Source organism: Lithobates pipiens, unplaced genomic scaffold (assembly GCF_037356315.1).
Source record: "Lithobates pipiens isolate NorthernLeopardFrog02 unplaced genomic scaffold, aLitPip1_a1.2 Scaffold_3, whole genome shotgun sequence".
In the NCBI taxonomy this organism is placed as follows: Eukaryota; Metazoa; Chordata; class Amphibia; order Anura; family Ranidae; genus Lithobates; species Lithobates pipiens.
The window spans coordinates 54813013-54885101 of record NW_027507790.1 but is presented as its reverse complement, the minus strand read 5'-3'; the positions used below and the strand labels follow the sequence as shown (position 1 = coordinate 54885101).

Sequence of the window (72089 nt, the reverse complement as noted above, 5' to 3'; positions counted from 1 at the left end):
TGAACTCTCCCCAAAAACGGGTCAAGATTTTTAAATATCTCAATCATCTCAATATAGTCATAGCATGCTTACAGGAAACCCATTTCTCCTCCTCTTCCTACCCCAAGTACTTTACTGCAAATTACCCCCAAGTTTACTTAGCTAATGGCCCCACTAAGCAGAAATGGATTCTCATTGCGATACAAAAGTCAGTCCCGTCTATTTGCAGTAAACAAGTAGCTCACCCCGATTGGCAGATACCTCCTTTTGCAGGGTTCCATTCAGGACATTCCCTATCATGACTAGGGATGAGCTTCGTGTTCGAGACGAACATACGTTCGAGTCGAACATCGGCTGTTCGCACGTTCGTCGAATACCGAACGTTATGGGCCGTTCGTGCCAAATTCATGTGGTGCTCACGGCCCCACAATGCACTTAGCCATCGCAGTGCATTGCTGGCTCATGATTGGCCAAGCATGCACTGTGACTCTGCATGCTTGGCCAATCACAGCGCCGGCAGCGAGGAGAGCCATGATTGGCCACAGGCAGGATGAGGGCACTGACTCTACGTGGGTGCCTGGTAGGAGAGAGGAGGATGAGGCACATGTCCAACGAGGCAGGATGCCCTCCGGGGGCCAGCTTAGGGGCAGCACACATGACTGAATCACACCGCAGAGCTCCCTCTGTGCAGGGCGCTGCCTCTGCACGTTATTCTAAAAGTTCTTTGGTGTGGGCCTTTTCTGAGACGAGTGCATCAGATCGCACCGCTGCTATTTGCAACATATGTCTCAAGCGTATCTCGCGTGGTCAAAACATCAGCCGCTTGGGCACCAAATGCTTGACCAGACATATGTTGACCTGCCATGCAGCTCATTGGCAAGCATACCTCAAAGACCCACACCAAAGAACAAAGCGGACCTCTCCTTGCTCCTCATCAGCTGGGATCTCCAACCCCACTAGACCTTCAGTCCTCTCTGAAACCTCCTCTGAGAGGAATGAAGGTGTAGAATTAGGGGTGTCACAGCCAAGTGCTTCCGGGCACTCTGCTAGCAGTACACCCACATCCGATTATAGTAGGCAAATTTCCCTGCCCCAGCTGCTGGACCATCGAAAGAAGTTCACTCCCAGCCATCCACATGCCCAGCCGTTGAATGCTAGCTTGGCTAAATTGCTAGCACTTCAACTGCTGCCTTTTCAGTTGGTAGACTCGGCCCCCTTCCGTGAGTTTGTACAATGTGCAGTTCCTCAGTGGCAGGTCCCCAAACGCCACTTTTTGTCACAGAAGGCGATTCCGGCTCTCTACCGGCATGTGGAAGGCAATGTCCTTGCCTTGCTGGACAGGGCGGTCAGCGGTAAGGTGCATATTACCACTGACTCATGGTCCAGCAGGCATGGACAGGAACGTTACCTGTCTTTCACGGCCCATTGGGTCACTCTTCTGGCAGCTGGGAAGTATGCAGGACAAGGTGCAGTAGTGTTGGAGGTTGTTCTGCCACCACGCCTCCAAAATGCTACTACTGGTTGTGACACACCTCTCTCTTCCACCCCCTCCTCTTCTTCTTCCTCCATGGCCTCTTCCAGTGGTCTGTCCTCAGAACCAAGGGGCTACGCAAGTACGCAGGCAAAATGATGCCATGCCGTGCTTGCGCTGGTTTGTTTGGGGGACAGGAGCCACACTGGGGCAGATATTTTGTCAGCTCTGCAGGGGCAGGCCGAGAAGTGGTTGACGCCACACCAGCTTAAGCCAGGAATGGTGGTTGGCGACAATGGCACCAACCTCCTCTCCGCCCTCCGACAGGGACAACTGACCCATGTGCCCTGTGTGACTCACGTCCTTAACCTGGTGGTGCAGAGGTTCTTGGGCCGGTACCCGGGCTTACAGGATGTCCTGAAGCAGGCCAGGAAAGTCTGTGTGCATTTCCGCCGATCATTTAATGCCTGTGCTCGGCTGGCTGAGCTCCAAAAGGAGTTGAACCTGCCCAAGAACCGCCTCATATGTGCCATGCCCACCAGGTGGAACTCAACGTTGGCCATGCTGCAGCGGCTGCACACGCAGCAGAGGGCCATCAATGTTTCCCTTTGTGACTACAGCACCAGGGCAGGGTCAGGGGAGCTCGTATTTTTTTCACCACGCCAGTGGGGCATGATCAGGGATGCATGCACTGTCCTGTCACCGTTTGAGGAAGCCACAAGGATGGTGAGCAGTGACAGTGCATGCATCAGTGACACTGTACCTCTTGTCCACCTCTTGGAGCATACGCTGCGTGGAATAATGGACAGGGCACTTGAGGCAGGAAGAGGAGGACTTCCTTGCCTCTCAAGGCCCCCTTTATCCAGTGTTCCTGCTGTCCCACCCATCACACAGGAAGAGGACGAGGAGGAGGATGATTGTGCCAGCATGGAGGTGGAGGCTGGCACTCAGCATCAGCAGCAGCAGCAGTCTTGTAGGGATGATTTACAGTCCCAATAAACCCCTGGACTTGTACGTGGCTGGGAGGAGGTAGCTGCGGATCATGTTGTCTTTAGTGACCCAGAGGACTCCGGACCGAATGCCTCAGCTAACCTATGCTGCATGGCCTCCCTGATCCTGCAAAGCCTGCGGAAGGATCCTCGTATTCTTCGGATCAAGGAGAGGGACCATTACTGGCTGGCCACTCTCTTTGATCCATGGTACAAGGGTAAGGTTGCCGACCTTATCTTGCCATCGCAGAGGGAGCAGAGGATGAGACATCTCCGGGAGGCCTTGCAGAAAGGTCTGTGCAATGCGTTCCCAGAGACTGGGAGGTTACAAACTCCTGGTCCTGGACAATGTGTTGCCGAGGCATCGGTCAGAAGGAGCGGTGGAGAAGGTGGCCGTCTGACCGATGCGTTCAAACAATTTTTTAGTCCGCAGCCTCAAGGTATGATCGGTTCCAGCAACCATCGCCAGCGCCTGATTTACATGGTGCAGTAATACCTAGGGGCAAGGTCAGACTGGACACCTTTCCCACCGAAAATCCTCTGGCTTACTGGGTCTTGAGGATGGATCACTGGCCAGAGCTTGCACAGTATGCAATTGAGCTACTGGCCTGTCCTGCATCCAGCGTTCTTTCGGAACGCACCTTCAGTGCTGCTGGTGGCTTTGTTACCGATCACAGGGTGCGCCTGTCCACCAGCTCGGTTGATTGACTGACCTTCATAAAGGATGAATCAGTCTTGGATCACCCACAGCTAAAAAGCACCTGAAGCTGATGTAACCGAATCATTTTTTTTTTAAATATCACATCCCTTCAAGACTGCCTATGCTGATGCTGAGTGACTGTCCTGTTATGTTGATTGTCTATCCTCTTCCTCCTCCGCTGATATGTTGGAAGAACATTTTTTGTTCTGGGTGATGCCACCAGCCCAATTTTTCAGCCCCTGTTTAACAGGGGCGTTTAATTACAATTTTCGATGCAATGCTTTGAAGCAGGGCTCATTCCTGCACCACAACTAGAGTATATGGGAGAGGTTGCAGTGTTGTGGCACCAGCACCAGCACCAGTGCCTAAGGCCCAATTTGTCAGCCCCTGTTTAACAGGGCGTTTAATTACAATTTTTGATGCAATGCTTTGCAGCAGGGCTCATTCCTGCACTACAACTAGAGTATATGGGAGAGGTTGCAGTGTCGTGGCACCACCACCAGTGCCTAAGGCCAAATTTTTCTGCCCCTGTTTAACAGGGACATGTAATTACAATTCTTGATATAATATTTCACAGCAGGGCCCGTTCCTGTGCCCCCCGAGAGTAACTGTGAGGACTTATAGTGTTGTGGCACCAGCACCACAACGGCCCAATTTTTCTACCACTGTTCAACAATGGCATGTAATTACAATTCTTGATATGATCGTTCACAGCAGGGCGCTCCAGCTCCCACCAAGAGTCACTTTGAGGGCTTACAATGTTGTGGCAACACCAACACCTTGTTCCGCCATTTCTGCAGAGCATATAGGGCAGGCCCCTACTTTCAAACATCCAACTTACAAACGTCTCCTACTTGCAAACGGAAGGAGACAACAGGAAGTAAGATGAAAAAAGACGGACAGCAAAACAAATTATACAGGGGTGATAACCCTTCCCTATGTTTTCCAAAAAGCTTAAAAATAGATGTTTTGACTGGAGCTACACTTTAAAAATGTACCAGTTCAAAATTACAAACAGATTCTACTTAACACAACAAACCTACACAGTCCCTGTCTTGTTTGCACCGCCTGTATATTGCTGTTCTGAGTATATAGGGCCTGGGGCCCCACGTCTTTCCTTTTTTTAATATGGGTACAGGGTCATTTTGTGCATGGACTGTTCTAAACACGGGAAACACGTGGCACTTCACAGGCATACTATAGACACCCCCCAGGCACGATATTTAAAGGAATATTTCACTTTTTTTCACTTTAATCATCATTAAAATCAGTGCTCCTGCCAAAACGGCCATTTTAAAAAACATTTTAGGCATTGACCCATGTCCCCTGGGGCAGGAGCCAGGTCCCCTTTTTAGGACAGTATCTTGCATATTAGCCATTAAAATTAGCACTTTTTATTTCGAACGTTCAAGTCCAATAGACTTCAATGGGGTTCTAAAGTTCGTACGAATTTGCAGTCCGTTTGAAAGTTCTGATGCGAACCTAACCGGGGGGGTGTTCGGCTCATCCCTAATCATGACTTACTATGCTAAAAATCACAATCCATGTCATTTGTGACATGCCCTACAAGTGGAACTCAACATTGGCAATGCTGCAGCGACTGCAGGTGAAGTAGATGGACATCAGTGAGTACCTGTGCGAGTATGGCACCAGGACAGGATCAGGGGAACTTGGCTTCTTTTCACCACGCCAACGTCTACTGATCAAGGATGCATGCACTGTCCTGTCACCATTTGAGGAGAGACTCTAGTCTTCCTAATATAAAAATATATAAATCTTGCAAGCTACTCTAGAGGAATCTGAAACTGCAATCAGCGTCAGGTATAACGTAACCTGAGGTTACAACCAAGCGTCAGGTGTGGTAGAACAGTTCCTGTGAAACAAAGTGCAAATTCACAGCTGCTAAGCACTGATGACAATCCTATAATCTGTGAAAACATATATACAAAAAAACGCAGTGATGTGTGATACTGAACCTTACAAATGCACAGATAGTGGCATAAACAATGAAAATCAATATTGCTAAAAAATGTAACTATGAACATAAAAAATATTTTTTTTCTTGCGTAACGAGTGAAAGAAATTTAGTATTATTCCTTAATATCAAGTGTCCATAAAAAATAGATTTTTTCTCCCAATTTTCATCAATCCACAGAGACAAAAGTTCAAATTGGGTATTATACATATTACTTTGCAAAAAGTGACTCTAGTGATGATAATCCTCATTAGGGATGGGCTTTACGTTGGAGTCAAACATGAGTTTGACTCAAACATTGGCCGTTAGCCAGTTCGCCGAACAGCGAACAATTTTGGGTATTTGTGGCAAATTCAAAAGCCGCGAAACACCCTTTAAAAGTCTATGGGAGAAATCAAATGTGCTAATTTTAAAGGCTTATATGCATGGTATTGTCATAAAAAGTGTTTGGTGAATTGGGTCCTGCCCCAGGGGACATGTATTAATGCAAAAAAAGTTTTAAAATTGTCCGCTTTTTCAGGAGCAGTGATTTTAATGATGCTTAAAGTGAAACAATAAAAGTGTAATATTCCTTTAAATATCATACCTGGGGGGGTGTCTATAGTATGCCTGTAAATGGGCGCATGTTTTCCGTGTTTAGAACAGTCTGACAGCAAAATTACATTTCTAAAGGAAAAAAAGGCATTTAAAACTACTCGTGGCTATAATGAATTGTCGGTCCAACAATACACATAAAAGTTCATTGATAAAACAGCAGGGGAACCCCAAACCAAATTTTTTTTGTTTTAAATTCGTGGGGGTCCCCCTAAATTTCATACCAGGCCCTTCAGGTCTGGTATGGATAGTAAGGAGAACCCAGCGGAATTAAAAAAAAAAATGGCATGTCACCCCCCAAAAATCCATACCAGACCCTTATCCGAGGACGCAACTTGGCAGGCCGCAAGAAAAGAACTGAACTTTACCAGGCCACATGCCCTCAACATTGGGAGGGTGCTTTGGGGTAGTGCCCCCCCAAAGTATCTTGTCCCCATGTTGATTGGGAGAAGGGCCTCGTCCCCACAACCCTTGCCCGGTGGTTGTGGGAGTCTGTGGACAGAGGGCTTATCAGAATCTGAAAGCCCCCTTTAACAAGGCCACCCCCCCGTGTAAATTGATAATGGGGTACAAATCTAAAAAAAGTGTCAGAAGATGGAAAAAGAAGAAAAACACACCAGAAGAAAGTAGATGGAAGAAGAAGCTTAAAGAAGAAGAAATTAATAAATGACTTGTCAAAAACCAACTTTTGTGTTTTTTTACCCTTTTGACACTTTTTTTTGTGAAATGGTAGGGGTACATTTGTACCCCATTACCAATTCACACAGGGGGGCTGGGATCTGGGGGTCCCTTTGTTAAAGGGGGCTTCCAGATTCTGATAAGCCCCCCGCCCGCAGACCCCCACAACCACCGGGCAAGGGTTGTGGGGATGAGGTCCTTCTCCCCATCAACATGGGGACAAGGAGCTTTGGCCGCTACCCCAAATCCCCCCCCATGTTGAGAGCATGTGGCCTGGTATAGTTCAGCTCTCTCACCTCCCCTCTTTTCCTGCGGCCTGCCAGGTTGTGTGCTCGGATAAGGGTCTGGTATGGATTTTTGGGGGACCCCACACCATTTATTTTTTAATTTTGGTGCGGGGTTCCCCATAAAATCCATACCAGACCTAAAGGGTCTGGTGTAGATTTTGAGGGGGCCCCCACCCCATTTTTTTGTACTTTGACGCTGGGTTCCCCTTAATATCCATACCAGACCTGAAGGGCCTGGTATGGAATTTGGGGGGACCGCCACACCTTTTTTAAAATTTCCCCTGTGGGGGAATCCCATGACGTTTTTTCCAATGACTTTTATGTGTATTGCTGGGACCGCCAATTCATTATAGCCACAAATACTTTTAAATGACTTTTTCCTTTAGAAATGTAATTTTGCTCTTGGACTGTTTTGAACACACGGCACTTTACAGACATACTATAGACACCCCCCAGGTACGAAATTTAAAGGAATATTTCACTTTTATTGTTTCACTTTAAGCATTAAAATCACTACTCCCGAAAACTGACAGTTTTTAAAACTTTTTTTGCATTGATACATATCCCCTGGGGCAGGACCCAGGTCCCCAAACACTTTTTATGACAATACCATGCATAGAAGCCTTTCAAATTAGCACCTTTGATTTCTCCCATAGACATTTAAAGGGTGTTCTGCGGCTTTTGAATTTGCAGCAAACACCCCAAACTGTTTACTATTTGGCAAACACTCGATGTTCGACTCAAACTTATGTTCAACTCGAACATGGGGCTCATCCCTACTGGTCAGCACATCCACTCAGTATACGGCCTGACACCCTGTCTAGTCCTTTCTGATGTCAATCTTCCTCAAATTTGACCTGACCTCATAGTATTTTTAATACCAGTAAATGGTCATCCTCCACTAGTTCTTTACTATGGGTATCACATCTCATATTTTGACCCTCAAAGCAAGAAAAAAAAAAAATCGTTTTAAGGTGTCAGGGACCACTTTACAAGCTTGTGTATTCCTAGATTTAAAATTAGCCTCCTTAATGCCTTTAGTTCATTCTGAGCTTTCCTATAAGCCATAGGGTCGCCCAATCTAAAGGCCACATCCCTTGCTCTAAGCTGAGCCCTTACTTTACCATCCAACCAGGGCTTTTGGTTTGGGAATACCTTAATAGTTTTTGTAACTAGGAACATCTCCATACAAAAGCGAATATAAGCTAGAACAGAGGAAGAATACTCCTCTAAGTCTGCATCCTGTGCAAATACATTCCAATCAGTTGATTCCAAGCACTCTCGCAGAAGTAAATTTGACTCCTTGCTCCAAACCTGCATAGTTTTAATATCTGGTTCTGCAAACAAGAGGCTTATGACATGGGATCATCCTTAACCATTTGACCACTGGGCACTTAAACACCCTTAATAACCAGACCAATTTTCAGCTTTTGGTGCTCTCACATTTTGAATGACAATTACTCAGTCATGCAACACTGTACCCATATGAAATTTTTGTCCTTTTTTTTCACACCAATAGAGCTTTCTTTTGGTGGTATTTAATCACCTCTCGGTTTTTATTTTTTGTGCTATAAAAGAAAAAAGACCAAAAATTCTGTAAATTTTTTTATTTTTCTTCGTTTCTGTTATAAAATTTAGCAGATTAGTAATTTTTCTTCATACATTTTGGCCAAAATTTATACCACTACATATCTTTGGTAAAAATAAGTACAAATTGGTGGATATTATTTGGTCTTTGTGAAAGTTATAGAGTCCACAAGCTATGGTGCCAATATCTGAAAATTGATCACACCTGAAGCACTGATGGCCTATTTCAATTCTTGAGACCCTAACATGCCGTAAAAGCACAAATACCCCCCAAATGACCCCTTTTTGGAAAGAAGACATTCCAATGTATTTAGTAAGAGGCATGATGAGTTTTTTGAAGTTGTCATTTTTTCCCACAATTCTTTGCAAAATCAAGATTTTTTTTCACAAAAGTGTCATATTATCAGTTTATTTCTCACACACAGCAGATGCATACCACAAATTACACCCCAAAACACATTCTGCTATTACTCCCGAGTAAGGCAATACCACATGTGTGAGACTTTTGCACAGGGTGGCCACATACAGAGGCCCAACATGCAGGGAGCACCATCAGGCGTTCTGGAGCACCCAGGACAATTCTGACATTTCTCTCCTAAATGTAAAAATCATCATTTATTTGCTAGAAAATTACATAGAACCCCAAAACATTATATATTTTTTTTTAGCAAAGACCCTAGAGAATACAATGGTGGTCGTTGCAAATTTTTATCTCGCATGGTATTTGCGCAGCAATTTTTCTAACGCCTTTTTTTGGGAAAAAAAAAAAAGTTTTGTGTTTAAAAAAAAAAACAGTAAAGTTAGCCCAATTTTTGCATAATGTGAAAGATGAAGTTATGCTAACTTGTCACTCTTCAAAATTGCACATGCCCGTAGAATGGCGCCAAATGTCGCTACTTAAAAATCCCCATAGGCAACGCTTTAAATTTTTTTACTGTTTACATGTTTTGAGTTACAGAGGAGGTCTAGGGCTAGAATTATTGCTCTTGCTCTAACGTTCACGGCGATACCTCACATGTGTGGTTTGAACACCGTTTCCCTATGTGGGCAGGACTTACGCGTGCGTTCGCTTCTGCATGCGAGCACATGGGGACAGGGGCGCTTTAAAAAAAAAAATTTTATTGTTCATTTTACTTTATTTATTTTAGTTTGAGATTTTTTTCCCCAAAAATACATTTTTGATCACTTTTATTCCTATTACAAGGAATGTATACATCCCTTGTAACAGGAAAATGGGATGACAGGTCCTCTTTACAGTGAGATATGGGGTCAATAAGACCCCGCATCTCACCTCTAGGCTGGGAAGCCTGAAATAAAAATTAAAAATAAATGTAAAAAAATATTCTGGCTTTGATCGTATTGGCGATTTGGAAGAAGCACCGGAGGGCGTTGGGGGGGGGGGGGGGCGTCTACGGCAGGGTATCACCGAGTATGGCTGGGTATGGCAATTTATGGCAGGGTATTTCAGAGTATTGGCGGGGTATTGCAGGTTATTGACTAAGGCACTGCTACAAAAAGTAAGTACAGACATTGATCCACTGCTATTTGGCAGGAAGTTCATCTTAATACTATAACTTCAGCCTTCCTTCTATTCCCTTCTCCCCACCCTCCAACATGCTCACACTAATCTTTGTTATACCATCCTCTCTCCTCAAACTCTCATTTCTTTATCCCCCCTCTCCAACCCCCAACCTTTACATATCTCCCTCTCTTCTTCCCACTCAATATCACTCCACTTACCATCTCCTGCTCATTCTAAGCCCACGCAGTATCACCACGTCCATTCCACCACAGCATCTGCCCCCTATAAATCCCAGTTCCTCCTTGCCACCCTCCCCCTCCTACTACTCCTAATGTCTGGTGACATTGCACCAAACCCTGGCCCCCCCACACCCAACTCCCACCCCCAAAATATGCTGTCTACCTCCTCCAACAGTCGTAACCCCCACCTTCTCATCCCAATTCCCCTAATTCCACAAGTCGGCCCCCCTCTTTCATGTGCCCTCTGGAATGCCCGCTCAGTCTTCAACAAACTAGCCTCTATCAATGACCTTTTCCTCTCCAAATCCCTTAATCTATTTGCTATAACTGAAACCTGGCTCCATGAATCTGACACTACCTCTCCAGCTGCCCTGTCCCCACAGTGGCCTCCTTTGGACTCAATCCACCAGACCCAGTGGATGAAAAGGAGGTGGCGTTGGACTTCTCTCCCTACAATGCACCTTTCAGGTACTTCCCACACCTCCCTCTCTTTCGAAATGCACTGCATTCGTCTTTTCTCTCCAGTTTTTATTTATCGACCTCCTAGACCAGTGTCACGCTTTTTGGATGACTTCTCTGCATGGCTACCCTATTTTCTCTCATCTGAAGTACCTGCTATCATCCTAGGTGATTTTAAGATTCCAATCAATGTTAATACTGCTACCACTTCTAAACTACTCAACCTAACCTCCTCTTTTAACCTAACACAATGGACACAAACCACCACTCACTCCAACGGTAACACACTCGACCTCATATTTTCCCATCGCTGCACTCCCTGCAATTTCTCTAACACACCCTTTCCTCTCTCTGATCACAACCTTATCCTTTTCACTCTCTCCTTGTCTCTACCTGCAGAAACCTTTGCAACCTCAACCCTTCCCTTTTTCATTCTGCTACTGATGGCCTTTATGACAAAATTGCACCCCTGTCCTGCCCAGACCTAACCACTTCCATCTACAAGAACACACTGTCATCCTCTCTAGACATACTTGCTCCTCTTTCTACACACAGAACAAGGCCCTGTCTGCCACAACCCTGGCAAACAGACGACACCAAAAGTCTTAAGAGACACAGCCGTGCTCTTGAATAGTGTGGCATAAATCTAAGTCCCTGCAAGACTTTACCCTCTGCAAATCTGCCCTTCTCAAATACAACTCCTGCCTCCACACTGCTAAACAAACCTATTACAACACTCTCATCAAAACCCTCTCATCCAAACCACATCAACTCTTTTCTACCCTTAATTCCTTACTTCACCCCCCACTGCCCCCACCCACCAACTTGCTTACCGCTCAACAGATTGCCAACCATTTCAATACCAAAATTGACACAATTTGCAAGTGGATATCCAGCATTCAACTTCCTCCCCTACCCAACACAACAGGTCCAACACCACGCTCAATACTCTCCTCTTTTTGCCCAGTTACCATAGAGGAAGTTAATAAACTCCTCTCCATGGCCCACCTCACTACCTGCTCCCTGGATCCTGTCCCCTCACTATTACTGCTACCACCTTCCCACTCTATCCTTAACTCCCTAACCCACATCTTCAACCTCTCCCTCTCCTCCGGCACCTTTCCTTCCCTGCTCAAACATGCACTGGTTACCCCCATACTCAAAAAACCCTCACTAGACCCCACCTGTTTGAACAACTTAAGACCCATCTCCCTACTCCCGTTTGCCTCCAAGCTCATTGAACGCCTTGTCCATGACCAAATGAGTCGCTACCTCATGGACAACTATCTTCTTCACCCCTTACAGTCTGGCTTCCGCCCACAACATTCTACTGAAACTGCCCTACTAACTGCTAAAACCAATGGCCACTACTCCATACTCATACTTTTAGACTTTTCTGCTGCCTTTGACACAGTTGACCACCTGCTCCTCCTCAGCAAATTATGCTCCCTTGGCCTCTGTGATTCTGCTTTATCCTGGTTTTACTCCTACCTATCTCAGCGCACTTTCAGTGTCGCTTACAACTCAATCTCCTCTGCTCCCCTTCCTCTTTCTGTTGGGGTACCCCAAGGTTCTGTCCTTGGGCCTCTCCTATTCTCACTCTATACCTCTTCCCTGTGCCAGTTGATAAGCTCCCATGGTTTCCAATACCACCTCTATGCCGATGACACCCAGATCTACCTCTCCACTCCTCAACTCACCCCCTCAATCTCCTCACAGATCTCCAACTTACTGAATGACATATCAGTATGGATGTCACACCACTTCCTTAAACTCAATCTTTCTAAAACTGAGCTTGTTATATTTCCTCCTTCACAATCCCCCCCCCCTTTGACTTCACCATTAATAACAACACAACCATTGGTCCCTCCACTCATGCCAGAGTCCTGGGTGTAATCCTTGACTTTGACCTCTCCTTTAGCCCCCATATCCAATCACTGGCTAAATCCTGCCGCCTTCACCTCCACAACATCTCCAGAATTCGACCCTTCCTGACTAATGACACCACAAAGCAACTCGTTCACTCCTTGATTATTTCCCACCTTGACTACTGCAACTCTCCTTAATGGCCTACCCTTAAGCAGGCTATCCCCCCTTCAGTCTATTATGAATGCTGCTGCTACACTAATACACCTCACTAATCATTCTGTGACTGCTGCCCCTCTCTGCCAATCCCTTCACTGGCTTCCCCTACCCCACCGTGTAAAATTCAAAATGCTAACCATAATATACAATGCAATCCACAACCATGCCCCCAACTTCATCACCAACCTAATCTGCAGATATTGCCCAAATCGTCCCCTCCGCTCCTCCAACAACCTCCTGCTTTCTAGCTCCCTTGTTACCTCCTCTCATGCTCACCTTCAAGACTTTTCCAGAGCCTCTCCCATCCTCTGGAACTCCCTGCCCCAGTCTGTCCACTCAGCCCCTATCCTGTCCACCTTTAAGAGTTCCCTGAAAACTCATTTATTCAGGAAAGCCTATCCCACATCCACCTAACTGTCCCCGAGCCGCCCCCATCAAATCAAATCATTCTCTGCAGCCATTACCTTTTGTACCACCACCCCCTCCCTTTAGAATGTAAGCTCTATGAGCAGGGCCCTCCTGTACCGATTGTACTGTAATTGTGTTGTCTCCCCTATACATTGTAAAGCGCTGCGTAAAAACTGTTGGCGCTATATAAATCGATAATAATATTCCAGAGTATTGGCGGGTATTGGCTGGTATTGCAGAGTATTGCCAGGGTATTGAGGGGTTAAATTCTGCTGACACCGATCGGTACAGAGAGGGGAGGGAGGAACTGGCGTCATAACATGATGCCGGTTTGTTTACAAGTGATCACTCCGTGATCCGCCGGGTCCACTGGACCCGGCCGTCACGGATGCTCTCGTGTGTGCGCCCCAGGGGGGCGCGCGAGAGCAGAATTCTGGGAGGCCGTTAATTAACGGCCTCACAGAGTTAAACAACCGCCCTGAAGCCATTAATCAGCGGTTGTTAAGTGGTTAAAGAGGTATGATCTGATAGACCAAGATGTGGCAACAAAGTAGCTTTATATCCACTGGAAACATTTGTATATACCTGATCTAAAATATTATTTTCCCTTTTTGCAAAGTTCTTATAAAATTTAGTAAGAACCATGTCTAGCTCCACATGGTTGAAATCGCCAGCCACAATCACATTGATGAGAGCATCCAGAAGAAATTAATTCGACCATCCTCTTCACCTGCTGGCATTTTCTTTGTCCAGAAGAAGGATCACTTTATCAAAGTAACCAGGTTGCCGGACCCTGATTTGAGGTAATGGGCCTTGGTCCTGCAGCCCAGAGCTCTGGAGATGGAAAAATCCACAAGCGCAGCACTACTCCTATTTATCTTCGGTCCACTGCTTGGGCTCCAGAAAAGACCTCTCTTTTTGCTCACCAGCTGCACTACCATATGTTGCCTCAACAACTTACCTGCTGGCAATTTTAGACCATTCCCCCTTAGAGGTTGTTCTGCAGCTTGGAGGGGGTGAGCGCAGCTGTCAACACACTGGTTACAGGATGAAAAGGTATAGGCGAACATGCAGGGGAAATATCCAATATTGGGACTAATGAAAATGCGACTAGAGCACAAGTGAGCTGGGACGCCTTTAAGGAGACTATAAGAGGGGATTATAGATCTGCAATTAAAGCTGCCAGGGTGGACTATGCTTCAGAAACTAAAGAACTAGACTCTTGTGTGAGTGCAGCCGAGGAGGTATTTGCATCAGACTCTTCTCCTGGGACATATTCCTCTCTGGAGCAGGCAAGGCTGGACTGGCATACCAGGAAATTTCCCGGTAGGCCGACTGCCCCGGGGCAGCTTTAAGTGGCGACTAATGTCATGGAGTTAGGTTTGTGTGCAGAGTCCTGCCCCCCTGGGGGGGGGGGGGGGGGTTGCATTGTGTGTGTGTGTGTTATCCAGAAAATGGTGAGGCTGACATTAGTGGGCACAGTGAGGCTGCCACGCTCTCTTGTATCATGTCTTCAGTCTCTAACCATCTCATATCATGTCTGGAGAGGAGTTAAAAGTGGGCATGCTGCCAGGATGGGGGTCATGGGAGCAATCAGATGTGTGGACTGTGGAGAGGAGACTATAGGATGATTCTATCCATCCATACTGGCTTCCCCTACCCCACTGTGTAAAGTTGAAAATGCTAACCATAACATACAAAGCCATATACAAACATGGACGACACACCCGTGCCTGCCCCCCCAACCTCATCTGCAGATCTTGCCCAAGATCTCCTGCTCTCTAGCTCCCTTGTTACCTCCTCCCATGCTCGCCTTCAGGACTTCTCCAGAGACTCTCCCATCCTCTGGAGATCCCTGCCCCAGTCTGTCCGATCAGCCCCTACCATGTCCACCTTTAGGAGATCCCTGAAAACTCATTTATTCAGTCTATCCCACCCCCCATCAAATCATTCTCTGCAGCCATTACCTTTTGTACCACCACCCCCCTTTAGAATGTAAGCTCTATTTGCAGGGCCCTCCTGTATTTTTTGGATTCAGTCTCTGTCAAATTCAAATAAGCTTTATTGGCAGGACCAAATACATGTTAGCATTGCCAAAGCAGTTGAGTTTGTATAGGGAAAAGGGGGAAGGGTAATATAAAGGGCAATGGGCATAAGTCTCTGTAAAGGATTTTTTAGTCCTCAGTCTTTCAGGTCCCTCTCAGTCGTTGACACGCTGTCACATATCGGGCAGCTATCTTCACCATTTGCTCCTCTTCTCCCAGTAGAAATTGGAGTTTCCTCTTCTATAGAAGTGAAGTCCGGGATGAGAGTTGAGAGTCTCTGGAAGTGAGTGTCCCTCACCAATGAGTACTTTGGGCAATGTAGCAGGAAGTGGTCCTCATCCTCCAGGACCCCCTGGTCACATTGCTGGCACAGTCTACTCTCCCTGGGCTTGTAGGTCTGTCTCTGCCATCCTAACTGGATTTCCAGGCTGTGGGCGCTCAGTCTGTACAGGCTCAGGGTCTGTCTGTCTTTGGGGTCTTGTAGCACCTCCAGGTATGAGGCCAGTTTGTATTCTCTCTGTAATGACTGGTAAAAAGTTAGTTTTTTGGAGTTTGTTATTTAGTTTCTCCAACATATTTTTCTTTGTAGTCATTCATTATGTTTTTTATTTGAGATTTTGTCAGGCCGCATTGTTGAGCGTTTGCAATAGAAAAGGTGAGGAGTTGTTGCAGGCCACATGGTTTGGACTGGTCCTTACTGTTCAGTAAGGCTTTATGGTGGTATGAGTTGGGACTGCTGTTTTGTAGGTGGTCCCAGTATGATAGCGCCCTCTTCTGTACTGCGAGAAGTAAAGGAAATCTGCCCAACTCAGATCGGCAAGCACTGTTGGAGGTGCTCCGATGGACTTGGAGGAGATGTTTGCAGAATTCCAGATGGAATGTTTCTGTTGGGCTGGGGTCCCATTTGGATTGGTCTGGGTAGGTGACAGGACCCCAAACTTCACTGCCATAAAGAAAAATTGGGGTGATGATGCCATCAAATATTCTGAGCCAGACTCTCACTGATGGTTTTAGGTGGTACAGCCGACTCCTGATGGCATAGTAGGCGCTGCATGCCTTGTCTTTTAGCGCCTCTATGGCTGGCTTGAAACTTCCTGATTTGTTAATTTCTAGGCTGAGGTATGTGTAGCTGTTGGTTTCATCAACAGTGCAATTGTTTAAATTAAGTGTCTCCCTCTCTCCCCCCCCCCCCTCTCCTTTGTAGCAGGGCTCATTCCTGCACCACAACTAGAGTATATGGGAGAGGTTGCAGTGTTGTGGCACCAGAGGCCCAATTTTTCAGCCCCTGTTTAATTACAGTTTTTGATGCAATGCTTTGAAGCAGGGCTCATTCCTGCACCACAACTAGAGTATATGGGAGAGATTGCAGTGTCGTGGCACCAGTGCCTAAGGCCCAATTTTTCAGCCCCTGTTTAACAGGGGCATGTAATTACAATTCTTGATATAATATTTCACAGCAGGGCCTGTTCCTGTGCCCACCGTAAAACGTTCTCCTCCGTTATCCCAGAATGTGCCAATGCTACAGGCAAAGCAGCAATGACTTTTAGTGAAGAAAATAAATGTCAAACATAGTTTTGACCTGCATTTATTTAATCTGATACATACAAATTATGCCTTCACTAGGCATAGCTCAATACAAAATCAAAATAGAAAAGCGATGCAAGAGACATTAAATGGGTACAAAAAACCTGGAGTAAGTTATCCACCATACATAAAATGCAGCTACAACACTTTCTACAGATTCTCCCATTTGAAAGCAAAAAAAGGGAGTTTAATTCCATCATATATGTTCTAAGTATAATAAGCATCTTTAATAAAGCCTTTCATGTAGTTTTGATGCAATTGTATTGATCCTGAATGCCACTTGGTTTTCCATAAATGTATCATCCAGTTTAGCAGCTGAGTTTAGAAGCAGGCATATAGCCGGCATCACCAAGCATTCTTAGAGTTACACGACCATTGTGGTGAATCACAAGTTCAGTAATGCTGCCATGATTTAGATCCATGCGTAGCCAAGCTTCAGGTGGCAGCTGAAGAGCCCTAGGGAGGGAAGGAAAGTTTAGACATTGCTAAGACTGAAACTTTGGAATCTTAAACCCCTTATAGTTTCCATAAAAAACTTATCATAGTAGAGACCTGATTGTTCAAATTCCAGGTGTTGCTTTTAAAGTGCATCTACACCCAATAAGGAAATTGCTAGAAATCTTGAGTCAAAACCTTCCTGCGGTCTGCCTATATCAGTTTCCAAAGGCATGTACATGGGGTAATTTTGGGTGTGCCCAGACACCAATACACCCCATGTGGTGCAGATTTCCCCCTGCTCCATGTTAATACATTTCAATTTATTTAAAAGTGTCAAACATAGACAGTTTTAAGCTTTGGAGTGCACACCCGAATGCAATAGGCAGCACACACTTATGTCAGTTTCATAGCTCTGAAGACTATAGAATCACACATTATATAAAGGGGCTGGGTTCTGCAGTTGTAGCCCTTATGATAGAGGAGTAAGCAAGTGTTGTCATCCTATTATGGACAGAACACAAGTTGAAAGCATGCAAAAAAGCTCATCTAATCAATGCATTTATCATCAATAGCCAGCAGATCAAAGGGCTGTTAAACTGCTTTTGTTTTTAGGTTGGTTCAGACATGCTTTAACCCAGGGTCAACTTTAGAAGTTATGGGGCATTACAAACTACCTGGAAAAGTTAACCTCCCAATAAAAACACCAATATTAGATCACAGCAGTACATGGAAAAGTGTATTGAATATGCTGTGCATGACAGCAAGGAATGGCAGCATGAGCATGTATTGACAGGGTAGGGCCTGGAGTGAGACAGATAGGCAATTGAGCTTTCGGTGCTGTGTACTTTACAGGGTTAGAAACAGATGCTGTGGAGGGGACATCTCAAGGCCCAAACACTTTACTGTGGATATCTTCAGGCTGGGTTCACACTACTGCAAGCTGGATGTAGGAAGTCTGCATCCAAGCCGCACAGGAGAATGTGACCAGCTCTGTGGAGCTGGTTCACATGGCTCGTGTGAATTGCACAGAAGTCCTGTGCACTTTGGTCCGTTTCAGGTCTGAATTCAACCCAAAATTTGGATCTGAAATCGTGAATGGAGATGCAATGGACTCCTGCTGTGAGCCGCTGCATTCTCAAGTGTGGACCCAGCCTTAGAGTGGTGGCAGGATCTGTGTAAACTTTGCCTTACAGAGATCAGTGATGCATGAGCAGAAGGACCAACTCCTAGTACGAGACCACCTGTCAATGACACCTCAGTCTCTGGTGGTAAACTTGCACAGAAGATGACCTACTTCTGTGATGCCACAACTGTACAATACAGAAACCAATTAAAACCTGACTTTAGAACAGCCAACATCTGCTGGTTGCTTGCTAGTGCCCATTGAGAACTGGTCCCTTCACAATGCTCAGATATAGAAATTAGCTTGTTTTGACAGTTTACATATTTTGAAGGAGCAGAATTTACAAAAAAAATAAATTATATATATATATATATATATATATATATATATATATATATATATATATATATATATATATATATATATATATATATATATATATATATATATATATAGCGTGCAAACCTTCATAGAAACCAGTCAGCTTGCAGGTTTGATTGCCAAAGCTTAATGCAACATACTGGAGTTAACCATGCACAGCTACAGATTTAGTTCTCCAGTTTTAGTAACTACTGCAGTGTTAATAATCTATATGTAGCAACCTGGTCCTAAACAGGGCTGCTAATAAATCTAGTTGTACAGGGTGGCAGCCTGGCCAATTGGTAGGTTGATTCAGATTCCTGTCCCAAGTTGGAGTTAGGGGTAGTCTGTCAATAGGTGGCACTGTTGCTTTTGGCATTAGACTGATGGATTACCATAAATTCAGTCAATGGGTAACTAGGTTGTCTCAGCCAATCAGCAGAAGTGTCTTTGACTGCTGTGTATGCTGGGTTAGGCCATTTGGTAGGAATCAGGTGTTGAGTTCTTCCCGCCCAAGGCTGTGGCCTGGGTGGGTGTGTAGAGAAGCCCCTGGTTACCAAGCCTGAAGCCTATCCAGGAGGCATGCTGGCTACTACATCCACTCAAGGCCTAGCCCGCAGTTCAGGGTCCGGCAGAGGAGCAGCAGCCAAGGTCACAGTGAAGCAGCTGGGGATAGTGAAGTGGTGGCAAAGCTTCAGACACTCATCCAGGAAGGCAGCAGTTAGCTGTGGGTGAATCTCAGAAATACAATGGTGGCTGAGAGTCCAAGAAGTCTAGTGAAAGATGGCGATCTGAGCATCTATAGAGAGATACTGAGCATTTGTTGCCATAGGAGACAGCGGTTGCTACAAGATACAGATTGCTGCATTGAGCTTAAAGACTGTATTGTGGTCTGCCTGGTTCCATTTGTCTGCAGAGTTTGCCTCAATTGCTATTGCCCAAGGGTGTCTGGTGTCCTGTGCCCTAACCCCCCCCCCCCCCCAACTTTCCTGGGGGGGGGTGGAAGTTTACTTTAAAAAAAAAAAAAAAAAAAAAAAAGAAAAGTGACTGGTGCCCAATGTTCACCACACCCACTCTGCCTAGTTGGGGGGGGGGAGGGGTCATCAGGCCTCTGGAAATCAGGGAGACCACTACATATTAATTTAAGAGTGTTCAATAAGGGTTATGCTGTAGGGGTGTTTTAGCCCACCCTGAACTAGCAGTGCAGCTAAAGACAACCTTTGGTGTACTTTGGTGCAGCCTTATTACATAATCCTCCAGCTTACAGGCTGGGAAAGTAATAGGCCTTTATGGAACGAGTCTGGATTGCCTCTGACTGCAGGCCTAACACACTATAGGTGAGAACATGAACAAACACACGGATAGAATATTGGTTTGCCCCATTTTTTTTACAAAAGTGCAATGCCAGATTCCCTTACCTGCATACAATATAGCGGATAACATTGTCGTGGCAGACTATGATCTCATAGCTTTCGTTTTTCTGTTCATAGTTCGCGCGGTGAATAAAGCTTCTAAAAGCAGATTCAATACGTGGTCCATCATCAAAATACTGGAGGATGGAGAGAGATTTCCAGATTAGAACAATTAGATTGTGAATACACATACACACTTACTTGCTCTGCACAATAGTATTGCACAGAGCAGCACTAAACCTCTTTAGAGGTCTCCTGCCATTGTTCGACTCCGTGTGGCACTATACGAAACAGCTTCGTGTGGGCTCTATAGGCAGCGTGGTTCAGCCCCTCCCCCTCATTTGATTAACAGGAGCCAATGGCTCCTGCCACCACCTGTGTTCTGTAAATGCAGCCACTAAAGACAGCACTGGCTAGAGCAAGAACTCAGCATTATTAGGGGAGCCCAATACAAATGCCGCGACTTACCTTAATGCAGGGAATGCTTCAAGACCAAAAAAAAAAAAAAAAAAAAAAAAGTAGCCTTTATAAACCACTTTAAGCATTTTAACAATGCGCAAAATAGAAAATTTTAACTGTTTGTACTTTAATCCAGTCTATTGCAATACCACCTAAACTGGCCATACAGATTGAAATTTAGCCAGTTCAGCAAGGAGCAGTCATTTTGATCAGTTTGGAAAACAAGAATTTGTTTCTCCCCAGTCTTAAGTAAATGACACCTAGTGTCAAGTCCAGTGAAGATTCAGCCTTCATACATTGTAGATACCTAGAGTGGGAAGTCCATCACATAGTAGACGACTGAGTCTCACTTCTGCTTCTAGGCAAAGTGGGATGAAGAGAGGTTATACCTCTGACAAAGCACAAATGCCATGTGCACTGCAAGTTAGTAAGAATCAGCCTTATTCTCCTGAAGGCAAAAGTGACATTTTGTTCCAGAATTAAAGCAGTTTCACAAGCTATAGCTGTGCTGTCACATTCTGTAGCCTCCTAGCTCTGCACTTAATGGTCAGCCTCTGGGACCCATTTTGTTATTTGTTCTAAAAATTAGATCAATTCTTTATAGCTGCTGGCTTTAATAATGTTCCCTACACAAAAAAAATATTCTTACAAATACATGACTAGCTGTTCAGTGCAAAGACTTCATAGGACTCACCACAACATCTGGTTTCCAGTGCTTGCTTGGTGGATCTGGTCTAATAGGAGCCCCTTCTCTTAGCAAGTCAGAACCAATACGTTTCACACCTGTGAAAGAACAAGTCAAGTGACAGTTCATCTTTGTTCACCAATATGGATGTACCGATTACCAGCATATTCTAAATCTGGTGCATGTACCTAATCATTTACAGAACACTGAAAATGCAGTGTGTGGCTTGTGTTGACATTCAGAATGAAGTGGCAGCACTCTAGTATATATTAGGCTGCCTTTTGTATGTGTGATAATGTGCATTAATGCCAACAAATGACTAGACAACTCTGCTCACCTGCCTGTTGATGTAAGCAACTGTTGCGTTGTTTAATAAGTCTAAGTTTTTCTGGCTTCTAAAAAAAGGTCAGCTCACTATACTGGCTGGATGAAAGCCTGGGTTCCTCCTGGGTGCTGTGTCCTTGAGGTTGAGAATTAGTAGGAATCCCAACACTCCTTCCACTGAAATTAGGTCATTGGGACTTGGTGGGCTGGTCAGTAGGGTTGAAGAGCACCCCCCAGCCTTGTCATGTCCATTCTGGCCTGATCAGTGTTTCAGGCTTAGTCCCCTTGGATGTGGAGCACCAGCTATTAGTGCTTTCTTCCACTGCTGTACAGACTGGCCTGTCATTTGGAATCTCAGGCACACAGTCTCCCTCTCCCCAGCAAGCAGAACAGCCATGGAGAGAATGAGCACCCCACCCACCACCCTAGGTTACATATTCACTGCCATGCAGCTTGGAGGGAAAGGCTACTTTGAGCCACCTGAACTGTGGAAGATTTCGTCCCATCCAGTTCTTGACTAATGGAGGTTTTCACCTGGGGACTACTCACAAGACAAAGTCTGTGCTCAGGACGGAAAGTGGCCAGATGTGAATAGAGCAGCTGAGAGTGTGTGGGAGGAGAGGTGAATGCTGCCAAGCTCTCTCCCTGTGATAATGCTGGTGTTTGCTGATTAATATTGAGCAGGTGGCGAGCACGGAGGACGTGGAGACATGCACAGCCACAGAGACTAGCCAAGGACTGGCGTAAGCTGGCGAGGATACCCACGAGTACTGCCAGAGCCGTCCAAAGATCTGAGGATCACTGGTAAACAGTGTGGGCTGAGCGCTCACGGCGGGACGCTGTGTGGAGTGGGACGGGTGAGCAGGGACCTGGAGGCTTGGCTACACTTGGGAAGGGATGCCGCCCCCCCCCCCCCCATTTGGAAGTGGAGAGAGAACGGAGAGGGAGAAATCCGGAGGCATGTGTGGTGTGGTGGCAACAAGGTGAGCGGATTGATGCAGAGGCTGTCTGTATGAGGAAGAGGAGCACATTGTAGGCTACCTTTCGTTTTTACTTCATCTGTGGCTGATTTGATATAAGGACTTATGCTTTGGTATGCACTGGTATGTTGTAAATCACATCAAGTTTGGCATTAAGGGAACTGCTAAAGGAACTCTGTCTAATACCAAACAGGAAAACCAGTATACCGAGTGCTCTGTCTACTCTCTGCAGCAGGTGAACCCAACTAATATAATTTGGGACACCCTAAAAGCATTCACCTGAGGCATCTTGATTCAGCAGGTGTCAAAAATTAGACAAAAATCTAGGAGATGGGAGGAAAGTATGTGTAAGGAAGTGATAGATTCTTAACAAAATTATTCTCTGCCTCCAACACCTGAGAAACAGAAAATATGGTTGAACGAACAGGGGGTACAAAATAGCAATGATAAAAAGGGAGGAAATAGGCGGCTGTTCCATAAGCAGCACTCTTTTGTGGAAGGAGAGGGGGGTAGGAAGAATGTTAGCTCAATTGGTGAAAACCAATTCACCTCCATCTGTTATCCCAATGATTAGGAATACAAAAAAGGTATTGTTTCTTCATGTGGGAAGGAGATAGTGGAAATTTTTGGAGCCTTCTACAGGGAATTATATAGGTCACGAGGACAGGGAGCGGAGGGGGATAGGTGTGCCTTCTTGGAGAGTGAAGTTTCTAAACCTCACTCAAGAGGAGAGGGAGGACCTGGAGACCCCCCATTAACCCTATATGAGCTACAGCAGGCTGTGGCTGGGATGGCCGCCCAAAAATCCCCAGAACCAGATGGTCTTCCGGTGGAGACAAATAGTGAAATCCTACTCCCAGAGCTGCTTAGGACCCTGAGGGAGGCGATGCTTGAGGGGGCGCCGCCAGCCTCTATGATGGAGGCAACTATTATTGTGATACCAAAAGGAAAAGACCCTTTGGATGTAGCTTTGTATAGGCCGATATCACTCCTTTGCACAGATGTCAAAATTCTATCTAAGGTACTAGCAAATAGGTTAAATATAAAAAAAAAAAAAAAAAAAAAAAAAAAAAAAAAAAAAAAAAAACTTGTACACCCAGATCGGACAGGATTTATTGAGGGACGATCTACTAGTATGAATATTAGAAGAGCATTCCTAAATATCCAGATGCCGGCGGTAAATAGGGGACCAAGAGCCATCTTATCCCTAGATATGGCTAAGGCCTTTGACAGCTTAGAGTGGGAGTACTAATGGGCAGTTTGACTTTTTTTATTGGTTGGATCAAACTGATGTATAAAGCCCCTAGTGCAAAAGAAAAAAAAAAAAAAAAAAAAAAGAAGGAGCTGAGCAGCGAGACGAGGCAGGGATGCCCACCCTCTCCCCCACTCGGCTCTTGCAATGGAGCTGTTGGCAACCGTAATCAGATCAGACCCTGAGATAACAGGGTTTCAAAGGAAAGGGGGTGGGTAGGAGAGAAGCGCACTATATGCAGATTTTTTTTTTTGAGACACTGGTCAATCTCTTAGAAAGGCAATAAAATTAGTGGAAAATTTGGGTAGATTTACAGGTCTAGTAATAAATTGGGAGAAGTCAGTTGTTGGGTTGACCCTCCAGATGCTGTGACTGTGCTGGGGATGCCACAAATGGAGGTGGTCGATGCAATGAAATATCTTGGTATAACAGATGTTAACCAGTACATCAAAAATATAATTCCATTATTGAATAAATTTAAAAAGGATCTGTGATGTCTGTAACCGGCTTCCCTTATCGGTGGCAGGCCAGTGTAGTTTGAGCAAGATGATATGGATGCCACAATTGTTATATGCCTTGCATAATGCCCTAGTCTGGATATGTAAAAAGTAGTTCAAAAAATTTGAAACTTTCGGGAACAGATTTGGAAAAAGGGCCAGGCGAGGATCCGGCTCCAGACGTTACAGCTACCAAAAGGGGGGGGGGGGATTGGCAGTACCCCACCCTAGGAGTAATTATCTGGCGGCACAGCTGCAGCATCTTGTGGGTTGTGACCCAAGTGGGAGAATAATGCTAACAGGAACATCCCACGGATCACTGGTGGAGGCGCTAGAGGCAGAGTCCTTTCAGTATAAGAACCCTATAACAAATATGATGAGTAAGGTATGGAGACTAGCAAAAGTACTGATGGGATGTACAGGGATATCAGGATACACACCTTTGTGGGATAATTAAAACTTACAAGTATTACTAATTGGGAAAATTAAGACATGGGAGAGTAAGGGTATAACTAGATTGATGATAGAACCCTGAAGACTTTTATTCTGAAAAATAATATATATAATCTCTATCTCTCCATCATGCTCTGGCAGTCCAGTTTGGTACACAGATACCCGAGTGGGATAAAACCCCTTTACCCCAAAAGATAACCAAAATTGACAAGGCCAGGGGTTTCATATCCACTATGTATGACCAATTATGTAATGGCTCTGATATAGACCCATCTTTTCTTTTTAGAAGAGTCGGGAGGGCGGATATAGGGGAAATATCAGAGGAACAGTGGAGGAGGATAATGGAGCTGGGGTCACGGATATCAGTTTCCCCCCGGCACAAAAAGGGTCACATCTTATGCTGGTACATAGGGCTTATACCCCTAAGATTGTTTTAGTTTGGAAGGAGAGTAGACACCAACTGTCCTAGGTGCCAAGGCTATGGAGACCTTATACATATTGTATGGAGGTGCCCAAAGCTGTTCCGGTACTGGGAGGGAGTTGTCAAAACCATAAATAAGATCTTTGGGATGAAACTGGACTTAGACCCTAAATTTTGTATACTGGGATATAGGAGGACCCTGGGAGAACAGAAGACCACCATATTGGCAGTTATACGTGGTCTGTTCCAAGCACGAAAATAGCACAGAGATGGCAATCTAAGAAAGCTCCCTTATTGAGTGAATGGACTGAGATGACTAGCAAATTATTGTGGAAGGAGAAGGCAGTATATATACAAAGGGGAAACCTGAGTTTGGGAAAATATGGAGACCTTGGTTAAAGGAGATGGGGTATCCACTTGACTAGGGGGGAGATAGGGAAAGGGAAAGAGGAAGTGAAAGTAAGAGGAAGGAGAAGGGAAGAGATATGATAAAAGATAGAGTGAATAGGGTGGACTAGAGGAAAGAAAGGAAAAGAGAACCATTTAAAACAAAGATTTTGAGATAACTACCTAGTAATAAAAGACTAAGTTAGACGTGACGGTATTTCTAAGAGCATTTCAGGACAACCCCGGAGAGAGTGTAGCTCCACCTTGTCAGTAGGAAACACATGCCCACTTTAAAAACACCTCTTCCTCCATGGCTTCAGTTATTGTGGCCTTCCGACACTGGAAAACAAAGCACAGAAAGCACAACACCATGGTAGAACTTAATACATTTACTAAGCATAACCTAGGGAGGGAAGTAACAGTAAGTCTTACTTAGGCGATTTGAGAAAGACTTACAGGACAACCCCAGAGAGGATAACCGAGAAACTTACCCTAGGGCGGGACTACTGCCTGCAGTACCTTCCTGCCGAAGGCCTGATCTGCCGCAGACAGTAGATCTAACCGGTAGTGCTGGAGAAATGTCGAATAACTGGACCAAGTGGCAGCCTTGCAGATTTGTTCAGGCGTTGCGCCGGCCCTTTCAGCCCAGGAAACTGCTGTGGATCTAGTAGAGTGAGCAGCAATACCCGAGGGAGGTATTTCTCCTTTTGCTTTATAGGCTTCTGTTATAGCCAGCTTAAGCCACCTACCCAGCGTACTCTTAGAAGCCTTCTCCCCCTTGCGTGATCCAGAAAATATCACAAAAAGGGCGTTTGATCTTCTAAAATCTTTAGTCATTTTCAGAAACTGCAATAGACACCTTCTCACATCTAATGTGTGAAAAACTTCCTCGCCTGCATTCGCTGGGGTTGCAGAGAACGTAGGTAACACTATTTCCTGCGATCGATGAAAAGCTGAGGATACTTTTGGTAGGAATGCTGGATCCGTCCTCAGTACCACCCTGTCCTGATAAACGCTAAGGAAGGGTTCTGTAATAGAGCTTGGAGCTCGCTGACTCTCCTGGCCGAGGTGATGGCCACCAAAAAGATTGTTTTTAAAACCACCTTCTGTAAAGAAGCTTCTTGTAAGGGTTCAAACGGTGCTCCCGAGAGACCCTGTAAAACTGTAGACAAATCCCAACTGGGAAAGTCTTTAAGGGCTACTGGTCTTCGAGCAAGAGCCCTAAAAAAAAAAATCTAGAAATTAAAGTCTCTTTAGATAAAGTATTTTCAAAGAAAACTGATAAGGCAGCCACCTGAGTCTTCAGGGTACTGGCTGCTAGACCCTTCTCCATTCCTTCATGGTGAAACTCCAAGATGGACACTGCTCTTGACCTTGAGTTCTCTAGAACTACACCAGGAGTTGAACTTCTTCCAGACCTTCATGTAAATTGCCTGTGTAACTGCCTTCCTGCTAGACAGCAGGGTCTTCACTACTTTATCTGAGAGACCTTTGGCTTTTAAGAGGTCCTCCTCAGAAACCAGGCGGTTAGCTGTAGAAGTTCCACCTCTGGATGATTTACTGTCCCTTGGGATAACAAATCTTTTCTGAGTGGTAACCTCCATGGGGGCTTCGAGGCTAGGTTTCGAAGACCCGCAAACCAAGACCTTTTTGGCCAAAAAGGAGTGACTAGTATTAAGTCAGTCCCTTCTTCCCTGAATTTCCTTAGCACTAGTGGAATTAGAGGAAAGGGGGGGGGGGGGGAGGCGTAGCACAGCTGGTATTGCCAGGGGTGAGCAAATGCATCCAACCCTATTGCTGCATCAGAAAATAATCTGTCCACCTTTGAGTTCTGCTGGCTGGCAAAAAGGTCTACCTGTGGAACCCCCCCCCCCCCCCAAGCCTCGGAGATCATCAGGAACACCTCCCGATTCAGGCTCCATTCTGCCTCTAGCAATTTGCGCCTGCTTAGGGAGGTCTGCAAACAAATTCTGAGAGCCCTTCAGATGCACTGCTGATAGTGAGGCAGATTGGCCAACTCACATCAAGCTCCTGGTTCCCCCTTGCTTCATTATGTAGGTAACCGCTGTTGTGTTGTCTGACAACACCTGGACATGGTGACCTCTCAAATTCTGCTGAAAGGCCACCAAACCCAGAAAGATCACCTTCAACTCCCTCCAGTTGGATGATCTTTGAGCTTCCTGCTTGGACCAGACCCCCTGAGATGTCTGACCATCCAGGTGGGCCCCCCAGCCCCAGGCACTTGCGTCTGTAGTAAGACGCTTGTCCACAGGAAAGGTCCACACCAGGCCCCTTGAGAGGTTTGCCTGGTCTCTCCACCAAAGAGCCCTTTTCGTCCTTGACGAAATTCTTAACTGCTTTTCCAAAGGATCCTGATAGGACCAGCTTGATAGAACTACCCTCTGAAGGGGTCTGGAATGGAACCTGGCCCACTGAACAGCCAGGATTGCCGCCGTAAGCAGGCCCAGAACTGCCATAGCCGTCCTGACTGAGACTGCCTGGTTGCTCTGTATCCGCTGTACAGCTAGCTGCAATTTTTCCTGTTTTTCCAGCGGCAGGAAAACTTTCTGGAGAACAGAGTTTAACGTATACCTCAGAAATTTAATTTCCTGTGAGGGGGGGGATCAGGTTCGACTTCTCTAAGTTTAGAAGCCCCCCCAGGCCCTTGAGGTGAGACTGGGCCCTCTGGAGATTGACTAGGACCTGCTCCCTGGAGTCCGCAAAAAACAAAAGGTCGTCCAGATAAGGGACGACTGGAATCCCCTTCAACTTCAGGGGCTCCAAAGCCTCTGCCATAATCTTTGTAAAGACCCTGGGAGAGGACGAGAGTCCGAATGGCAGCGCCCTGAATTGGAGGTGCCATACCGAACTCCCCACCTTCAATGCCAGGCGCAGGAACTGCTGCAATGCCTGATGAATGTGTATATGAAGGTAGGCATCCCTTAGATCCAGGGATGCCATGAAGCATTCTGGGGTCAACAACTTTGTGATGGAAAAAAAATTGTATCCATCCTGAAATGTTTGTACCGAATGAACCTGTTCAGAACTTTCAGATTCAGGGTTAAACGGTACTTCCCTGAGGGTTTTTTCACCAGAAAAATATGAGTGTAAAAACCCCTGCCCTGCTGGTTTACTGGGACTTGAATTAGAACCTCTTGCTGCATCAGCTCCTGTAATAAAAGCTTCATTGCAGAAGCCTTCTCCTGATCCCTTGGCAATGTTGTCACATAAAACCTGCTTGGGGGTGGTTCTGAAAATTCCAACCTGTACCCCTGATCGACAATGCTCTTCACGAACAGATTTGGAGACAGCCTGTCCCATTGTTCGCGAAAAGCTGACAGTCTCCCCCCCACTGGGGAGAGATTGTCACTTGCTCTTGGGGGGACTGCTCTGGGGGAGATCTAAAGAGGACTCCACCCTTGCCTTTGCCCTTCTGCTCTTGCGATCCTGGTCTTTTATGGGACTGCTGAAAAGCACGAAAATTCTTTGGCAACCTGTTTTCTTAGCTGGAAAAGCCTTTTCATCGGCCGTCCTATCCAGAACAGACTCTAAATCAGGTCCAAAGAGCAAGTCACCCGAGAAGGGCAGACCACACAGTTTGACCTTAGAGGCCGTGTCCCCAGACCATGTTTTCAGCTAAACTGCTCTCCTGGCTGAATTTACAAGAGCCGAGGACCTGGCGGCCAGTTTAACCGATTCTGCTGATGCATCTGCCATATATTTGACCGCATTCAGGATCAGTGGAAAGAACTCCAAGAGATCCTTGTGGGGTGTCCCCGCTTCAATATGGCTCTTCAGCTTCTCTACCCAACATTCCAGGTTCCTGGCCACTACCGTAGCTGGCTTTAGACTGACTGACGCAGCATCCCAAGCCTTTAAGGATGGAGTCAGCTTTTTTGTCCATTGGGTCTTTAAGGATCCCCATATCCTCAAAGGCTAGATCTGTTCGTCTGGATACCTGCATCGACTCTGGGTTTTTTGTTCCAAACCTCTGAGTCTTTATCTTTGAAGGGAAACCTTCTCTTGAGAGCTTTAGAGAAGAAAGGGGCTTTTTCTGGGTCCTTCCACTCCTTTCTCACCAAATCTGAGAGGACCCTGTGGACTGGAAAAACTGTTTTGTTTCGTCCAACCCCTGGTACATTTTGTCATGAATTGACAGCTGTACTTTTTCTTCTTGAATTTCTAGAGTAGTGTAGATTGCTTTAAGAATGTCATCTACTTCCTCTAGGGATAGCTTGTACCTAGAGCCCCTGCTATCTTCTTCCTCTTCCTCCTCCTCAGAATCCTTGAAGGAGATGAGAGTACTACCCCCTTAGTCTCCAGAATCCTTGGTCTCCACCTGTCTGGACGACAACGCCCTGGGGCTGGGCGGCAAGTTCTGAGGCTTGGTCTGTGCGGGAGGGTTTTGTATCAGGATGGACCTGACTGAACTTAAGGAGTTTGTCAGCTCTTTAACCGAAGAAAACAAATCCTTATATTGCTGGGATGTTTCCTCTTCCACCAATTCTCTGATACAATTTCTGCACATTGCCTTCTGCCATGAATCTCTGAGGGGGGTCCTGCAAGAAGGACTTTCTCTGACCTGGTCTAGCTTTTCCTAGTGATTTTTCCTGAAACGACATGCAGGCTTAACCACTTTCAGACCGGACCAATTTGCCGGTCAAAGACCAGACCACTTTTTGCGATTCGGCACTGCGTCGCTTTAACTGACAATTGCGCAGTCGTGCGACGTGGCTCCCAAACAAAATTGATGTCCTTTTTTTCCCCACAGATAGAGCTTTCTTTTGGTGGTATTTGATCACCCCTGCGGTTTTTATTTTTTGCGCTATAAACAAATAGAGCGACAATTTTGAAAAAAAAACGCATTATTTTTTACTTTTTGTTATAATAAATATCCCCCAAAAATATATAAAAAAACATTTTTTCCCTCAGTTTAGGCCGATACGTATTCTTCTACATATTTTTGGTAAACAAAAACGCAATAAGCGATTATTGATTATTGCGCAAAAGTTATAGCGTTTACAAAATAGGGATAGTTTTATAGCATTTTTATTAATAATTTTTTATTATTTTTTTTTACTAGTAATGGCGGCGATCTGCGATTTTTATTGTGACTGCGACATTGTCGGGGACCCATCGGACATTTGACACATTTTTGGGACCATTGTCATTTATACAGTAATCACTGCTATATAAATGCAGTGATTCCTGTGTAAATGACACTGGCAGTGAAAGGGTTAACCAGTGGGTGGCAGTGTAGGGGTTAAGTGTTCCTAGGGGTGTGTTACTAACTGTGGGGGGGGTTGGGCTTTCATTTAGTGTACACTGATCTCTGCTCCAATCACATGGAGCAGAGATCAGCGTCACTAGTTGCTAGGCAGAATGGAAAAATGTTGTTTACACAGCATTTCCTCCATTCGGCTGCTCCGTGAGACGATCGCGGGGATGCCCGCGGCGATCGAGTCCGCGGGTCCCGCGACCGGACTCACGGGGGTCCCGACCAGCGCGGGAGCGCGCCGCCGCGCTCCCGATGTCAGGGCGGCATCGAATATTGGACGTACCTGTACGCCAATATGCCTGCCCGTGCCATTCTGTCGACGTACATCGTTGTGCGCTGGTCGGGAAGTGGTTAACTCACTAAAAAGCTCAACAACCAGTCGCTTAACACCAAGCCAGTGCAGAGACCCACCACCAAACAGACCACTAGTGAGACCCCAGAACTAGGCTGCAAAGGGTCAGAGCGAAGTCACCTCTGACCTGCAGCGACAGGCGCCCCCCCCCCCAAGAGGGGGGGGGAACAGACAAAGACATAGCCCAACAGTGAAGCAGAGGGCGCCACTGCACCTTACATACCTGGGCTGGACCGGTGCGCCTGTCTCCGCCATAGCTGGCTTACATTCCTCCATGGCCGAGTAAGGCAGCTATACACAAACAGCTCCGTAATTTTTTTAAATTTTCCCGGCCGCCCTGTCATCAGGGCCGGCCGGAAGCACGCAGTCACCTGACCCGCCCATGATCCCTGCGTTCCAGGCGCTTGAACCATGGCGCCACCCGTCACCGTAAACGGAGCCACGCCGCTGACCTGCAGCGACCTCCACCAGCGGCAGAGCCCTCCCTGTGCTAATCCAGCGGACACCCGACGCCGGCACTCCGAGGGTCCTTACTCCCCTGAGATGGCGAGACCAGGAGCTCCAGGAGTCCTCTCCCACTGGAGATGCTGCTGGGGGTCAAAAGAAACAACCAGTACCTGAGGTAAGCCTTACTCCCCTACAGAGAGTGTAGCTCTCCCCTGGTTCAGGCACATGCTTCCTCCATGGAATAACTGAAGCCATGGAGGAAGAGGAGGTGTTTTTAAAGTGGGCATGTGTTTCTTAATGACAAGGTGGAGCTACACTCTCTCCAGGGTTGTCCTGAAAGGCGATTTGAGAAAATATCAGCTTAAAGGTGTAGTAGGAAGAAGAGGGGGGGGGGGGTAAGAAGGTGAAATATATATGTAATGCAGTAAGATTAACCAAGGTAGAAGATATGATAGATATGTTAGTAACTTTTATTGTGATATGATCTCATATAATTTGTAACAGACTGCTTTTGTATGAAAAAATTCGATTTTTATATACAGCTTACCTGTAAAATCCTTTTTTGAGAGTACATCACGGGACACAGGAGCTTCATTACATAGTGGGTTATATAGGCACCTCTGGTGATTGGACACTGGTTGACCCCAATTAAGGAGAATTCCTCCCCTATATAACCCCTCCCATATGGGAGGCACCTCAGTTTTGTAGCAAAGCAATAAGAAACCACATAAAACCCAAGAGGGGCGGGAGCCCTGTGTCCCGTGATTTACTCTCGAAAAGGATTTTATAGGTAAGCTGTATATAAAAATTCAATTTTCTTGATCACACATCACGGGACACAGGAGCTTCATTACATAGTGGGATGTCCCAAAGCAATGCTCAGATTGAGGGGAGGGAGACACAGATCATAATAGACCACCAGGGACCGGAGGACCTAAACTGCAGCCTGCAGTACACTGCGCCCGAAGGCGATATCCTCTTGCCCTCTGACATCCACCTGATAGAATCTGGTGAATGTGTGGACTGATGACCAAGTTGCAGCCTTACAGATCTGAGCCAGGGAGGCCTGGTGATGCACTGCCCAAGAAGCACTTACAGCCCTCGTTGAGTGCGCTCTCACTTGAAAAGGAGGAATCTTCGCCTTTACACTATAGGCCTGAGAAATAACCTGGCTAATCCACCTTGAGAATGGATTTTGACACCGCCTGAGCCTTCTGGCAAAAACAAACAAGCAATCAGTTTTCCTTATCTGAGCAGTTGCTTGAAGATATATACTGATTACTCTAACCCCAGCCAAAGTGTGCAAAGATTCTTCTTCTGCGGACTGTGGGTCCGGAAAAAAGGATGGTAGGATTGAGTCTTGATTCAAATGGAATCCCGAAACCACCTTAGGTAGAAAGGATCTGTTGGGACGCATGACCACCCGGTCCTTATGAATAATTAGATACGGCTCCTTGCTGGAGAGAGCTGCAAGCTCTGATAGTCTTCTAGCCTTGGATATGGCTACCAAGAAGACCAATTTTTTAGTCAGGAGAACTAATGAAGCCAGATGCAAAGGTTCAAATGGTTGCCCCTGCAAAGCCGAGAGAACCAAATTCAGATCCCATGGGCATACCGGAGGTTTGACTGGCGGTCTTAACCGCATGGCCCCCTGGATGAAAGCTCGCACCAGGGAATGCGATACAAGTGGCTTCTGAAAAAACACTGACAGGGCCGAAGTCTGCACCTTGATAGTGCTTATGGCCAATTTCATTTCTAGGCCTGACTGGAGAAAGGCCAAGATCCTGCTAATGACATACTTTCTAGGATGCCATTTCCTGAGTTCACACCAGGAAACATATGCCCTCCAGATTTTGTAATAAATAAGCCTGAGGCCGGCTTTCTGGCATCGACCAGAGTAGAAAGGACTGGCCCCAAAAAGGCCACGGTCTATCAGAATGTGCGTCTCAGCAGCCAAACCGGCAAATTGACTGCGTAAAGCAGGATGGTAAATTGGACCCTGTGAGGGCAGATCTGGCCGGAGAGGGAGGATCCATGGCCTGCCTACTGCCAACTTCATGATTTCTGTGTACCACAGTCGCTGGGGCCACCAAAGGGACCGATTTTGTCTCCCTCTTGACCCTTCCCAGGAACCGCGACAGAAGCGGGGCGGCATAGATCAGATTGTACTGATCCCAGGGAACTGTCAGAGCAAGTGTATCTGTCCTTGACACAAAATTGTCCAGTTTCCTATTGAACCTGGATGCAAACAGATCTACGTCTGGAGTACCCCACCTGTGACACATGTTCCGAAACACATCGGGGTGCAGAGCCCATTCTCCTGGGCACAACTGCTGGCGGCTCAGAAAATCCACCTGCCAATTTTCCACTCCTGGAATGAAGCCTGCAGAAAGACATGGAACATGCTTTTCTGCCTAGACAAGTATGCAATTCACCTCTTTTTTGGCCACCAGACTCCTGGTACCGCCCTGGTGATTGATATAAGCCACTGCTGTGGCATTGTCGGACTGAAACTGAACAGGGAGACCTTGTAGTCTGTAAGACCACTTTATGAGAGCCATATAAACTGCCCGGATCTCCAAGACATTTATGGGCAATAGCCTCTCAATTGCAGACCATTTCCCCTGCGAGCACGTCTCCTCCAACACTGCTCCCCAGCCCTTCAGGCTGGCATCTGTCGTAATAATCTTCCATGGAAGAGGAAGAAAAGTTTTCCCCTTCAGCAAATTCTTGGTTTGCAACCACCAGACGAGACTCTTGCATGTCCCTGGGGATAGACGCATAGGAAGATCCAAGGATTGGGGGCTTCCTGTTCCAAGCCGCAAGGATGCATCTTTGCAGAGGCCTTGAGTGGAACTGGGCAAATGGGACGGCCTCGAAGGAGGCGACCATTTTCCCTAACAGTCTCATGCATAATCGAATGGGGGGGGGGGGGGGGGGGTATGATCTCCTGCCCAGAATTAGGTGCACCAGATCCCCAATGGCCAAGGCTTTTGGCCTTGAACACCTTGCCCTGAGCGGTGTCAATGATCATACCCAGGTATTCCAACCTGGTGGCAGGCTGTAGGGACGAATTTTCTAGGTTTATAATCCAACCTAGGCGTTCCAGGTGTTCTAGCAACGTTGCGGTTCAGAATGCTACCGTTTTCTCCATGAGAAGTAAATAGTCTAGATAAGCCATGACGGCTATACCCTGAGCTCTTAGGTATGCCAAGAGAGGGTCCAGAATCTTCGTGAAGACTCGAGGGGCCGTAGCAAGCCTGAACGGCAAGGCCACAAATTGAAAAATGGCGCCGCTCTACCGCGAACCTTAGAAATTTTTGGTGTGCTGGAAAAATTGGCACATGAAGATATGCATCTTTGATGTCTATTGATGCCATAAACTCTCCCCCTTGCAGGGAGGAGACTACAGTGTGGATTGACTGCATTCGGAAGGACTGGATGCGTAAAAACCAGTTCAGATCCTTCAGATCTAGGATAGGTCTGACACTTCCATTTGGTTTCGGAACGGTGAAGAGATTCGAGTAAAATCCTGAACCCTGTTCTTTTGGGTCCACTTCTACCATCACCACCTGGGATAGTAAGTGATCCAAGGCCAGAAATAGCGGTTTTTGCTTTACTGGATCCCTGGGGATCCTTGACCTTAGGAAACGTGAAGGTGGAATCTCCTGAAACTCTAGCCTGTAGCCCAGAGATACCGAAGAGATCACCCACTTGTCCCGGATCTCTTCCCGCCAGGCTCCTGCAAACTGCAGGAGCCTTCCCCCCACTCGGCCGAGCGGGGGCGCCCCTTCACAAGGAAGCCTTTGGGCTCTGCTTGGTAGGCTTTCGCCCCCAAGTCTTTCTACCCCTGGGCTCGGCCCTGAGCCTTTCCTGTAGAGGGCGGCTGAGAAGGCCATCGCCACTGCTTAGAGCTTGATGCTCCGGGAGAGAGAGCACGCCTAAATGAAGGACGCTTGCTCCTTTTGACTGGAAGGAGAATAGATTTACCTCCTGAGATTTTTTGGACGAATTTGTCTAATTCTTCTCCAAACAAACGTTCCCCTTTAAACGGGAACCCAATCAAATGCTTCTTGCATGACAGCTCAGCTGCCCAATTCTTTAGCCATATGGCCCTTCGCATGTGTACCAACATGAGGGACAAACGTGATGCTTGTTGGACAGAATCCAAAATCGCATCAATCATGAAACAGAATATGAGGCAATTCTGCATAATTTTCTACTTCCTCACTGGGAAGGAGCCCATCTGCTTAACCTGTTCCTTGAGGAACTGACAACCCCACGGCTGTGACTGTAGGTTGCACTACAGCGCTAGCCATGGAAAAGGAGGCTTTTAATAAGGTTTCCAGCTGTTGGAACTTTAAATACCTGCACATTATCCAAGAGACAAGTCAGGTTTTTATTCACGCAAGAAACAGCCGCATCAACAGATGGGACCCCCCACTTCTTGGTGAAACTTTCCTCCAGAGGATAATGCATAGAAAACCTTTTAGGAGGAGCAAACAGTTCATCGGGATGTCCCCAATCCTCATACAACAATTCTTCCATTAAGGGATGAATTGGGAAGGAATAGGCAGTGTAGGGCTTTCCTGACTCCCAGGGAAGAAACAGAGGACGTAGCAACTTCAGCAGCAGGCATTCTGAATGTGGTATGCACCAATTCAGAATAATACTGCACCTGTTTTCTGAGTGCCTGGGAGGAGGGGACTCTCTCCTCTTCCTCTGATTCATCCGACTGCTCATGATCCCTGTCCCAAGACAGGGATCTCTCATTTTCAGAAGAATCATCTGAGAGGAATTTCAGAGGGAGGGGGGGGGGGGGATCTACCCCTTTTCCTGCTATCTTTCAGGGAAGCAGAAATAAAATTCATTATTCTCCCTTCAAAACCCTCCAATGTAGCCCTAAGGGAGTCCTCATTGACATAAACTGGGGCTGGGACATTAGGAGAGGCTGCAAATACCTGACAGGGGCACTGACTAGTCTTGAGGCTGGCTCCAGTCTTGCAGGGGGGATGGTAACTTACAGGCACTTTTAGAACCCCTGGACCTAGGCGGTGATTTACCAGTGCCTTTGCTACCTCCCCCTGAGACCCTCTTATGAAGAGACATCGTCCAAAGCTACAAAGCAGAGGTACTAGTACAAGTGCAATCACTGTTGTGCTTAAAGTGGAGGGCCACCCTGAAAAAAAAAAAAAAAAAAAAAGTTTTTTTTTTTTACTTACCAGAAGTGCCTGTTGCTAGGCACATAATCCTAATCTTCCTCTTCCGCGGAGATCTTTCTTCTCTCCTCCGTGTGGCGTCTTCTGGATAATGGGTCGCGCTGTGTTCTGGGAACTGTGTTCCAGAACACAGCGAGTCCCATTCACAAAGCGCTGCGTGACTCGCGCATGCGCAGTAGGAAACGGGCAGTGAAGCCGTAAGGCTCCACTGCCCGTTTCCCTTACAAGGAATGGCGGCGCCGGGACCCGAGAGCCAAGGGACGGGTCGGCCTCGGGCGGCCGACATCGTGGGCGCTCCTGGACAGGTAAGTGGGCTGATTAAGTCAGCAGCTGCAGTGTTTGCAGCTGCTGATTTTAACCACTTGCCGCCCGCCCTATAGCAAATTGACGGCGGCAAAGTGGTTGCATAATCCTGACCGGACGTCATATGACGTGATCAGGATTATGAGCCGCTGCGCACCCCCGGGGGCGTGCATCGCGGCAATCGTTGTTGCGGGGTGTCAGTCTGACACCCGGCAACTACGATCTCAGTAAAGTCTCCAACGGAGACTCTTTACCACGTGATCAGCCGTGTCCAATCACGGCTGATCACAGTGTAAATAGGAAAAGCCGGTGATCAGCTTTTCCTCACCTCGCGTCTGTCAGACGTGAGTAGAGGAGAGCCGATCGGCTGCTCCTCTGACAGGGGGGGGGGGGGGTCTGTGCTGATCGATTATCAGCACAGACCCCCCCCCACCCCCGAGGATGCCCGCACTGGACCACCAGGGATGCCACCAGACCACCAGGGATGCCAAGGACAAGGTATGCCACCCTGGACCACCAGGGATTCCAGTCAGTGCCGCAATGGATGCCAATCAGTGCCCACAATGGGCATCACTGATTGGCATGCATTATTGATTGGCACTGATAGGCGGCATTGTATTATAATGTACTAATGGATGCCAATCATTTCCCATCTGTGCTGCCTATCAGTGCCTACCCATGCCCACCCATGCCAATCTGTGCCAGCTATCAGTGCCGCCTTATCATTGCCCATCAGTGTAACCCCATCAGTGAAGGAGAAAACTTATTTGCAAAGTTTTAAAACTGAAACAAAAAAAAAAAAAAAAAACACATTTTTTTTTTCAAAATTTTTTGTATTTTTTTTATTTGTTTAGCAAAAAATAAAAACCGCAGAGGTGATCAAATACCACCAAAAAAAGCTCTATTTGTGGGGAAAAAAAAATGATAAAAATTTCATTTGGGTACAGTGTAGCATGACCACGCACTTTGAATGACAATTGCGACAGCGCTGAAAGCTCAAAATTGGTCTGGGCGGGAAGGTGTTTAAGTGCCCTGTATTGAAGTGGTTAAACAGCCCTCCGCTTTAAAGTCTCACAATAAATCAATATATGCTTAAACTGCACAACCTGATGCTGAGTAGGTGTCTAAAGTTTGCCTGGATCCATTCCCCATGGATGCTTACTGCCCACAGCTCCTGTGTCTCCACTTACAGCCCACTGACGCTCTGGGCTTTTTAAATCTGCCGCCTGCACAGTACACAACCACACTCCCCCCCCCCCCCCCCCCCCCATTAGGCCGGGAATGCGCCTGGTGCGCGTGCAGGAGGACCGCGGGATCCAGGGGGGGGGGGGAGGAGAACTCCACTGAAGCTGCGTGGGACCCCCAGACTACGTGGGACCCCTGTGTTACCTTGTTGTGGCAGGGACTGCAGTGGAGATGTGAGACAGCTGGAGAACCAGGCTTCACTGAGCGTGTGTGCTGAAAGGCATGCAAGTATGCATCAGGCTGCTCTTACTCCCTCTAGTGGTGGAAACCAGGTAAGACATACAACTACTCATATTTTTTTTACTTCCCTTACCTGTCCTCGCTGCAGGAATTGCTGAAACAGACAAATTCCAGCCTTCGCCCATCACGGCGGGCAGTGTTAGCCAACCTTCAGGTTTATCTGGGGCTCTCGGAAGAGCCTCCTACCTGGACCATGTAAAAGACTGCCAGAAACTCATGTGCTCTGTATAAACAGTACACCAAGTCTGGTTTTCCCAGAGCCCAGTCTTCCAATAGGAGAGGACTTACAGGCCAAACCTTGTTTCTTCAGCTGACGAGGCCCGGGTACCATACCATCTTGGGAGTCAAATATCGACCCGAGGTATGGATCTGGTTTGTTGTAGCCCTTAGGCCCCCGCACAGAGCTAAAGTTTTACGTGACCAACCACCATAGACACTGGTGAAAAAAAAAAAAAAAAAAAAAAAAAAAAAAAAAACTGAGGTGCCTCCCATATGGGAGGGGTTATATAGGGGAGGAATTCTCCTTAATTGGGGTCAACCAGTGTCCAATCACCAGAGGAGCCTATATAACCCACTATGTAATGAAGCTCCTGTGTCCCGTGATGCATGATCAAGAAAAAAGGAATACATAAAAAGTCTGGGCTCAGGACAGTCATGTCAGAAGCAGAGGCAAATATGGAGAGGGCTGTTTGTCATGAGTGAGTGTTTGCTGTGGTGTCAGACTGAGCTGCGACATCAGCATGGAGGGCACAGCTGTTGTGAGAATTAGTGGCCTGCAGGAAGGGGTAAGTCACCTGATTTGGAGAGAGCTTGCCACTATAGGATCCAGAGTTACCACCAGTTCCTAATGGCAGAGAGTGGGAGGAGGCTTAAAGAGACTGCACTGTGGCATTTGCATCATGTACCATGGTATTTAGTCAAGACTGCCTTAGAATCAGGCTTCAGATACAGAGATGCTTTATCCTCATTTTGGAGGTATTGAGCAATTTGTATTTTGTTGTTGCTCTAGAATGCTTTTTATGAAATAATTATGCCTTGGTTACATGGTTAGTAAGGTTGAATTAAAGACACCAGTCCAACCTGAGTAAGTGTCTAAAATTGTCCCCATCCCTGTACATTGCACACTCACATCGGTCCCTACCCTCAAGGAGCCCACAATCCAAGGTCCCCATTCATATATCAGGGCGAATTTTGGACAGAAGCCAATTAACCTACCTGCATGTCTTTGGAGTGTGGGAGGAAACCAGAGTACCCGGAGGAAACCCACGCAAGCACAGGGAGGAACATACAAACTCAAAGCAGGTAGTGTCGTGGTTGGGATTCAAACCAGCAACCCTTTTTACTGCTAGGCGAGAGTGATAACCACTACACCACTGTGCCGCCCAGGTGTCAGAGGATGTGGCATTTCCACAAAGGTCATCTGTAATGAGGGGACCCATACATCAGTGGGTAAGCATTACAGCTGTAACCACTGATCCTGGACCCCAAAATAGCCTGTCTAAGAGCCAGGGGCGACACGACTTCCAGGACGACTGAGGCAACTTGGACGACTTGAACACGACTTAGACATGACCTGGGGCGACTTACAACACGACTTTAAATTGCCCCAGGCCAGGCGACTTGCCGTGGCTAGAGAATGAGCTCTGAAGGGAGAACTCCACGGCAAATTTATGAAAAATTTGGCGTGGGTTCCCCCTCCGAGAGCATACCAGGCCCTTTAGTCTGGTATGGATTCTAAGGGGAACCCCCTACGCCGAAAAAACGGCGTGGGGTCCCCCAGATCCATACCAGACCCTTATCCGATCACGCTACCCGGCCGGCCAGGAAAGGGGGTGGGGACGAGCGAGTGCCCGCCCCCCCTCCTGAGCCGTACCAGGCCACGTGCCCTCAACATTGGGGGTGCCTTGCTAGCTCTTTTACTAGCGGAGGGAGCCGGCCTTTCTTAGTCGCCGCCCTCTTCTTCCGACTTCGGGGGTCTCGTCCCCCTCTTCGGTTCTTGCCAGGCCACCACTTCTTCCAGCTCTTTTACTAGCGGTGAACCGGGCTTCTGTCGCCGCTGTAGCCTTCCGTTCTTCTGAAGATGTTGACTCAACGCTCTCTGGCTGCAATGCCAGGGACGCGGTGCACGGCGACTTCTATGGGACAAGGGGCGGGGTCACCAGTTGATGTCACATGGTGACCCCGCCCCCTTACCATGTCACAGTCCCGGAGGATGCTGGGACTGATTTTTAAATGTTGTCTGATCTGAAGTTCGGATCTGAGTCGCCCCTGTGTGAACCAGCTCGTTCTCTTGATTTGCACCATCTTAGCCTATAATCAAGGACAGCTTCCAGTTTTAGGCCTAAAAGGGCATACTGCATGTGAAGTGTAGTCCCCAAGTCTCCCTGACTAAAATCTTAAGCCACATGGTCCTATAGGTCAGCATGAAAAGTGTTGTGATTTGACACCGGGGTCTGTCACTCACCATTCATCTTGGAAGGACTGCAGTTTGCAAGTTTAATAAACACACACAGTTTACTTTGGAAGAAGGGCTGCAATTTTAGTAAATAAAGTTCTGCAAATCAGATTAAATTTTCCATTCATTATTTTTATCCACTCTCCTCCTCCCTCCCCCCCCCCCCCCCCCCCCATCTGTCTTTACATGTTTGGCTTCATACACATATTGTTAGATTTAGTGCTGCTCCAGCAGATTTTATCAGCATTATCTGTTAGTGACACTTAAAGCGGGAGTCCGCCGTTTTTTTTTTTTAAAGCCAGCAGCTACAAATACTGCAGCTGCTGACTTTTCAAATAATGACACACTTACCCGCAGATACCCTGCACTCCCTCCCCCCTGAAAGGTGCAATTGGGGGGGGGGGGTTCCTAATGAGCGGAAGGTCCACTTTAGGGTGGACCTCCGCTTTTAGCCCCATGCACAATATTAGATTTTCTGCAGGTTTTTGGTCTTCAGTTTTACAACACATATCAAGGCTTAAGAGTTTTCAATTTGTGTGCAATTAGGCAGGCCCTTGCACTGTTTATTTTGGCAAATCTGAGGGGGGAAAAAAAAAAAAAAAAACACACAAACACCCCTCTAAAAGTGTGTATGGGGTCTAAAGGAGATTGGGAGCTTTATCACCATTTTGTTGCACCACACATGAACATAGTTGTAAGCTATACACCGATTAGCGCACAAGCCCAGTGGCCCCACCACCCAAATGCCTCCTAGATGTGCAATTTGTCTAGGCAATATTGAGATTCCTGGTTACACATTATGGCTAGTGCAGTCGTCCGCGCCCCCCCCCCCCCCCCCCCCCAACAAACCTTTTAGGAGGAGATCACTTATCCATTGGATTGTTCAAAACTTTTCAAAAAAAGCAAGGTGGTTTGACAAGTGCCCAGGATCTGCACATAAGGCAATCTACACTTTGATTTAGGAATAAGTGAACCCTGAGACCCTGCCTTTGTCAATACCCAAGCACATGAAAAACTCCACACTGAACTTTTAGACATCCAGGGTAATAAGCTTTCAGTAAAGCCTCAACATCCAAGGACCATTTAAGGGCATGAAATACTGTTTAAAATGTTCCTCCTAAGATAGACTAGGAGTAACTGGTAGATACAGACAGATATCAGGAGAGGAGCACTGGCTGAAGAAGTGTAGTGGGAATTAAATGGAAGAAAAGACTGAAAGTGGGAGATAGGCAAAAGCAAATAATTTTCAGATGCTCAGTTTTTTGAAAGGATACCAATCCAGTCAGTTGATACATACCCTCCAGATGCTGGCTAATTATTTCTGATGTCTCTTTGGCCATTTGCAATGTGGAGTAGGTCATCTCATTGTAGGTGTAACCAGACTAGCAAGGCGCTGACCAGTTAAATTAGCCTGCTCACGACCTAGGGTATGAATAAAATTCTGTTCAGGCACTGAAAAAAAAGGGGGGGTGGGGGGGGGGATTGCCATATACCATTTGGGCAAGTAAATCTTTTACAGAAAAGTTGAATACACAGTACATGGAATCCCAGATCCTGAGACATTTCCATTGTGGGACTGACTGGGGGGGGGGGGGGGGGGGGTTGGGGGTTCCCTCTAGAAACACACACACGAAAACCTACTTCAGTATTTATACAAATCTTCCAGGATGACACACCTGAGAGATGAGGGCTCCTCCCTACAGGAAACAATCACTTGACAGCTTTTTATAAGTCCCCACCCTTCCCCATGATCCTCAATATGTAATAAAGTAATCCTGAACTGGTTCACAAGGAGCATTACTCTACATATGTACTTACCACCTTTCCCTCCACATAGGGCAGGAATTAAGCCTGCCGTCCTGAAATATTCGTATAAATACCATTACCGGTAAGTCTAATGTAGGATTTCTCCTATCACCTTCCAGGATGGCACACCTGAGAGGATAATCAAGTAAACACAGGCCTACCTTGAGGCTATGACTACAGCTTGTAGGACCTTCCAACCAAAAGCCAAGTCTTGCTGTGACAACACATCCACATGTTAGTGCTTTAGGTCATTCAAAAACATGCTACTGTGTTCAGGAGAAAAAGCAATCAATACTGGAGGTTAAAAGGGAGGGGGGGGGTCCCCACTTCTAACAAGCTGTCAAGGGATTGCGTTTACTGTAGGGAGGCCCTCATCTCAGGTGTGCCATCCTGGAAGGCAATAGGAGAAAGTGGGACAATATTCTTGCTTTACACTTGGCATCTGCCTGCAGTGCTCCCATAGAGCAATTAGTCCTTAAACAAAATGGTGCACTCGCCAATGCCTAAATAGGCAAGAAGCTGCAGTCATGCGAAGGCAAGGTAGGTCTCCCAACTCAGAAGAGCACATTCATGGCACAACAGTCACTTTGCAGCAACATTAAACGGCACACACACACTTTTCATGGTGCAGCCCTTTTGAAGTGATACCACAGACCCTGTATCCCACTGTCAGGTGACATGTACTACTATTAAGGATAAACTTGGCTGAAGTCCTGTACTTTGAGGATCCCCTCACATTCTTCCCTGTGACATACGGGCTCTGATGCAGGTCTGGTACAGGGCACCAGCTGCTAGGAAGGGAGTTGCACATAGAAATCTCTGCTACCAGAGCGCACCATCATCCTTTGATTTGTCACTGTACACAAACCAGCAGGCAGTTCAGGCACCAAACACTCCACTGGTTACTCATTGCAGTGGCAATCAGGATCATTCACTTGCAGCACTTTCCACTTGTAAACCTTTGGTGGTGCTCATCCCCCGATAAGCCTTTTGATACACTACATAAATCCCTTGGTAGAAACTTCTGAACAGGCATTTTGGAAAGTTTACTGAATGTCGAAGAACAGAATGACCTCAAAAAGCCCTGCCATACATAGCTGGACTGCATCCTTAAGCTGCTCAAGTCATACCTTCTAGATCGGAAGACTTCTTAGTCAACTTCAGTACCCTAAAGGGGCCCATTCATTCATCTTCACATGCCATTCTTCTGGTCCCCCCCCCCCCCCCCCCCCCCGAAGCCAATGCATAACACATGTAGCAGGAAGCTCGATATGGATATATTCCTGCAAATTGGAAGACACCAACATTGCTACAGGGAAGCCATTTCCCCTCTAGTGGCAACAAAGTCTTATCTCATCCTGCAAGCAGACTGGATAGCAGGAAGCAAAGCATACAGGGAACTGTAGTTCCAGGACTCATGTTTCACATTGTCATGTTTTCACATTGGTTTTACTTCATAAACAGTGAAATTCAGTGAATTTCAGAGACATCAGTGTGCAGTTGACTGACAAGACTGAAAGTTCGATGAGTGCCCAACAAGCTCCAGTCAAGCAGAGGCAGTGGAGTAGCCCCCTCCTCAGCACCCCTGGCCATGATTGGACCAGAGTTCTTTACAGCCATGGGGGGACTTTGTATCAAAATCTCCCAAGGGCAACCCAGTCTGTTCTGGGGCTGGCTGTTGAAAGCTATGATTCTTCTCTGGAGAGGATTTTGATACTTTGATCACGCTATCCAGGCAGTTGGAGAATGGGAGGTAGCCAAGTTAAAAAAAAAAAAAAAAAAAAAAAAAAAGCAGTGATTGAAAGCCTGTGAGCCCCAGCTGCGATGTGATTCGGAACCTGAAAAAAGACACAAGCCCAGCTGTGCCACTTCTGTGTGTCTAGAAATGCTTTGAGAGAACTATGGGGGAATTGAGGACTGCACAGTTACTATAACCACACCCATCAAAAAGGAGGATGAGAAGCAATCAGTCTATGTCAAGCTGCTGGAGCGGATTCTGCACCAAATTGTAATGTGGAATGGAAGGCAAAGTCGCAACCAAGAACTTCGTATACCAGATGATCAGAGTGCAGCCACTGGATCCTATTGTGCTACAGTGTCAGGCCCAGGGCTTGAGTAACCTCTGTACTTACTCTAAATTAATGAAGGCTATCAGAGAAGGAGGAAGCACTCATTACAGTCAAGGTACCAAGCCCTGAGCTTGCCAAAGGAACCCAAACCAGTATCTCAGCTTGCATCCTACAGTCAGGACCTGAAATATAGACCAGCCAAAGGGAGAATGGATTTGCACCCCTATTGACACAAGCGCAGACTGTTTTATAGGAAACCTGTGGGATTCAGCAGACAGTTGGGCAAGTGATGAAAGCCCAAGCAGATATGAAAAAAATCACTCAAAACTTAATGTTGTACCCACCTCTGAAAGGAAGAAATGAAACTCCTTCCCCAGTTCAGAAAGGTTATCAATGTAGGGAGGTAAGATTTTATTGCAGTTCTCAAGTGGAGAAAAACTTGGCAGACATAGTGATCTACAGAGATATCTACAGTAGCTAGTGCCAAGAGCAACAACACTGCTGCCTCCACTCAAGGATATGGCAGAATGCCCTTCTACCTAAGCAACTTCCCATTCTACCTGGGCACAGGCTTGGGCTACCTACACTTCTGCATGAGCTTTGGTAGCTTGAGCTTCTGCCTGTACACGAGCTTGGGCAGCTTCCCTTATAATGGAATAAGCTTGGCTTTGGTTTCTTCTGTTTCAGCTCAGGCAGTTACAAGTTGGCTCTTAATGAGTGTATGATCTTATATAGGTTGCTATGAATGAGGACTTATTGATTTGTTAGAGGTCTTTTAATGCCTTGAACAGATAGGATGCAGTTTCATGCAATTTTGATTGCCATCAATCAGTGGCTTGGCCTCTAATGCAAATGGCCTAATTGAGGGCAGTAAAGCCATTTACCTCTTGCAGAGACTTTTTTTTTTAAAGTATAATATTTCAGACAATCCTTTATATACAAGCTAGAAAAAAAAATTATATATTATATTCTTAAGGAATGCACTATTTGGTTGATTGGCATCATTACACATTTCAGCAGCATCTGTACACATTGCCTAGTCCTATTCCAGATTGAGGCATTCCTGTACAGATTTAACCACCTTGCAGTAAAATTGATGTACAATTCCTTCCATTTTATGCACATTGATTTGTGTTGATCTGCTTTTTAGCTTGCTTGTAAAATGCAGGTCAACGCATACATTCTATTTCTGTCCTGTTCACACTATGCTGTGTTGATCTGCATTGCATTAAAATGCATAAACGTCAAGTTAGCAAGACACAAGAGTATCTATGTGGTCACACTGCAGCACATTGTAAAATGCAGGATAATTTGCCCTAAAACCAAGCATAAAGTGCATTTTATTGAACGTTAGTGTGAACTCAGACTAAGTCAGCCTTCCTTGAAGTGGACATAGGGGGAAACCAAACCCAAACCATAGGAAACAAGTTGTAATGGCCAGAAACCAACTAAATTTCAGCATGCTTCAGATCAATGCAAGACATAAAAATTACATGCAAGTGGGTCAGAACACCTACCAAGTTGCGTTAGGACCTTTTTCAGAGTCTGTTTCACCATTCACATTGTACTGCCCATGGCGAACAAGGAAGATGTGACGCCTGGCCTGTGCTTTATACTTTTTTTAGTTGGTTTTGTAAGTCAACCTCATTTCCTTTTAGGTCATTTAGATTGATTAGAGACATTGGTTCACGTCTACACAAAAAAAATAAATAAAAAAAAAGTTAGTGTCAGTTCATTCACAGCTTAAGAGGTCCAGTCCACCACCACCACCACCACCCCCCCCCCCCCCCCCACACACAAAATAAGAGAAAAAATAAATAAATAAAAAAAGTCAGCTGTAAGCGCTGTAGCTGGTGACTTAATTAGGACACTAATCAGCTTTGGGTACAAGGGCTAGCATCTTGGGCAAGGAAAACCGGTAGTGAAGCTTAATAGGCAGTTTCCCATTGTGCATATGCATGTCATGCTTTGTGAACATTCCTGCAGTCTTCTGGAACCTGCGAGTCCCTGAAGGCTGAGTTAGAGAAGGGGCCAAAGGATTCCCACCCCCAAAACAGTCAGCCAATATCCATCCAGAGATTTGGGATGGACAGACAGACGTAATGAAGTCTGACAATTGGTCGGCTACAATCTGGTCTCACAAAAGTAGTGGTTCAGATTGGGGTGGATTGCTGTGGCTTTACACCAGTTACTAGTGTACCTCACAGCTGAGCACACCAGATGTGGACTCAAAGTTAGAGCCCTGAAAAAGCACTAAAAGTTTTTCCAGCACACCACTGGAGAAAAATGCACATTTAGTAGAACAGAAGCATTGCCTTTACAAGCCAATTAAAGGGCATGCTATTGCATATAATGACGATATAGAGCAGCCTTTTCAACAGAGGAACCTTTGAAATAGTTATGTGCTCTCGGGGAACCCCTTAAAATGTGAAATCTGCAATTCATGATACATTAGTGTGATGGTCAGTGGGAAGAATGACCTCCTCACAGATAGCTAAAACAAATGGGAACTTATCTGAGACAGAATTCGCCCAATGCTGAAGGAACCCCTAGCAACCTCTGGAGGAACCCTGGTTTAGAATCACTGGTATAGAGGGTGAACCAATCCTTAATGGAGGATTTATTGGTAAAAACATTTATAAAAATAGGGCACTTAAAGCAAAGCACCACCCAAAAGGGAAAATTCTGCTAGTTTGCACCCTCCACTGCCATGTTGCACTTTTTGGGAGTAGGGTACCTGGCTGCAGCCGAGTTGCAAGGTCAGTCCCCCCTCCCCCCCCAGAAGACTACAGGACCATTCACAAGGTGCAGCAAAAAATGGTCTGAAGCCAAAAAGCTTCACTTCCCGACTCCCCTACCTGCCATGCTGGCATCTACATCCAAAGCAGATTTAAAGGGAGCCTTAGGTTTGCCAACTTTTCTTCAGGCCAACCACTGCAAATATTTTTGTAGTACATTCAACTTCATTACCTCTGTACAATGCAACAAACAGCTTTTTTTGGTAGTATACACTATACATATTGTGATTAAACAACATTTCTGAAGGGTATGATGGGGGTCAGTATGTACATGGGGCAGAAGTGGGAGGGATTTCTTGCAAAAAAGAAAAAAAAAAAAAAGAAGATTCTCCTGTTATAAGATGAGAGCCCCCAGCTCTGAAGGCAATTGCTGACCATTCATACAACCATGTTATTCAAGCTCCGAGTCTATACAATCAGAGGTGTAGACTCATCACATATACACAGGGTCAAGTTATATAGCAAGCAAGTTGGGGGGGGGTTGAGGGGCATACCCATGTGTCTGATTATAGGTCAGTATTACATGGTATATCCATGCCTGTTGGTCGTTCAGATGCTTATCTAATAGTTTCTTGAAACCATCAACACTCTCCGCTAAGAGCGCCTGTGGAAGGGAATGCCACATCCTTGCAGTAAAGAACCCGCTACATAGTTTAAGGTTAAACCTCTTCTTCCAATTAAGAAATAGCCACGTCTTGTTAAACTCCCTTCCGCAAAAAAAAAAAAAAAAAAAAAAAAAAATAAATAAAGTTTTATCCCCATTGTGGAGTTACCAGTACGGTATTTGTAAATGAACATCATATCCCCCTCTCGAGCATCTCTTCTCCAGAGAGGATAAGTTCAGTGCTCACAACCAATATCCTCCAGACCCTTTATTAGCCTAGTTGCCCTTTGTACTCACGCCATTTCCAGTACATCCTTCCTGAGGACTGGACAACATACTCTAGATGTGGCCGGACCAGAGTCTTGAACAGCAGGAGAATTATTGTTTTAACTCTGGAGTTGATCCCCTTTTTAAATGCATGCCAATATTCTATTTGCTTTGTTAGGCTCAGCAATGCCAAGTCACCGCAAGCTACTAGGACCCCCAGGTCCTTTTCACATCCTAGCTTCCCCCAGCGTATAGATTGCATTCATATTTTTGCCACCCAAAATGCATTTTGCTATATTAACTTCTCTGCAGGATGGGAAAGTTTTATTGCCCTTTCTAGTATCGGCCCCAAATACAGAGATTGGCCATTTACCCGATCCGCCAGGTCGTTTATGAACAAAATAAATAGGATTGGTCCTAGCGCAGAACCCTGGGGACACCCCCCCCCCCCCCCACAACGCCATGTACTCCCCATTTATTACCACCCTCTGAATTCACCCTTGTAACCAGTTTTCAATCCATTTACTTACCCTATGGTCCATGACAACGGACCTCATTTTGTACAGTAAACCTTTATGGGGAACCTGACAAATGCTTTTGCAAAATCCAGATATACCATGTCTATGGGCCTTCCTTTAGCTAGATGGCAATTCACCTCCTCATAGAAGGTTAATAGATTTGTAGTCAGAGTCTTCATTTGGAAATACGATGACCCTAACTACCAAGGCCTGAGGTGTGCCTTGGCCTGGCTGGACAGTATGCCTAAAAGAGGTAAAAAAGACACAAAGTAGGTGTGATGTGAAAGCTACAAAGAAGACCCGCAACAACCGTTAGATCAAAAAATGCGAATGCCTACAGAAAAGGGGGGGGGGGGGTTTACGGATGTAGCTGCTAACATGGAACTCCAGCGCCCCATGAACCTGATGTAAAGAAAGGACCCCCTGCGGGACCTACAAAAAAATTGCCCAGGAACCAGATGAATAACAGAAGAGGGGTGAGGATTCCAGCCTGGTTTGACAAGTAACCTGGATGTGAGAACGAACTGTGTGTAGTGAGAGGATGGAGAAAGCGCAGACCCAAGGAATGATGCAGAGAAGGCCAGCTTACTTTACCCAACACCATGGCTAAGGTACAGAAATAGGACCACAAACCCCTCACTTACCCATCTGTTCCAATGAAGGGGGAAGCTGTAAGCAGTAAGAGAAACTGCCTAGAGCACCAAGTGGGAACTGCCAAGGGAAGGAGACAGGAAGTCTGAAACGCCACGAAAACCCAGCCAGTAACTGGTAGCTGTGCCAAAGAGAACATCTCCGACTTCCCTCCCTTGACGGTTAGAGAGGGTGAGCCGCAAAAAATGGACAGACTGACAGCAGTTTGTAGCTTTGTGAGAAGCCCACTGAAAAATCTGGATAAGAACCATTGGCCAGATTGATTACCCGAGACCACACTGCCCCCAGCACTGCAAGCCACTAAAAATTCCAACATCACCGGAAGGTGCACTGAGAAGAACAGGAGCCGCAGCTGAAGCCTCAGTGCAAGTCTAATGGGCTATGAACCCCACCATCCTGACTAACAAATAAGAGCGCATAGAGAAACCGTATGAACTGGGTTGGAGAATCCTGCACTGAACTGGTGGATGGAAGAGGTTGTAACAGATTTGGGAATAACCACCTAAATACTGACCCCCCCCCAGCTGAGGCCAGGAAAGGAGTACCCCGGCGATAAACTGAGCTAAGAGTTTGGAATGGTCCCACCACTAAAGATGGGGTGCTACCAAGCCCTGAACCCCCATGCGATGGTGGAGGGATGAATGTGCACCGGCCTCCTCCGCAACCCACCCCATGCCCTAAACAGAGAAAACACAGCAAGCGAAAAAGGACAGCCAACACACAAAACAATACCCCTACGTACCTGACAAGTATGAGGATGTAGGTGCAGAAGTGACCAGACCAACAGCGCGTGAATGTGAACCTAAAGCCGACACAACCCTAGTGTATGTAGAGAGCGAGCCCGAGCAACATGCAGCACCAAGACAGGTAATTAAAAACGAACACTCAGGGCTGAGGTACCCACAGACCGTGGTGGGTAGTAGTAAAGGTATATGAACGTGCACGTATGATATACGAGCGAGAAGATTGTGGGACGACAGTCAATTAAAAACGAAACCTCAGCCCGTATACATGACGGACCCTGGATGTGAACCCTAGCTAACAGACATACTACAACCAACAAGCTATGACATGAAAAATGCCATGAACAAAATGCTATGATAGAACAACAGACAGATAGCAAACCCTCCGGGCTGGTGTACCCACAGACCGTGGTGGGTAGACATACAAGAGTGATGAAATAAGCGTGCAACGTATGACATACGGTATATGGGCTAGAAGAGTGCATCTCACAATTAATAACGAAACCTCAGGCCGTATGGGTCCGTAGACATGACAGACCCTGGATCGTTGGGCTCAATCACGCATGGTGGGGGGGCGCCTCCCACTTCTCCCTTTCATCCCTGTGTTTTTTCTGCCGGCGCTGGGGGGGGGGGGGGGGGGGTTCTCTCGCATGAGTGCCAGGAGAAGTAGGCGGGTGTATGAGGCTTTAAAGTGCCACTGGTTGTACATTTACTAAAACCATGGAATAAAAAGAAATCTAAAGATCTACGCAATTTATAGAAAATTTAGGCAGACCCTTTTTAGTACATGGCTGGCAGTAAGCTAAAGGGGATTGTACAAAGGGTACATGTCACCTTAAAATCCAAAGAAGCCCAAGGAAAAATGTAGTGGAAGCAAAGCATTGGCAATGTCCCATCCCCCCCCCCCCCCCCCCCCATTTCATTTAGATTTACCTTCAACTATGTAGTGGGATTGGGAAAGCTAATACCCCTTTCAGGCACTTCAGCGCTAGAAATAGCCTACAATAAGCACCTGAAAACAACCCCTCATTCATGCCAGTGTGCCTTTTCATACTGGAGCAGGTTGGGAGTGCTTTATACAGCACTCCCAAAACACCCCTGTCCATTAGAATGAATGTACAGCAATTTCAAATCACAGCAAAATGGCAAGTACAACCTATTTTGGGGGGGGGGGGGGGGTTAGTAGTGCCTCACTAATGGCCAAAAAAGCAGCACAAAAAAAAAAAAAATCACTGCTCAAATACAACAGCAGTACAGCACCATTAAAATGAGGGGCACTAACAGCCCCAGAGTGAACCCTCCCCGAAAGTCATTGTATAATGTATGGCCAGCCTTACTGTCGTAGATCATGTATCCCCTTCTGTAAAGGCTATCATTCCATATATGCAGTTTACATTACAGCACAAAATGTAAGGGTGAACCAAGCTTACTGAACGGATAATGTCTACTTTGCCCACGGTGGCAAGGTTTCAAAATAAGCAGTCTATAAAGGGTCCACACATAGCCCTACTTTATATTAATAGTAGCAAATATAATACTACTCTACAGTCAGCTGAGAAAACAGAACTCTAACAAACTGCGGTGATGGGAGTTGCTCATCCCACAAGAGATGATTCAAAACAGCATCCTTGCGGATACAAGTCACATTTACTATGTGAAGAACTCACCGGTCCCAGTTGGGGTCCCAACTCCTGGTAAAGGCTGGTGGCCATTGCACAGCACTTACACTGGAGGCTTCCCCATTGTGTTTCAAAACTGCTGCAGCAAAAAGTGCTGCACTACCAGCCAAGGCAACCCTGCGCAGAAACATGGCAACGTCTCAACAAACCCACCTACACTGAGAGATGTCTGTCTGAAAGCCTTATATAGTAAGGTACTGCGGGCGGAGTCTGTCTGCAGGTGTTAGATGGTGAGGGGATGAGGCTTTGGAAGGGCCAATTATAAATATCTAAGGCTGCCTTAAAGGGAAATTTGACTAAAAGATGGGGGCCTGTCCTTGCTGCCAGAAAAGTTAGTTGCCTTACTATTTCTGACCTTAAAGGCATAATTCACTTATTGAGAAAATTGAATTATGCACCCACATCCATTTTTAAAAAAAATTTAATTTGTTTACATTTTTGCATTGAAGCCCGCAGAGCAATGCATGTTTTACCTTCAACCTCAGGTCTGTATGGAGATATGGATCTTCAGTGTGGCTGGGGGAAGTAAACAACGGACTACAAGTGTTGTGATGTCACTGTACTTGAGTTTTATTGAGATCTGTGATTTCCTCTACTTCGGTGGAAAATGGGACTTGTAGTCTTCACAATTTATAGATCTTTGTGTATGGATGACACAGCTATATGGGTGGAGCCAAGCATAGCCATGCTAAATTAAACAAAAGGAGGATGCTACAGGGAGAAGACCCCCATCATTTAGTTGATTGGGGGGCAGTTTGAGGGTTTGGGAATGTGACCATGTTTTATGGAATACCCTTATAGTGACACTATACTGCGGTTTAAAAAATTATATTCAAGTATGTTTTCTTAACCACTTAAGGACCAGAAGAATTTCTCCCTTAATGACCAGGCCATTTTTTGCGATACAACACAATTGTGTGGTCATGCAACTCTGTACCCAAACAAAATTGATGCCCTTTCTTTCCCACAAATAGCGCTTTCTTTTGGTGGTATTTGGTCACCTCTGCAGTTTTTGTTTTTTGCGCTATAAACAAAAAAAAGAGCAACAATTTTGAAAAAAAAAAAATGTTTTACTTTTTTGCTGTTGTAGCAAAGTCCTCAACCTCTTTAGGCCTAATGGTTACCTCCAAGGTAGGGATGAGCTCCGGCGTGTTCGCACACTCCACATGCAGAGCCCGCCAGGAAGTTGGCGCAGCGGTGTGCAAATCACAGGCAGTGAGACATCTCTGTAGCCGTGCTAATCACAGGCAGTGAGACATCTCTGCAGCCCGGCATCGGGGCAATGTCTTACTGCCTGTGATCAGCGCAGCTATGCGCCGACTTCCTGGCGGGCTCTGCACGTGGAGTGTGCGAACACGCCGGAGCTCATACCTACTCCAGGGTTAGAAGAGAGCTGACATGCTTCATTGTAGAGTGGGTTACAAGGCATGGTGGGTGTAATACAAGATGAACAGGTGGGGCCAGATACCTTTTTTGAATGCAAAGAGATTTATTGTCTCTTGAACAGAAATGTGGGAGAGAGGGTTAGGGCCGGGACACCCTTAAGTAGGTACAATGTTAATTGGCAGATTCCGAGACTTCTATAGGCAGACAGCTATACAGGTGACACCAGCCGGACACCACTTCTGTATAGGTAGGACGCTGTCTCCTATGGCAACAGTCTTGCAAAAGTTACTAACTGTAATTGTATCCAACTATTTGCAACACAAACAGTTCTCCTTACCCCACACTCACTCACTGTGAGTCTTCACTCCCCGAGCTTCCAGTCTCTCTCAATAGAAATCAGATCCACTAGCCACTGAATCCCCTGAGCTCTTCCACTTTAGTACTCAGTATCTTCCTCAAGCGTCACCCCAGCTTCCTTGCTGGGTCCCTGGCTTGGCACTCACAGATGCTCCTCAAGCTTCACCACCACTGACAAGTTAGGTCCCTGGCTTGGCACTTGCTGAAGTCTTCCTACTTCTTCACCATACCTGGCTGGCGAGAAGTCTGCTCTGTACTGACCTCACAGTGGTCTCCGGTAACAAGGTGGATGGACCGTAACAGGTTCCTCAGCTGGGGGAATCGTTACTTCTGGTTGGACCAGTGGCAGCTGGTGCTCCATTTTTTGGGGGGGGAGCAAAGAATGCCAAACCAGCCCCCAATCCCCCCCACCCACCCCGCTGGTCACTTGCCCCCAATAGGGCCTACAGATAGTTGGATAAATAGACAAACAGAGAAATTAGATAAATGGACACATAGATAGATAGATGGATGGATAGATACTGGGTGGGAAGGAATGGATGGATGGACACTGAGTGGGATCGATAGATTGACACTGAGCGGGATGGATGGATGGACACTGAGCGGGATAGATGGATGGACACTGAGTGGGATGGATGGATGGACACTGAGTGGGATGGATGGATGGACAGTGAGTGGGATGGATGGATGGACAGTGAGTGAGTGGGATGGATGGATGGACAGTGAGTGAGTGGGATGGATGGATGGATAGACAGTGAGTGAGTGAGTGAGTGGGATGGATGGACAGTGAGTGAGTGGGATGGATGGATGGACAGTGAGTGAGTGGGATGGATGGATGGACAGTGAGTGAGTGGGATGGATGGATGGACAGTGAGTGGGATGGATGGATGGACAGTGAGTGAGTGGGATTGATGGATGGATGGACAGTGAGTGGGATGGATGGATGGATGGATGGACAGTGAGTGAGTGGGATGGATAGATGGACAGTGACTGAGTGAGTGAGTGGGATGGATGGACAGTGAGTGAGTGAGTGGGATGGATGGATGGATGGACACTGAGTGAGTGGGATGGATGGATGGACAGTGAGTGAGTGGGATGGATGGATGGATGGACAGTGAGTGAGTGAGTGAGTGGGATGGATGGACAGTGAGTGAGTGGGATGGATGGATGGACATTGAGTGGGATGGATGAACAGTGAGTGAGTGAGTGGGATGGATGGATGGATGGACAGTGAGTGAGTGGGATGGATGGATGGATGAATGGACAGTGAATGAGTGAGTGGGATGGATGGACAGTGAGTGAGTGAGTGGGATGGATGGATAGACAATGAGTGAGTGGGATGGATGGACAGTGAGTGAGTGAGTGGGATGGATGGATGGACAGTGAGTGACTGAGTGAGTGGGATGGATGGATGGATGGATGAATGGACAGTGAGTGAGTGGGATGGATGGATGGACAGTGAGTGAGTGAGTGGGATGGATGGATGGACAGTGAGTGAGTGGGATGGATGGACAGTGAGTGAGTGAGTGGGATGGATGGATGGATGGACACACAGATCAGTGATGAGGACTTACATGTCCGTTAGTGAGGCTCTGTCCTGAGCAGGAATCCATGCCTAGTGATAGGCAGCTGTGACTCCTCCTCTGCCCCATATGCTGGCTGTGAAGGATGTCTTATTATCTTGTGTGTAGTCATTCACACAAGGCTGGTCTCCTTATTTCTACGGGATGGATGGGGAGGCTTCACATGGGCTGTGTGTTTAACAAGTGCCTACACTGAGGCCGCGTACACACGGGCGGACTGTTCGCCCAACTTTGTCCGCTGAACAGTGTTTGGGCGGACAGTCCGCTCGTTTGTGGGCTTTCAGCGGACAGTTTCAGCGGACAGTTTGACGGACAAAGTCTTTCGGAAATTCCGAAAAACTGTCCGCTGAAACTTTGTTTGAGCGAACAGTCCGCCCGTGTGTAGGCTACTTTCGAAATGAGCAAACTGTTCCTGCTCGGAGGGAAGTCTGCTCATTACGAGCGCGTGTGCAGGGGGACTATGACATCGTAAGGGGGCGGGGTCACCATGTGACATCAACCCATGTGACCAACCCATGTGACATATACCATGTGACACCGCCCCATTGTCACTATATAAGTGGCAGCGCAGGGCGGCTCTGGCATTCCGGCCGGAGAGAGCGACGTGTCAACATCTCCTGGAGAAGAAGAAGAACAAGAAGAAGAAGAAGAACGGAAGACGGCGACAGCGGCGACAGAAGACCGGGCCACCGCCTGCAAAAGAGCTATAAGAAGGCGCGGTGGCCCGGCAGAAGAACGGAAGGCGGCGGCGACAGAAGACCGGGCCACCGCCTGTAAAAGAGCTACAAGAAGGCGCGGTGGCCCGGCAGAAGAACCGAAGAGGGGGACAAGACCCCCGAAGTCGGGAGAAGAGGCCGGCGGCGGGGAGGAAGAAAGCCGGACTCCTCCGCTAGTAAAAGAGCTACAAGAAGATAGCGGAGGAGTCCGGCGAGAAGACCCCCGAAGACGGAAGACCCCCGGAGCTGTGCAATAAAATATTTTTTCTCGTGTGTTGTGTTTTTTTTTGGGTACTTTTATTTTACAGGTGAATGTATTGTACCCCATACTCATTCACATAGGGTGGGGGGCCGGTATCCGGGGGCCCCCTTCTTAAAGGGGGCTCCCGGATTCCGATAAGCCCCCCGCCCGCAGACCCCGACAACCAACGGCCAGGGTTGTCGGGAAGAGGCCCTTGTCCTCATCAACATGGGGACAAGGTGCTTTGGGGTGGGGGGGCCGCGCGGCCCCCCCTTCCCCAAGGCACCCCCCATGTTGAGGGCACGCGGCCTGGTACGGCTCAGGAGGGGGGGCGCGCTCGCTCGCCCCCCTTTCCTGGCCGGCCGGGTAGCGTGCTCGGACAAGGGTCTGTTGTGGACTTTGGGGGGACCCCCACGCCGATTTTTTTCGGCGTTGAGGTTCCCCTTTAAGTCCATTCCAGGCGGCGGAGCCCGCGACGTCTCCGTCGCGGGCCCCGCCTACCTGCACACGCGCTCGAAATGGGCGGACTTGCCTCCGCCTTACGTGGGCGAGTCCGTTCATTTCAAAAGTTGAGCGAACTGTTTGGCAAACAGTTCGCTGAAACAGTCCGCTCGTGTGTGGGCAAGTCCGCTCATGCAAATTTTGAGCGGACTGTTTGCCGAAACTGTTTGATGAACAAGGTTGGGCGAACAGTCCGCGTGTGTGTACGCGGCCTGACACTGCCAAACTGAGACACAGCAACACCAGTGGAGATAATAGAAGCATTGACGATCAACACTTGTTAAACACACAGCCCGTGTGAAACCTCCCCATCCATCCATCCTGTAGAAATAAGGAGACCAGCCTTGTGTGATCGTCAATGATTCTATTATCTCCACTGGCTGTGTCTCGGTTTGGCAGTGTCAGTGGAATTATTCTGCTTTGCCCACCTTCTGTGGATTTCCAACTAGATGCTTGTTGTTTTGTCTGACAGAGGCAAGTGAAGAAGTCCGTTCCTCCGCTCGGGCGCACTGGTCTGACACAGGGAAAACCGGAAGTGACATACTAACTAGTCTGTCACTCAAAGCACAATGCCATAGTAATCCTATGGGCGCCGGTTGGATGCAGATCGGCACTTTTCATTGCACCACAAGGTGGGTAAAACCGCGCAAATGAAGCGCCGCGTCTGCAATCTGGTGATTGCATTGACATGGCGCTTCACATAGTGCACTGTGTCCGGCACTCGAACACAGTGCACTTAAGAAATTTTTTTTAAAAAAAAATCCTTTTTTTTTTAAAGTGGAAGTAAATCCATCGATTTAAACAGTTAACAAGAAAAGGCATGCCGGGAATGCTAAGTGCACATTTGCTGTGCTCTCAACCAAACGTTCAAACCCTCCAATGGCTGGTGTCATAACGAATCACATGTGCAGCACCATAGCAGTTGAAGATTAAACAGAGGCAAAGATGGCAGCTTCCTTGGCTGAAAACGATAGGGGAGTTTACTTCCACTTTACAGGGCCATTTGAAGAAAAAAATATTTTTTTAAAATTTTATTTTTGTGACTGACTGCCTGGGGGTGGGGGGGGGGGGGGCGGCGCCCAGGTGCCCCCTATGGACGAGTCGCCACTGGGTTGGACTACAAGTCGACGCTATGCTGCTCTCCTGCTTCTGGATAGGACCTCAGACAGCCTAGCAGCCAGATGTTCCTGGGATAGGCCTAAAGCTTATGGCCTACTAGTAGGGTTGCCACCTTTTCTTCAAGTTAAACCTGAACAGTTTAGAGGCGGCCGGCATTTTTCTTTTTTTTCATAGTATAAACTATATATATATATATATATATTGTTATTAAATAACATTTCTACGCTTGGGCGTGGTCGGATGTGGGAGTGAGTGAGTGAGTGTGAATGCTGGGCGCGCTGACCCTGTCTCCCCTCACTCCCCCTTGATGGGAAGAAATCATCCTGGTAACAGAAGCGGTGTTTAGCCGTATGCTGAGCCCAACACAGCGGTCCCAGTCTCTCTCCTACTGAGCCCGTGGAATCTACAGCGTGTGCAGCGCGTGTGACGTTGGAGCCAGCCGAGGGAGATCTCGCGGGTATACGAACTATCGCGAGCTCCAGACTCAGCTTGTCAGTGGTGCGGTAGCTGGAGGGATCCGAAGGAACCCGAAGGAACCTACACAGCGGCTGCGGGATATCGCGAGTTCTGCCATAGCAACCCAGCAGGGCGGGCCGTTTGAAAATCGAAGGGCGCAGCGAGCGGAGATCTGGCTGAGGAGCTTCGGAGTAGCCTAAGGCAACTGCCTATGCGGGAGAGAGTCGTGGGGGAGAGAGGAGCAAGGAGGAGGGTGTAAGAGCCAGGGAATGTGTACTTGAACGTCAAATGAACTGTTTCAGCTGCGCTGTTTATTAAAACTAACTTGCCGGGAGGAAGTGGCTGTTAGGCTCGAGTGCAGCTGGGGCTCATAGTGCGGATTGGCAGTTCTGTTCCCCATGATGGAGCTGGTGGAAATTCTCTCCCTCTCTCTCCCCCCTATATGACTAGCTTGCTGTGTTCTTGGTATGAGGAATTGAGCCAAAGCAAATGTATAAGCCCTATATTACAACTGTGGAGAAGATAAGTGCGAGTAGGGAGTGTGAGCTGGGAAATGTCTATGGTTAAGGCCGCTCTTAACAGCTAACATACCATCCTCTCCTCCCCCCTCTGCGGTAGTTCTGGTGAAAATTCTCATTCTCTTTGTATGGCTAGCTGGTTGCGCTCCGGGATTGAGGACATTGTATTATATTAACTGTACTGCACTGCATGGATTTGCAATTAACTATACGGACTACATAAAAAATCAATTGCAAGGAAATTGTGCTGCCATTGGGCCCCCACCCACTTTCTGGAAGCAAGTTAGCCCCCTCCTTCCCCCATTGGCTATACCCCCCCCCCCCTTTTTTTTTTTTTTTTTTTTTGGAGGGGTGCTTCGCTATATCCTAGCAATACTATTAGCTAAGCATATAATATCCCTGGTCGTTACACCATGCTTAGCAAACGGGCCACCGAGGATGGATCGCTTAGCGAGGGGAACCAAAAAACCCGGGCCGCCAAAGAAAAAGCAAGCCAGGCATCTGCTGTAGCGGCTGCAAAACTTGAACGCTTTGCTCATGCAACCTCTCCTACCAGAAGGGGACTCCACCAGCCAGTAGGGCAAACAAGGCCACAGGGGGCCACTACAGATAGGAGAAGCTTTAGCCAATTAACACCAAAACCTGGTCGCTCACCCAGTGGAAGTAAGGTGAACGACTCGGTTGCAGCAGCAAGTAAGACAGCACATAACACAACAGTTTTAGCGGAACTCCCTAAGTTAGGGAACGGTGAACCTACACTACGCGACATACTGCAAGCAGTTAACGAATGCAAAGTTTCTATTTGTGGTCTCGATAATCAGCTGAGTAGTATTAAAACCGAACTACACTCTATGGGCCAATTACTGAGCAATACAATGGAAAGAACCACGGTACTAGAAGGAAGATTAAGCACGGTTGAGGATGAGCTCCCCCCATTACAGCAAAAAATGAATGGGCTACAGAAACAAATAGCGATGCAGGTATTAAAATTAGACGAAATGGAAAATAGAAATCGCAGGAATATTGTTCGCCTGATTGGTCTTCCAGAGGGGAGTGAGGGCCCCAACCCTATAAATTTCCTGGAAAACTGGTTTAGGGAACTTCTGGGTGATACCCCTTTTACTCCACTTTTTGCCATAGAAAGGGCTCATAGAGTCCCCTCAAGATCTCGGCCATCAGAGGAACGCACTAGGCCTTTGATATTGAAATTCGTGAATTATAATGATCGCACTATTTTGATGCGTAGGACCAGGGAACTGAGGGACATCTTCTATAAAGGGACCAGGGTCTCGTTCTATCCAGATTTCTCACCAGATTTACAGAAGCAGAGAGCAGAGTTTATCCCTATCAAGCGAACTCTCCAAAAATACAAGATAAGCTATGCACTGCTGTACCCTGCCCGGTTACGCATAACTGCTCTGGGCTCAACCCTTTTTTTTGGTGCTCCATACGAGGTGGAAAAGTGGCTGGAGGAACATAAAAAAGACCTCTAGCTCTCCTTAGTACTACCATGATTGGAAAACTTGTTTTTTTTGTTTTTTTGTGAGGCCTTCCCCTCCCTTGTTCCCCCCCCCCCCCCTTAATTTATTTTTTTATTTCTTTTTTTTTTTTTCAGAATGAGGTCTGCACATTATTTGCATGAGGAAAATTTTATTAATCAGCAATATGGAATGTATAAATGGCAGTTAGTCTTAAGGAGTGTTATGTCACTATAGAGTCACTTTTTAGCAAGGAGGGGGGTGGAAGGGTTACGGAACGAATAAAATAACACAGTATAAATATCACTATAAATGTTTAATAGGTATGTATTAGGGGGGTAGCATTGAGCATCCCCCCCCTTTTTTCTTTTTCCAAAGAAAGAAGGGGGGAAGAAGGGGGAGGGGAGTAGGGGAGAAGTAAGGAGGAAATTAAAATAGATGAGAATATGGTTAAAGTAACTAGCATATTTAATGTGAGGGGAAGTATATAGTCTTCCTCTTTATGAGACCGGCACAAGACTTGAATATTTATCGGGGGAGGGAGGAGTTGAAATATGCGCACCTATTTCGCACAAATTATAATACGTAAGTTCATTGGTAAGGCACTATGTGAGGATAGGGGTTTCCCCCCCCCCCCCCTTTTTATTTTTTTTTTATTTTTTTGTTTTTATTGAGTAAGTGGTTAAAGAGGAAGTAAACCCTTCCAAACAACTTGGACCTATAGGTAAGCCTAGATTAAGGCTTACCTGTAGGTCCAAGCAATATCTCCTAAACCTATATGGTTTAGGAGATATTTGCCCGAAAATGGGCACCGCTGTCTATGGCGCATGCGCCGTAGACAGCGGCGTGCAGGCGCACTAAATGCGGCAAATCCAAGAATGGATTTGCCTAATTTGTCGACTCCCGTGCGCATGCGCGGGAGTGACGTCATCGCGGCTTCGCCGTATGGCAGCGGCGGAGCTGCGAGACGCGACTCCCGTGCGCATGCGCGGGAGTGACGTCATCGCGGCTGCGCCGCTGTGATTCGTCGGAGCTGCGAGACGCCACCAGCAACATGGATGCGGCGGACTACAGGGGACAGCGGCGACTTCGCTGGCTCCTGTGTCAGGTAAGTGACACATAATGAGCTACTATGCGATGCATAGTAGTCCATTATGCTTTACCTTTGCAGGGAAAAAAAGAGGAAGTAAACCCATCAGGGTTTACTTCCTCTTTAAGAAGCTTGAATACTTACTGAGAGGGGAGGCGTATGGATTTCCTCTCTAAGAGATTGGCACAAGATTTGCACATTTTTGGGGGGGGGGGGGGTGGAGGTTATGAAACATGCGCATAGGGGAACTACACAAAACACAATATATAAGTTCTTTGATAAGGCATTATCTGGGTTTCCCCTCTTTTTTTTTTCTGGTAAAGTTGGGCGCAATGGCAGGCCAGTTTAGGTCTATGCTATTTAAATATCACCCAAAGTGGAGGGGGAGAGCGAGGATGAGGGGAGGAAGCCCGAGGAGTTCTTGAGTCTCCAGGTAAATCGGGGGAGAAGGGGGAGCAGGGTTGGGCGCCCTGGGTTCTGAGTGTATGGTAAATTGGGCCACAATAGCGACCCCTAGGGGATGCCCTGATGGGCGTTGGCGGGTAGGGGGAAGGGTTGGGGGGGTGGGAGGAAGGGTGGGGGGTGAGCGGGAGGGTGGCAGGGTTGGGGGGGTACTTCGAGCGTGCACTGCTGGTATGGCGGGTTCGGGTGGGGGGGGTGGGGAGTCGTGGGAGGACGGGGCCCCTCCCCTGCCCGGTCTAGCAATTATCAACACTTATGGGTAGTGTACATATTATTTCATGGAATGTGAGGGGGTTGGGGGATCCAAAAAAGAGAGCAGCAGTCATGTTGGAAACAGCGAGGGGGGGTCCCGGCTTGCTTTTTCTCCAAGATACGCATCTAACCCCTAGCACAGCTCCACTGTTAAATAACCGGAAATTCTTGGCATACTACCATTCCTTTCATACATTATATTCTAGGGGAGTGAGTGTCTTGGTTAGGAGGGGCACGCATTTCCTGTGTAAGGAGTCCTCTATTGACGAGGAGGGGAGATTTGTTTTCTTATATGGTCTGTTGGGCGGGCAGCAATATATCTTAGCCAACATTTATATACCTCCTCCCTTCAAGTTGGAGGTAATGTATAAATTACTGGCGTTTTGCTTGGACAAACCAGGTGTTCCGTGGTTAGTATTAGGTGACTTCAACGAAACGCTGGACAGGTACTTGGACAGATTTCCTGAACCAGATGGGGCTAGAATAGGGCGCCTACAGGGTTTTCTATCCGAAATAGGATTAAATGATCTGTGGCGAATACGTCATCCTCAAGAAAGGCAGTATTCCTGCTTTTCCAGTACCTATTACACATTATCAAGAATCGATATGGTTTTCGGGAATAAAGAAGCGACGGAGGTGGCACAGGATATAGAATATGGGGCAAGGGGGGTCTCAGACCACTCCCCCCTGTCCATGACAGTGTCTCTGGGTGCTAGAACAGGCTTAAGGGAGTGGAGGATAAACCCTGGCTGGTTGGAATTAATGGGCAGCTCAAGCCCCTCTCAGGACAAGATAAGGGAATTTCTTCAAATAAATAAGGGCACAGCTCCACCTGGTATAGTCTGGGACTCCCTAAAAGCTTATATCAGAGGCACATTAATACAGCAAGTTGCAATAATTAAGAGGAAAGCCCGAGAACAGGAGCTAGCTATAAGAAATAAAGTTACTCTGGCGGAGAAATCATACATAGAAGCTCCATCGCTTGCAAGACAGAAGGTATGGTTGGCTAGTCAACAAGTTTATAAAATGGCTCTTTTAAAAAAGGCAGAGAACAGGCGCATATTTCAACGCCAGCATTACTTTGGCGAAGGAGAGAGGGTGGGTAGAGCCCTCTCCCTTTTGGTCCAAACTAATGGCGCCCCAACAGTTGCTCAGGTAATTAAGTCGCCAAAAGGCGATCTTGTTTCTAGTCCCCCTGCGATCATGAGGGTACTCCAGGATTATTATAAAAATGTATATAAATCAGTTACACAGGGTCGAGGCAGTCCTGTTACTGACTTTTTACTTCAAACAGCAATTCCAACACTATCAGAACAGGACAAATTGTCCCTCGAATTACCACTCACGCTGGAGGAGCTAAAAAATGCAGTAGCTGCAATGCCCAACGATAAATCCCCAGGTCCAGATGGCTTACCATCAGAAATTTACAAACGCTATGGGGAAGCGCTACTGCCGGAACTCTTGGCGACATTGAATTATGCATTAGAGGTGGGGGAACTCCCCGCCTCGATGCTAGAGGCCAATATTATCTTAACTCTTAAGGAGGGGAAGGATCAACAGGAAGTCTCATCATACCGGCCGATATCCCTGCTATGTTCGGATATCAAAATACTAGCCAAGGCCCTAGCAATCCGTTTAAACAAATATATTCATAAACTAATACATCCAGACCAGTCGGGCTTTATCCCGGGTAGGGCAACTAGCACTAACATCAGAAGAGTGTTTCTTAATACTCAAATACCCAGGGATAATGTTGGGCTGGGAGCTATTCTAGCACTGGATGCTACTAAGGCCTTTGATAGCCTGGAATGGGGCTACCTGTGGAGCGTGTTAGGCTGCTTTCACACTGCAGCGGGAGCAGCGTCGGCGGTAAAGTGCCGCTATTTTTAGCGGCGCTTTACCGTCGTTTTAGCGGCGGTGTGCGGGCGCTAGCGGGGTGGTTTTAACCCCCGCTAGCGGCCAAAAAGGGGTTAAACCCGCCCGCAAAGCGCCGCTGCAGCGGCGCTTTGCCGGCGGTATTGCCGCGGTGTCCCATTGATTTCAATGGGTAGGAGCGGTATAGGAGCGGTGAATACATCGCTCCTTCACCGCTGCAAAGATGCGGCTAGCAGGACTTTTTTCACCGTCCTGCCAGCGCATCGCTCCAGTGTGAAAGCCCTCCGGCTTTCACACTGGAGTTAAAGGGGCCGGTTTTTTTCAGGCGTTACACAGGCGCTATTTTTAGCGCTGTAACGCCTGAATACCGCCCCAGTGTGAAAGCAGCCTTAGAGAGGTTTGGCTTTGGCCCCTTATTTATCCAATGGACAAAATTGCTGTATAATAAACCTAGGGCCAAAATCAAGATGGGAACTGAATTTTCTGAAACATTCCAGCTGGAGAGGGGAACAAGACAGGGGTGCCCGTTGTCCCCCCTCCAGGGCCGGATTAACATAGGGGCTGATGGAGCTGCAGCTCCAAGCCCCTGTCTTAAAATCGGCCCGCACAGCCTGCAGCATAAGCCCGATTTTCTTCTGTTCATAAACTTCTATGGGACAGAAGTGTGTGTAAATGTAGGGGTGTCTGGCTGCATCTGTGTTTGCTCACTGTGGTTATTACAATGTCACAGTGCACAGTTCCCCCCCTACACAAATGGGAGAGGCTGAGTCGGCTCTGCCTTTCCCCTCCCCTCTCCCTCTGTGAAGTCTGTGCAGTGAAGGAGCCGTGTGGGTGGGAAATTATGAACACAACACCGGCAGATAGAAGGTAAACTGGATATCTGTGAGTGATCAGCCTCCAGGGACCATCCAAATGTGAGCTCCGTGACTGGACTCTTATATCCCTTACCCTTGTTTTTTTACTTTTTTTCTCCAGCAGTAGCTGTTACCGTATAACTGCAGCCAAAGTGTTTAGAACTGTGTCATCAGCCTGTGGCAGTGCTTGGCCCCTTGTGCTTTTAGGTGGGTTCGCACTGATTTTCTGTGTTTTGGCCCATTGCTAGTGTATCCACAGTTTTCCTGCGTTTTACCCACAGCCCTATAGATTTCTATTAGGCTGTTTGTTTTTTCTGCATTTTCTGAAAGCGCACCAAAATTCCTGCATGCTGCATCTTTGGCGCTTTGTCAGAAAATGCAGAAAAAACCTGCAACCTGATATAAATCAATAGGACTGCAGATAAAACTGCAGATACATAAGCAGTGCAACCGACTGCAGCACACCAGTGTGACCCCAAAGGCTTGCACACACAACCCCCCTTTTACAACATGGTCTGATCAATACTCCTGGCATACATACACACAGCCATACCATCCCAGCTCAGGAGGGGTGGGGGCTCCAGGGATTTGATTGACTATGCAGGCCCTCTCTATTCTATCCATCCGGGCAGAGTCCTGGAGGGAGTGGCAGGCTGCTGGTGGCAAGTGGCACACTGTATATGGTGACAGGCTGTGGGTGGCGAGTGGCACACTGTATCTGGTGGCTTGCTGCTGATGGCAAGTGGCACACCATATCTGGTGGCTTGCTGCTGATGGCAAGTGGCACACTGTATCTGGTGACAGGCTGCTTGTGTCAACTGGCACACTGTATCTGGTGGCAGACTGCTGTTGGCAAGTGGCACACCATATCTGGTGGCAAGTTGCTGGTGGCAAGTGGCACACCGTATCTGGTGGCATGCTGCCGGTGGCAAGTGGCACACTGTATCTGGTGGCAAGTGGCACACTGTATCTGGTGGCATGCTGCTTGTGGTAAGTGGCAACTGTATCTGGTGACATGCTGCTAGTGGCAAGTGGCACACTGTATCTGGTGACATGCTGCTGGTGGCAAGTGGCACACTGTATCTGGTGACATGCTGCTGGTGGCAAGTGGCACACTGTATCTGGTGACATGCTGTTGGTGGCAAGTGGCACACTGTATCTGGTGACATGCTGTTGGTGGCAAGTGGCACACTGTATCTGGTGGCAAGTGACACACTATCTGGCATGCCGCTTGTGGCAAGTGGCACACTGTATCTGGCATGCTGCTTGTGGCAAGTGGCACACTGTATCTGGTGGCAGACTGATGTTGGCAAGTGGTACACCATATCTGGTGGCATGCTGCTGATGGCAAGTGGCACACTGTATCTGGCGGCAAGTGGCACACTGTATCTGGTGGCAGGCTGCTGGCGGCAAGTGGCACACTGTATCTGGTGGCAGGCTGCTGGTGGCAAGTGGCACACTGTATCTGGTGGCATCCTGCTGGTTGCAAGTGGTACACAGTATCTGAGGGCAGGCTGCTGGCGGCAAGTGGCACACTGTATCTGGTGGTAGGCTGCTGGTGGCAAGTGGCCCACTGTATCTGGTGGCAGGCTGCTGGTTGCACGTGGCACACTGTATCTGATGGAAGGCTGCTGGTGGCAAGTGGCACACTGTATCTGGTGGCAGGCTGCGGGTGGCAAGTGGCACACTGTATCTGGTGACAAGTGGCACACTGTATATGGTGGAAGGCTACTGGTGGCAAGCAGCACACTGTATCTGGTGGCAGGCTGCGGGTGGCAAGTGGCACTGTATCAGGTGGCTGGCTGCTGGTGGCAAGTGGCACACTGTATCTGGCAGGCTGCTGTTGGCAAGTGGCACACTGTATATGGTGGCATGCTGCTTGTGGCAAGTGGCACACTGTATCTGGTGACATGCTGCTTGTGGCAAGTGGCACACTGTATCTGGTGGCAGCCTGCTGGTGGCACAATGTATCTGGTGGTAGGCTGCGGGTGGCATCTGGCATGCTGCATCTGGCGGCAGGCAATGGTGGCAAGTGACACGCTGCATCTGGTGGGAAGTGACAAGCTCAGGTTCCCACTGATTCTGCATCATGGTGAGCTATTTCACTATATATTAAAAATGTAGTAATAGAAATAATGGAATTTGATCATCCTGACGCCATATCAAGCATAGTGTCAGGATGATTTTAAGTGCTAACACCAGCCATTTGCCCGAAAAATCACCCCCGCCACCTATTTTCCCATCAACCCCGAGACTGCATCCCCCTCTCATCTATTTTTGTAAAGGGGGGTGTCCCTGAATGGCAGCTTGGAAATGTGGTCGCCCTATGTTGCTGTTGTTGAAGCAGCACGGCTGATATTACTGGTGAGAGTATATTCAATTTGTTTTAGCAAAACATTTTTGCATTTTCATTTTGTTTCCGGAAAAAGGCCCACCAAAATCCTCAGCAACAGGCCTATGATGCGCTTAATCTGGCCCTGCCCCCCTCTTATTTGTATTAGCTATGGAGCCCCTGGCCGTCCTGGCAAGATCCTGCCCGGACATTCAGGGATTCCGGCGTGGAATTGTAGAAGATAAAATTTCTCTATTCGCGGACGATGTCCTGTTTTTTATTGGAGACATGGACTCTACCTTGAATAGAGTTGTGCAGTTGATGGGGGAGTTTGGTCAACAATCTGGTCTAGAGATCAACTGGAGTAAATCAGCCCTCCTGCCACTGCCCAGACCTGGGGATCAAAGGGTGTTGCCAATGATCGCAGGCCTGGAGACGGTGACTAGGCTGAGGTACTTGGGTATCTGGATCTCTGGGGAAGTAAACCAATATGTTAACGAGAATCTAGCACCATTATTGGCGAAAATGAAGCTGAAACTTAACAGATGGTGCGGCCTCCCTCTCTCTGTGGCGGGACGCTGCAACCTAATAAAAATGCTTTGGCAGCCACAAATACTATATATTCTACACAATTCCCCAATTTGGATTAACCAGAAATGGTTCCAAAGAATGGACTCACTTTTCCGGGATTTAATTTGGAAAAAGGGGCACGCCCGGATAGGGTTACATACGTTGCAGCTCCCCGTCACGGAGGGAGGTTTGGCCATACCCCATCTGGGTGCATATTTCTTGGCTGCCCAACTCCAGCATCTAGCAGGGGCTGGGCTCCAAACGGGAGGGTCCACAAACCATAAATTGATGTTGGTAGGGGTACCCCATAAGTTATTACCTGAAGTCTTAGAGGCCAATTCATTCGCCTACAGATGCCCCACCAATGTTTTAATGAGGAAGGTATGGCAGAAAGCAAAGCAAAAGATGGGTTATGTGGGAGTAACTGCCTACACCCCCCTATGGCATAATCGTAACTTGAGCGAATTAAACAAGATAGATAGATCTCTGGAATGGGACAGACAGGGGATTAATAGACTGGTGCACCTATATGAAGGGAATGTAATGAAATCCTTCGAAGTTATTAGACAGGAATTCAATATTTCTAACAGGACGTTTTATAAATATCTACAGCTGAGACATGGAATTCAAGCCCAATATGGATCACTCGCTATTGAGCGAACTGAAATCCCCCTGCTTCAGGGTCTTATGGACCGAAGGCAAGCAAAAGGCCAGATTTCTCGGATATATATAAAGCTCAGAGGAAGGATTCTGAAAGGTGAGGGCCCAGCTAAGAGCAGGCAGGGCTGGATAGGGGATGTAGGCCCGATAACCCAAGAACAATGGGATAAGACGCTTGAGCAGGGGCACTTGGCCTTTATATCCCCATCTCAGCGAGTGTCCCATTTGCTCCTTATATATAGGGCATACTATACCCCCTATAAGATGTGGAAAATGGGCAGGAAACCTAGAGACGAATGCCCCAGATGTGGGGCACCGGGAGACCTCTTCCATATGGTATGGAAATGTCCAAAATTGTATAGTTACTGGCTAGAAATAGTTCTTAAAATAAATAGGGTTTTTAAGACCACTCTGAAACCCGAGGCCAGGGTTTGCTTATTGGGGATATTTGAGGAGGCTAGAATTTCTCCTCCAATTAAGCCGTCTGTCCTGAGGTGTTTGTACCAGGCCAGGCGGCTGATAGCAATAAATTGGCAAGCCAAAAATCCCCCGGTATTCGGACAATGGGTTAATGTAATCAACTCTACAGTATGGTGCGAGAGAGCAATGTTTATAAAACTAAACAACTTAAGAAAATTTGGGACATTATGGAACCCCTGGTTGATTAGCATGGGTTACCCCCCTGAGTGAGTTTACCATGAGGGTGGACTAGCACCTCCTTGGTAGGCGGGAGGCGAGGGGCACTTTCTCCCCCCCCCAGGTGGACTTTCTTATGGAGAGGTGGGGGCCCTCTTTGCCCGTTTCTCGCCCTTACTTTTTTCCCCCTCCATATTGAGTGGGGCCCATTGCTATCCAGCTAGGATCGGCGTGACCGGTGCCAGCGTTGCGTGCTCGAAGTGGGGAGGGTGGGTGGGTAGGAGGGTTGGGAGAGGAGGGGGGGTGGAAAAGGTGCATGGCGTGTTTGCGACAACGTGTGTGTTGGACGCAGCCTCACTATTGCATTACTTTGTATGAAATGAAGCCCTTTTTGTATTTCGTATAATATTGTTATTCTATATTTGAAAAAGCTTTAATAAAAAAGTATTAAGTATAAAAAAATAACATTTCTAATGATAGAAAGTTAATAACAAGAGTCCCCCTTTACATCTGGATCCACAGAGTTCCCCTTTTACATCTGAACTCGCAGAGTTCTTTTTCACTGTAAGGGAGGGCTCTGCAGACTCTGATGTAAGGAAGAACTCTGGGGCCTCTAACACAAGGGATGCTCTGGGAACCCTGATTTATGGGGGGACACTGAACACTCTGATGTACGTAGAGGACTCTGATGTAAGGGGAAACACTGTGGCCTCTGGTGTAAAGGGGTGCTATGAGAACCCTGATTTGCCTTAGTGTACTTACTCAGAGGCAGGAGAGAGAAGAGGGGTAGGCTTCAATCACAGACAGGGATGGATGGTGAGCTCCTTGGCAGTCCGCACCTCTCATCCAGATGTATCTGAGGCTGCTGCACTTCAATCTTCGGCTCTATGCCTCAGAAAAAGAAAGTTGGGGCTGGAAATTTGGAGTGTGGGCAGACACAGAGGGGTAGGGGGGAAGAGGTGCAGATTGAGCCCTATCTCCTATCCCATCTGTGTGTGTGTTTTGGGGGGGGTTGTTAATGCCAGCTTTATGTGTTGTGAAGGAGTGGCAGACACACTCAGCTTAGACAACTGCAGCCAGCATCCCTGCTGGGAAGCCATAGTCCAGTCTAAATAATGTGTCCGGGTTTCAGGCAGTCTAAAACCTGGACGTATGATTCCAAACCCGAACTGTTCCGGGTGAATCCTGGACAGGTGGCAACCCTACCTACTAGCCCAGGGCAACATAACACGTCAACCCAGACAGCCATCCAGGTGGCAGAGAACGCAGATCACCTGACTCCACCCAAATAAATAGGTTCTACCAGCAGGCCAAGGGACCCAAGAAAATCCCTGCCCATTGGCTGAGACACCCCATTCATTCATAATCTGTCCTTGCTATGCCCCTGTCTTATGCAATATCACCAGATACCCGGACACTTAGTGACAGAAGAGAGAAGTGCAGCAATTCCAGAATTAGGGAGAAATCAGTTGATTTCCTAACAATTGGCCAAGGCAACTATCGCCTGGCAATTAAATTTAATAGCAACCCTGCCTAAACATCAGGGTGCTACACTATAATAAACATCCCCCAAAAATAAAAAAAACAAATTTCTTCCTTAGTTTAGGCCGATATATATTCTTCTACATATTTTTGGTAAACAAAAATTGCAATATGCTGACACATCGGACACTTTTGACACTTTTTTGGGACTATTGACATTTATACAATGATCAGTGCTATAAAAATGCACTGATTACTGCGTAAATGTCACTGGTAGGGAAGGGGTTAAATCTGTTCCCCGCTAGGTGTTTCTAACTGTGTAGGGATGTGAGCAAACAGGCAAGACAAAACTCTGGATAGCCGCACACTGGAAAAAGACTTGAAATCCCATCTTTAATTGAAACAACGTGGGTCACATCAAAACAACATAAAAAAATCCAGAGCAAAAGAATAACAGGGTACAGGAAAACGCTGACCCGTTTCGCACCGTAATCAGTGCTTACTCATGTTTACACACACACATCCCCATTCTGGCTCTCATGCCCATGATCGCACGTGGCCGGCTGATATCGTGCCCGCCGGCCACATGCATCGTGTCTCCCCGCCGTGGAGTGAGCGCACACCAGCTAGAGCTGTTTAAAAGGCCAACGTACAGCTATGGCAATTCGCGTAAACATGCTGACCTGCCGCAGTATAACTACAGCGGCTGGTGGGCAAGTGGTTAACTAAAAAAAAGTACTTTATATTGTCCAAGAGACAGGGAATACTTGTGGAGAGCTTCAAAAAGACCTGGAATTAGTAGGTACAATTGTTTCAAAGAAAACAATAAGTGATGCACTCAGCCGCCATGGCCTGTATGCACGCTCACCATGCAAGACTCCATTGCTGAAGAAAGAGCATGTTGAAGCTTGCACAACATTTAGACAAGCCTGTGAAATAATGGGAGAACATAGTCTGGTCAGGTGAGACCAAAATTGAACTCTTTGCATGCCACAATACACACCATGTTTGGAGGGCAAATGGCACTGCACATCACCACAAAAACACCTCAATACCAACAGTGAGGTTTGGAGATGGGAACATCATGGTGTGGGGCTGTTTTTCACTATACGGTACTGGCAAACTTTGGTACAGGGGATGCCTGAAATCTGACTTGTATCTTCGGCAGAGTTCTGGGAAAATTGGTGAGCTAATCACAGAAGCAGGAAATGATGAATCTGGGGAGTGGTACAGCGAGTAAAATACACTCTGTGTACAGGACAACTCCATGTAGCCATATTGCAATGCATTCTCAGAAGGCTACAGTGGGTGCAGATTGAGAAGAAAAGGTAATTTTCAATAACATGTCTAGCAGCCATAACCCTTGGCAGGGCGGCCTTGACCTTTTGGGCTTACCGGTTACCTCCACTTGGCTTGTCCTTTCACGTCTAGGGGTTCCCAGGGTTGATACCCAA

General features: G+C 47.1%; 1 pseudogene across 1 annotated transcript; it reads right to left on the bottom strand.

Moving 5' to 3' along the window:
* Positions 1 to 16577: 16577 nt before the first annotated feature.
* Positions 16578 to 52210, bottom strand: LOC143939975 (serine/threonine-protein phosphatase PGAM5, mitochondrial-like; annotated as a pseudogene). The gene is made up of 6 exons (XR_013263775.1): positions 52056 to 52210; positions 46341 to 46499; positions 42230 to 42384; positions 21089 to 21177; positions 19942 to 20072; positions 16578 to 17058 (listed from the first exon to the last, which is right to left on the bottom strand). The product of XR_013263775.1 is annotated as a serine/threonine-protein phosphatase PGAM5, mitochondrial-like (transcript).
* Between the last annotated feature and the right edge of the window lie 19879 nt (positions 52211 to 72089).